Below are 72,089 nucleotides of genomic sequence, written 5' to 3'. Positions count from 1 at the left end.
CACCTGATGGCCCCACTGTGCTTGCCTTGTTGGCTATGTAGAACAGTCCATGTGGTACGTAAGCGGCAACAATGAATATCAATTGAGACAGGTTATATAAAAACAACCAAACATTTATTAAACACAGATAAATGATAAGGAAAGAAAACAAACAAAAGCTTTAACCGGAAGTTAAACAATTGCAGCCATTCAACAACTCATCACTCAGCACTGGTTCTTAAAGCATTAAATGTAAAAAGAGTTCTTAAAGCTATAAAGTCAGATATAGTTCTTAAAATGGTAAATTCGAAAGTCCAACAGATTTATACGTTTAATTAGGAGAGACTGCTCTGGCGAAGGACTTCTTCATAGACACGACTTTCCTGCTGGTTCTGTCCCCAGGATTCACGATGCTGAAAATAAACAGTTTAAAACACCTGACCTTAAATTCTTTTAGAGAGAGAGCAAACCTTTGCATGAACTCTTAACTCTTTTTGGCAAGAGTTACCTCCGATGCAGGTCGCTACTCCTCCAACGAAGACTCAATAAAGTCGATCCTTTATTAAACTGCCAAATGATGTTGACTCCTCCCAATCCTTTGATCCTGTACTTCGATAAAGTCTTCACTCTCCCTTCTACTGTTGGAATAGGGTAAACCAGCACATCTAGCCAAAAAGTTCCAGTCCAATAATATGGTATCTTACAATAGAACACAATACTCCATTTTAAAAATGAAACTGCGTCACAAAAACAAACACACAACAAAAACGGAGACACAGCATGTTCTACCTGGAAATCTACAAACTAAAAACTGACTGTGTCACCTGGAATCTTCCCTTATATACCCATGGTGTACATGTCACCACGTGACTCACATCAGTGGGAAAATCACATCAGGTGGCCTCCAAAACACCATTACATCATTCTCACAAAAAAAAAACACAGATCTCCTTGAGCATGTAACACATGTTCCAAGCCTTCCCTGGTAATACTCTCCAATTCTTCTGCTACATTAACGCTGCTTAATGCACCCATGCTGAGCTCGTCAATTTGATCAATTTTGCCTCTAACTTCCAACCTGCTCTTAAATTTACTTGGTCCTCTTCTGCCAACTCTCTCCCCTTGCTCAATCTCTGTGTCACCATCTCCAGAGACAAACTATCAATCAATATCTTTTATAAACCTACAATTCCCACATTACCTTGACTATGCCCCTTCCCACTCCATCTCCTGTAAAAATGCAATTCTCTTTTCTCAGTTGCTTTGCCACCACCTCATCTGCTCCCAAGATGCAGCATTCATGCCCAGGACATTAGAGTTTTCCTTCAAAGAACAGGGTTGCCATTGCTGCACTATTGATGCTGCCCTCACCCATATCTCCTCTACTTCCCGAATGTCTGCGCTCACTGCTCTTCCCACCTCCTTAACAATGATAGAATTCCACTTGTCCTTACCTACCACCCAGGAGCCACCTCATCCAAAGCATCATCCTCTGCAGCTCCTGTCATCTCCAAAGGGATCCAAGCATGAAACATATCTTTACCTCTCTCCACTTTCTCTGCTTTCTGCAGTGATCACTCACTCTGCAATTCCCTTCATTGTCCCTCCCCACTAAATTTTGTCACCTCCCCCTACCCTTCTCTTCTATATTCACTGGCATTTCACCTCCTTTCACCTCCCTATCACTTCCCCTGGGTTCACTCTCCTCTCCTATCAGATTTCTTCTTCTCCAGCCATTCACCTTTCCTACCCACCTGACTTCACCTATCACTTTCCAGCTAGCCTTCTTTCCCTGCCCCCCACCTTTTTATTTTCCTGTCTTCCCCCTTTCTATTTCAGTCCTGAAGAGGGATCACAGCCCGAAACATGGACTGCTTACTCATTTCCATAGATGCTGCCTGACCTGCTGATTTCCTCCAGCATTTTGTGTATGTTACTTTGGATTTCCAGCATCTGCAGAATTTCTTGTACTTAACATTTTTAGAAAATGCTGAATGTTGCTTTTGATCCTTTTTCCATCTTATCCAACTATGTGCCCAACTTTGAAGGCAATTTGCATCATCAGGAATTAGATCTTCATTTGACTCAGTTCAATTTTTAATGCTTTGTGTTTTTATGTACAGAATGAAGAAATAAATAGGATTTAGTGCAGAGAAATCTGTAACAAAATCTTGCTTAGAGAAATCATATTGAAGTTGACACAGAATGGGAGTTGGAAATAGTAATTAATACAGATTAAAGCAACCAAGTGGTGAAAACATCTTAAAGTCAAAAGTGCAGGTAAACTAATCACCGTTCCAGTGGGTTTGATGATTGGTATTCGGTGGCTTGTGGGTTTGTTCTTTCTTAAAAGCTTGACTTTTTTATGACAGGAGTTGTTGTTGCCAATTTTCTCAAGATGTGCATCAGCTTTTTTTTCTGCTGGTTTAAGTTTTCATCTAGTCACTTGTTTAATGAGTGGGCTGTTAATTTATAGGGCAGGGGTATATAGGGTTAATTTTTGTTTTGCAGATTAGACTTGTGATGCTAGTAAACAATTTCAACCAATGAGTCTCAAGGAAATCTGGTTTTAATGGGTGTTGGCAGGAAGGACTCACAGTATGCAATGAAAGTAGTAGACCTAGATAAGGATGAGAGCTGTTTAAGATATGTTATCAATATAAAGAATAAGTTATTAATATAAATATATTAGCTATTTGCAATATTATTTTATTTTCCACCATAAACACTGTTAGCATTACCCTTTGTGTCAGGTTTGTCAATGGCTTTAGCTGCATTTAAAACACTCTGACACATTTTTTTCTGTATCATTAACTGTCTTGGTTAACATATGACTTGATAAACATTGGAATCACCTGGGGAATTCTGGTCTCATCCCATCAGAGATAAATTGCCTTTGTTCTACCAATTCTTCCACAATTTAAACCAGTTTTCTTTAGTGTTGCTGCCACTATCAAGCAAATTGATTTTTCAAATGGTTGCCCAAAAATTTTGAAAATCAGAAAAATAACTGCAGATGCTGCATGTCTGAAATAAAAACAGAAAATGCTGGAAATACCCAGGAGACCAGGCAGCATTTGTGGAAAGAAACTATTTGTTTTAGGTCAAACACCCTTGATTAAAACCAGAAAAGCTAAAGTACGAGCTGCTTTTAAATTACAACGAGTTGGGAGAAAGTGTGATTCAACAGCCACATGGAAACTGGAGTCGCAAATGTGACAGATCTTTATTTAATCAATCCTAATCCAAGTATTTGTGCAAGGGAGATCAGGTGGAATAATAAAAATTCCAGGGAGATATCTTTTAGATACAATGATAAAACTGAGCAAGTGTTTGAAAGCCCACGGTTTGCGATGGGTCTAAGTAACCAGATAGCAATGCGAAACCTCCCATCCTCCTCTTTCCTTATCGTTGTGTTTCAGTGATGCACAAATGTCTTAATTCTGAAATGTATAATGACTTTAGTATCTTGAGCACTCGTAGTTTGCCTGTTTCCTGTCACAGTTCACATCTCAGACCTAATTACAGTAGATTTATTGTCCCCTACCCCTGCAACCATCCACTCCAACCAGTCGTGGTCTCGCCAGTATGCCATGTCAGTGCTTACAAGTTGTAAGAAGTCCTGAGTGGGAGGAGAACATTGAACAGTACAGTACAGGCCCTTCAGCCCACAATATTGTGCTAACCTTTTAACCTACTCCAAGATCAATCTCTGTACCCCATGTAGAATTATCTTTCCATATACTTGGCCAACTACCCCACAACATCTTACGGTCATTTTTCTCAGCGGTTGATCGGGACAGGACTGCGCAAGCACATGTAAGTCGGTCCGTGAGGCAGCAGGGGTATTTAAGAGAGAGCAGTTTGTGGAAATCCGCCATTTTGCTCAGCGGTTGATCGGGACAGGACTGCGCAAGCGCGTGTAAGTAGGCCCGTGAGGCAGCGGGAGTATTTAAAAGAGAGCAGTTTGATGGAGCGGGCAACGGAGTAGAGGGGGACAGAGTAGGAAGGCTTTGTCTCGAGAAGCTTCGGCGAGCAAAGGCTGAGGATGAGCTTCACTCCAAGTGAGGTAAGGCCAGGTAAGTTCCTTTAAAAGGAGAACGGTCTGCAGCGGTATTTTATTTGAAGCAAGGAAGGCGGCGAGTCTGTAGCGTATTGGGTAGGTCATGACAGCTGAGATCGGCCCCGTGGTTTGTTCATCCTGCAGCATGTGGGAAATCAGGGATACGTCCAGTGTCCCTGACGACTATGTGTGCAGGAAATGTGTCCAGCTGCAGCTTCTGGCAGACTTGGAATTTATTTTTTTCATAAATGTCACTAAACAAGAATGGCGACCTGTCATACATGGTGCTCCATATGTTGCACAAGAAATCATGTCCTTAACCGGAATACTTTCATTTTCAATATGCATTTGGAGCTCATCGTAGTTTGGTTTTCTGTTGATATTTGTTTTTAACTTTTTACAAAAAAAGAAATCCTTCAGAAACTTTTCCACTGTTGATAAACCATACGTATGCCATTAGCAATGCCTCATTCTCTCGCATAGTTGACTCATCCAATTGTATCTCAAATTCTGTTTTTTGTAGTTCTGTGCCTGGTTGATACTCAATGTCTTCATTCATTTTATCAACACAATGAGCTACAGAGTTATTACTCAGAGGAACTGATTTTAAAATACTGGTATCCATTTTGAAAACCCTTCTGATACAGCATGCATTATTAATCTTTCAACAGTTGTATGAGATTTTCCACACTTTGCTATCATTTTGGCCATGTTATAAGAAGCAATGAGCCCACTATCAAAGTTATTTTTAGCTTTCTTGGCAAATGACTAAAGTATGTAATGCTTTTCAAATGCTTGTTTAATCTTCTGGAACTGTGTTATACCATAAGTAGCCTTTCCAGGGTGTCTTTTACAAAAGTGTTCCTGCATTCTTGATGGTTTCATGGCTTCATTAGACAGTAGAGTATTACAAATAAGACACATGGGGTGTCTCTGATCTGATGGGATCAAAATAAAACCATACTTCACATATGTAACTTTGTTTTGATGCACTTTCTGTAGGTTCTGTTTCCTAGCAGGATTAGAATTCAAGGCCTCATAGATATCGTGCCACATATATTTATCCACCATTAATGGGCTAAATTAAAAGTAAAAAAACAAACTGGGAATGCCTATCGGAAGCTGATGATGGCAGCTATTTGACACGGATGGAATGATGGCAGCAGCATACCAAGGAACAGCCAGGTGAGGATGAAGATGATCACAACCGTGAAAATTACGTTGACAATGATTCAGATTGGAATCTGAACGTTAGTCAGGATAGAGCTGGTGTTCGGCAAGCTACCTTTATATGATTCCAGTTAGGGCGACTGACCAATCATGCAAGGTCTCATAATCCCCAGAGATGGTACTTGACCACACATAAGGCCGAGGTCACCTTGAACACCTCAAGAGGAATCCTCAGATCGGCAGGTACTCTGATTGGCTCTGTTTCATCTTTTAGCATCGGTCAGCACTTTGTGCAACTGTTTTGCGTAGATCTGTAGAGAATGTTGAAAGGCCGTAGCTGACGTACCAACAGGTATACTTGATGTACCAACTATTAAATCGCATGAACCCGTTCCACACTGCGAGTTCCACACTAATAAATGTAGAGCTGTGAAGCCCACCGTGGTGGTTTTGTGTGGGGAAGTGGTATAGTCATGAGAGCAGGGTGGGGGACTGTGAGGAGGGGTAGGAGGGGAGAGTGGAATATGTGTTGGTTGGGGGCTGATAACAGATGGCTCATGTGTGTGATGGACAGGAGCCACACTGTCAAATCTGCTAAAGAACAGGTTAAATTCATTGGCCCTGTCCACACTGCCTTCCGCTCCTCTGTTGCTAGTTTGCCGGAACCCAGTGATGGTCCTCATCCCTCTCCAGACCTCTCTCATGTTGTTCTGCTGGAGTTTCCACTCAAGCTTTCTCCTGTACCTGTCTTTAGCTTCCATGATCCTGGCTTTCAGGTCACTCTGTATTGCCCTCAGCTCCTCCCTATTTCCATCTCTAAACGCCCTCTTTTTAGCGTTTAGGATGTCCTTGATGTCCTTAATGTCCTTTGTCACCCATGGCTTGTTGTTTGAATAACAAAGGACAGTTCTTGTTGGAACATTGCAGTCCACACAGAAGTTGATGTAATCAGTGATGCACTCTGTGAGCCCATCAATATCCTCTCCATGTGCCTGCCAGTCTGTCACCTCAAAACAACCCTGGAGCACCTCATAAGCCTCCTCCAACCATCTTCTCACTGTCCTCGAGTTTACTCTTCACCAGAGACACGTAGCAGGTTTTAGATGCACCAGGTTGTGATCTGACCTTCCCAGTGGGGGGAGGGGAGAGGAGCTGTATGCATCCTTAAAGTTAGCGTACATCAAATCCAGAGTCCTCTCCCCTCTGGTTGTACAGCTCACATACTGCGTGAAGTTGGGCAGTGTTCTAGCCATGGTAACCTGGTTGAAGTCACCCGAGATGGTAATGAGGGCACTCGGGTGCTGGGTTTGTAGTCTGGCTATGACGGTGTAAATGATGTTACACGCCGACGTCGGGTTGGCAGAGGGAGGGATGTACACAACAACCACAATTGCATGCGAGATTTCCCTTGGCAAATAATATGGCCGGAGTCCAACAGCAAGAAGTTCAATATCCGGGCTACAGACCCGTTCCTTGATCGTAATATGCTCAGCATTGCACCATCTGTTATTTACCAGAACCGCCAGCCCCCCTCCTTTACGCTTACCGCTCTTAGTGCAATTCCGGTCAGCTTGAACAGTCTGGAAGCCCTCTATGGAAATGCTTTGATCGGGTATGTCCTCGTGCAGCCACGTCTCAGTGAAGCACATGACACCGCTCTCCTGAAATGTTCTCTCACTCCTGACAAGCGCAGTCAGTTCGTCCATTTTATTCCCCAGCGATCTCACATTTCCCATGATGAGAGAGGGGAGACACGGCTTATAACTTCTCTTCTCCAAAAGCCTCTGTTGTCTCGACCCGGTCCTCTTCCCTCGCCTTTTTGATCCCCTTCTGCATCCTCTGTGTGTTTTCCTCCAGATTTCAGCCGGTATGTCCGCTGCTCTGTTCGCTAAACCCGGCGGGTATGAGCGTAATTAATTGGTCCCTGGAATACACAATGCGGCCATCCTGCTGCCACGCTAATGAGGCGTGTCCAAATGTAACCAATTCCAGCGCTAAAAAAACAAGTAAAACTCTCCATCAGCATGTTAGAGAGAGTGCAGCTTCAACGTGTTAAAGTGAGAGAAAAAAGTACAACAAATGACTAAGTTAAAAAGTTTAAAAGTAAGAAACTGCAGAGCAACTGTAACCAGCTGCATGCACGACCGGCGCACGCACGCAGATATAAACAATAAATATTGAGGACACGAGGTGAAGAATCCATGACAGTGACTCGATAGATTGTGGGAACAGTTCAATGATGAAGTGAAGTTGAGTGAAGTTACCCCCTCTGTTTTCAAAGCTCTCCATTTCTCTCTTAACATAAGAAACAACAAAGTCCCCTCTGCCATCACCCTCCTCTGTCTGTCATAACTGGTCCTCACCCTCAATAATTACTCCTTCGGTTTTCCCCCACTTTTTCCAGTTTCAAGGGGTAGCCATGAACACCTGCATGGGCCCCACTATGCCGGCCTTCTTTTGGCTACGTAGAACAGTCCATGTTCAAAGCCTTCCCCAGTTACACTCCCCAACTCTTCTTCCGCTACATTGATGACTTCATTGACACTACTTCATGCACCCACACTGAGCTCATCAATTTGATCAACTTTGCCTCTAGTATCCAGCCTGTCCTTAAATTCACCGGTCCTTTTCTGACAACTCTCTCCCCTTGCTCAGTGTCTGTGTCTCCATCCCTGGGTTCAAACTGTCAATCAATACCTTTATAAACCTACAATTCCCACAGTTATCTTGACTATGCCACTTCTCACCCTATCTCCTGTAAAAATGTTATTCCCTTTTCTCAGTTCCTTTGCTACAACCTCCTCTGCTCTCAAAATACAGCATTCATTTCCAGGACATCAGAGTTTTCCTTCTTCAAAGAACGTGGTTTCCGTTCCTGTACTATTAATGTTGCCCTCACCCACATCTCCTTTACATCTCAAATGTCTTCCCACCTCCTTTACAGCAATAGAGTTCCTCTTGTCATTGCCTACCATCCCAGGAGCCTCCGCATCCAAAGTATCATCTCCAAAGCGATCTGACCATGAAACATATCTTTGCCTCTTCCCCACTTTCTCTGCGCTGTGGCAATCTTTCCCTTCATAATCCCCTGGTCTATTCACTCCTCCCCACTAATCTTCACCCTGGCACTTATCCCTGCAACTGGCCCAAGCATTACACCTGCCTACACACCTTCTCCCTCATTCCCATTCAGGGCCCCAAACAGTCCCTCCAGGTGAGGCAACATTTCACCTGCAAATCTGTTGAAGTCGTCTATTGCATCTGGTGCTCCCATTGTGGCCTCCTTTACACTGGTGAGACCTGTCCTAAATTGGGGCACCACTTTGTTGAGCACCTCCGCTCCATCTGCCAAACACAGGACTTCCCAGTAGCTAAGCAATTTAATTCTGATTCCCATTACAATATTCCATATGGGTAGCCACAAACCTTCCAGTAATTTTTTCACCTCCCCCCTTGCCTCCTCTTCTACTTTCACTGGCATTTTACTTCTTTTCACCTGCCTATCACTTCCCCCGGATCTCCGCTCCTCTCCTATCTGATTCCTTCTTCTCCAGCCAAGAGGGATGCTGCTGGAGGTCTCGGGTAGCGAAGCCCACTCAGCGTTTCCCCATGGCTGTGCTGGGCAGTGGCGTGGCGCTGGTAGAAGGCAGTCCCAGGCCACATGGCCTGCCTTACCAGACTGTGACCCACAGCAGGGCCAACGTGGTGCTGATCAGACAGATCACATGGATTCCTCCTCATCAGTTTCCTCCTCCATGTTGGTGACACAAGCCCGGGCACGCGGTCTGCGGGGCGACGGTGAAATAACTTGTGTTGGGGGTGGGGGGGGTGGTAAAATTGCTTCTGCCCTCCCCACCTCAGCCAGCAATGATGACAAAGTCAGGCAAACATGATGCCGAAAGCGCCTTTACAAAGGCACATAAGGCAAGCTCTTCCTGGGTGCAGGAGGGAACTGGGGTAGCCATGCCAAGAACAGTGACCGAGATCTGCTGCAAACACCCCCACACTTTCTCTCACATGGTGCCATCTGCTGGCCAGTTCTTCCCTCATTGCTTGCTCCAATGGCCACTGATGGAAACTCTGCTCCAGCGCCACCACCAGGGCCCTGTAGTCACGCTGCTTAGGTGGTGTTAAGTTGAGGAGCACTGTTGTCTTGGTGGGGCTCCAACCTTTGTGCCATGCGGCAAGTTTGATGTGCCAGATAAGGCTCCAGGTGGCCGGTACCGTTGTTTCTGGGGAGCTTCAGGGTAGACCTTGTGGCGTAATTACTGAGACCCGTTGGTCCTCCTCTTCCTCTGGCAGCATCGGTAGTGCCTGTCATGTTGCCCATCCTCCCATGGCTGCGGGGTCTTGGGTTCCCTGGAGCGGGCCACCAGGGAGGGCAGTGATGCACTCCGCCATGTCCCCTGGTTTGGGAAGCCTGAGTATGTCCACCCTGTCGGGGTTCCCAGGCTCTCTGTCCGGGTTGGCATCCCATCTTCAGGCATACTGCTCAGTTCCTCGACATATTCCCCGAGTCTTAAAGTGCTCCACCTGACGTTGCTCTTCAATCTTGCTGTCAATTTCTAATCCAACTCCTGACACCAACGTGGCGAGCATTTGGTCCATGATGGCAGATGAAAGAATCTTGTTTAGCTCACCTGTTGGATTTACTGCAATAAGTACAAAAACAGGCTGGTCAGAGAACCTACTCAGTCACATACAGACAGAGGAGGTGATTATTACACACCCTGGTTACAGTCAGGGTGCCCACAAGTGAGTAACTGTACAACCCAAGCTAAATTGTAACAATAAATAAACTTGAACATATAGACAATAGGTGCAGGAGTAGGCCATTCAGCCCTTTGAGTCAGCACTGCCATTCACTGTGATGATGGTTGATCATCCACAATCAGTATCCCATTCCTGCCTTCTCCCCATATCCCTTCACTCCGCTATCTTTAAGAGCTCTGTCTAACTCTTTCTTGAAAGCATCCAGAGAATTGGCCTCCACTGCTTTCTGAGGCAGAGCATTCCACAGATCCACAACTCTCTGGGTGAAAAAGTTTTTCCTCAATTCTGTTCTAAAGATATCCTGAAGTGGGAGGGTGAGGAGCCAGAGGTCGTGGTACATATAGGTACCAATGACATAGGTAGGAAAAGGGATGAGGTCCTGAAAGGAGAATATAGGGAGCTAGGAAGGGAGTTGAGAAAAAGGACCGCAAAGGTAGTAATCTCGGGATTACTGCCTGTACCACGCGACAGTGAGAGTAGGAATGCGATGAGGTGGAGGATAAATGCGTGGCTGAGGGATTGGAGCAGGGGGCAGGGATTCAAGTTTTTGGATCATTGGGACCTCTTTTGGCGCAGGCATGACCGGTACAAAAAGGACAGGTTGCACCTGAATCAGAGGGGGACCAATATCCTGGCAGGGAGATTAGCGGGGGCTACTGAGGTGACTTTAAACTAGAATGGTTGGGGGGTGGGAATCAAATTAAAGAGGCTAGGCGTGAGGAGGTTAGTTCACTACAGGGGGATGGGAACCAGTGCAGAGAGACAGAGGGGTGTAAGGTGAGGGTAGAAACAAAAAGTACTATGGAGAAAAGTAAAAGTGGCAGGCCGACAAATCCAGGGCAAGCATTAAAGAGGGCCACTTTTCAGCATAATTGTAAAAGGACTAAGAGAGTTGTAAAAGAGCGCCTGAAGGCTTTGTGTGTCAATGCAAGGAGCATTCATAATAAGGTGGATGAATTGAAAGTGCAGATTGTTATTAATGATTATGATATAGTTGGGAACACAGAGACATGGCTCCAGGGTGACCAGGGATGGGAGCTCAACGTTCAGGGATATACATGAAGGAAGGGGAGGTGGGGTGGCGTTGCTGGTTAAAGAAGAGATTAACGTAATAGAAAGGAAAGACATAAGCCAGGAAGATGTGGAATCGATATGGGTAGAGCTGCGTAACACTAAGGGGCAGAAGACGCTGGTGGGAGTTGTGTACAGGCCACCTAACAGTAGTAGTGAGGTCGGAGATGGTATTAAGCAGGGAATTAGAAATGTGTGCAATAAAGGAACAGCAGTTATAATGGGTGACTTCAATCTACATGTAGATTGGGTGAACCAAATTGGTAAAGGTGCTGAGGAAGAGGATTTCTTGGAATGTATGCGGGATGGTTTTTTGAACCAACATGTCGAGGAACCGACTAGAGAGCAGGCTATTCTGGACTGGGTTTTGAGCAATGAGGAAGGGTTAATTAGCAATCTTGTCGTGAGAGGCCCCTTGGGTAAGAGTGACCATAATATGGTGGAATTCTTCATTAAGATGGAGAGTGACATAGTTAATTCAGAAACAAAGGTTCTGAACATAAAGAGGGGTAACTTTGAAGGTATGAGACGTGAATTAGCTAAGATAGACTGGCAAATGACACTTAAAGGATTGACGGTGGATATGCAATGGCAAGCATTTAAAGGTTGCATGGATGAACTACAACAATTGTTCATCCCAGTTTGGCAAAAGAATAAATCAAGGAAGGTAGTGCACCCGTGGCTGACAAGAGAAATTAGGGATAGTATCAATTCCAAAGAAGAAGCATACAAATTAGCCAGAGAAAGTGGATCACCTGAGGACTGGGAGAAATTCAGAGTTCAGCAGAGGAGGACAAAGGGCTTAATTAGGAAGGGGAAAAAAGATTGAGAGAAAACTGGCAGCAAACATAAAAACAGACTGTAAAAGCTTTTATAGATATGTGAAAAGGAAAAGACTGGTAAAGACAAATGTAGGTCCCCTGCAGACAGAAACAGGTGAAGTGATTATGGGGAGCAAGGATATGGCAGACCAATTGAATAATTACTTTGGTTCTGTCTTCACTAAGGAGGACATAAATAATCTTCCAGAAATAGTAGGGGACAGAGGGTCCAGTGAGATGGAGGAACTGAGCGAAATACATGTTAGTAGGGAAGTGGTGTTAGGTAAATTGAAGGGATTGAAGGCAGATAAATCCCCAGGGCCAGATGGTCTGCATCCCAGGGTGCTTAAGGAAGTAGCCCAAGAAATAGTGGATGCATTAGTGATAATTTTTCAAAACTCGTTAGATTCTGGACTAGTTCCTGAGGATTGGAGGGTAGCTAATGTAACTCCACTTTTTAAAAAAGGAGGGAGAGAGAAACCGGGGAATTATAGACCGGTTAGCCTAACGTCGGTGGTGGGGAAACTGCTGGAGTCAGTTATCAAGGATGTGATAACAGCACATTTGGAAAGCGGTGAAATGATCGGACAAAGTCAGCATGGATTTGTGAAAGGAAAATCATGTCTGACGAATCTCATAGAATTTTTTGAGGATGTAACTAGTAGAGTGGATAGGGGAGAACCAGTGGATGTTGTATATTTGGATTTTCAGAAGGCTTTTGACAAGGTCCCACACAGGAGATTAGTGTGCAAACTTAAAGCACACGGTATTGCGGGTAAGGTATTGGTGTGGGTGGAGAGTTGGTTAGCAGACAGGAAGCAAAGAGTGGGAATAAACGGGACCTTTTCAGAATGGCAGGCGGTGACTAGTGGGGTACCGCAAGGCTCAGTGCTGGGACCTCAGTTGTTTACAATATATATTAATGACTTGGATGAGGGAATTAAATGCAGCATCTCCAAGTTTGCGGATGACACGAAGCTGGGTGGCAGTGTTAGCTGTGAGGAGGATGCTAAGAGGATGCAGGGTGACTTGGATAGGTTGGGTGAGTGGGCAAATTCATGGCAGATGCAATTTAATGTGGATAAATGTGAAGTTATCCACTTTGGTGGCAAAAATAGGAAAACAGATTATTATCTGAATGGCGGCCGATTAGGAAAAGGGGAGGTGCAACGAGACCTGGGTGTCATTGTACACCAGTCATTGAAAGTGGCCAACAGGTACAGCAGGCGGTGAGAAAGGCGAATGGTATGCTGGCATTTATAGCGAGAGGATTCGAGTACAGGAGCAGGGAGGTACTACTGCAGTTGTACAAGGCCTTGGTGAGACCACACCTGGAGTATTGTGTGCAGTTTTGGTCCCCTAATCTGAGGAAAGACATCCTTGCCATAGAGGGAGTACAAAGAAGGTTCACCAGATTGATTCCTGGGATGGCAGGACTTTCATATGAAGAAAGACTGGATGAACTGGGCTTGTACTCGTTGGAATTTAGAAGATTGAGGGGGGATCTGATTGAAACGTATAAGATCCTAAAGGGATTGGACAGGCTAGATGCAGGAAGATTGTTCCCGATGTTGGGGAAGTCCAGAACGAGGGGCCACAGTTTGAGGATAGAGGGGAAGCCTTTTAGGACCGAGATTAGGAAAAACTTCTTCACACAGAGAGTGGTGAATCTGTGGAATTCTCTGCCACAGGAAACAGTTGAGGCCAGTTCATTGGCTATATTTAAGAGGGAGTTAGATATGGCCCTTGTGGCTACGGGGGTCAGGGGGTATGGAGGGAAGGCTGGGGCGGGGTTGTGAGTTGGATGATCAGCCATGATCATAATAAATGGCGGTGCAGGCTCGAAGGGCCAAATGGCCTACTGCACCTATTTTCTATGTATGTTTCTATGTAAATGGCCTACCCCTTATTCTTAAACTGTGGCCTCTGGTTCTGGACTGGCCCATCAGCGGGAACATGCTTCCTGCCTCCAGCATGTCCAATCCCTTAATAATCTTATATGTTTCAATCAGATCCCCTCTCATCCTTCTAAATTCCAGTGTATACAAGCCCAGTTGCTCCAATCTTTCAACATATGACAGTCCCGCTATCCCAGGAATTAACCTCATGAACCTACGCTGTACCCCCTCAATAGCAAGAATGTCCTTCCTCAAATTTGGAGACCAATACTCCAGGTATGGTCTCACCAGGGCTCTGTACAACTGCAGAAGGACCTCTTTGATCCTATACTCAACTCCCATTGTTATGAAGGCCAACATGCCATTAGCTTTCTTCACTGCCTGCTGTACCTGCATGCTTACTTTCGGTGACTGATGTACAAGGACACCTAGATCTCGTTGTACTTCTCCTTTTCCTAACTTGACACCATTCAGATAGTCATCTGCCTTCCTGTTCTTGCCACCAAACTGGATAACCTCACATTTATCCACATTAAACTGCATCTGCCATACATCTGCCCATTCAACCAACCTGTCCAAGTCACCCTGCATTCTCATAACATCCTCCTCACATTTCACACTGCCACCCAGCTTTGTGTCATCTGCAAATTTGCTGATGTTACTTTTAATCCCTTCCTCTAAATCATTAATGTATATTGTAAATAGCTGTGGTCCCAGCACCAAGCCTTGCGGTACCCCACTAGTCACTGCCTGCTATTCTGAAAGGGACCCGTTAATCCCTACTCTTTGTTTCCTGTCTGCCAACCAATTTTCTATCCATGTCAGTACCCTACCCCCAATACCATGTGCTCTAATTTTGCCCACTAATCTCCTATGTGGAACCTTATCAAAGGCTTTCTGAAAATCCAGGTACACTACTTCCACTGGCTCTCCCTTGTCCATTGTTATAGTTACATCCTCAAAAAATTCCAGAAGATTAGTCGAGCATGATTTCCTTTTCGTAAATCCATGCTGACTCGAACCGATCCTGTTACTGCTATCCAGATGTGCCACTATTTCATCTTTTATCATTGACTCCAGCATCTTCCCCACCACTGTTGTCAGGCTAACTCGTCTATAATTCCCTGCTTTCTCTCTCCCTCCTTTCTTAAAAAGTGGGATAACATTAGTTACCCTCTAATGTGCAGGAACTGATCCTGAATCTATAGAACTTTGGAAAATGATTACCAATGTGTCCACAATTTCTAGAGCCACCTCCTTAAGTACCCTGGAATGCAGACCATCAGGCCCTGGGGATTTATCAGCCTTCAGTCCCATCAGTTTACCCAACACCATTTTCTGCCTATTGTGAATTTCCTTCAGTTCATCCATTACCCTAGGTCCTCTGGCCACTATTACATCGGGAGATTGCTTGTGTCTTCCCTAGTGAAGTCAGATCCAAAGTACCTGTTCAACTCATCTGCCATTTCCTTGTTCCCCATAATAATTTCACCTGTTTCTGTCTTCAAGGGCTCAACTTTGGTCTTAACTAATTTTTTCCTCTTTACATACCTAAAGAAGCTTTCACTATCCTCCTTTATATCCTTAGCTGGCTTACCTTCATACCTCATCTTTTCTCCCCGTATTGCCTTTATAGTTACCTTCTGTTGCTCTTTAAAAGTTGCCCAATCCTCTGGCTTCCCACTCATCTTTGCTATGTTATACTTCTCTTTTATTTTTATACTGTCCTTGACTTCCCTTGTCGGCCACGGTCGCCCCTTACTCCCCTTAGAATCTTTCTTCCTCTTTGGAATGAAGTTATCTTGCACCTTCTGTATTATTCCCAGAAATACCTGCCATTGTTGTTCCACTGTCATCCCTGCTAGGGTATCTTTCCAGTCAACTTTGGCCAGCTTCTCCCTCATGGCTCCATAGTCCCCTTTGTTCAACTGTAATACTGACACTTCCGATTTTCCCTTCTCCCTCTCAAATTGTAGATTAAAACTTACCATATTATGGTCACTACCTCCTAATGGTTCCTTTACCTTGAGTTCCCTTATCAAATCCGGTTCACTACACAACACTAAATTCAGAATTGCCTTCTCCCTGGTAGGCGATAGTACAAGCTGCTATAAGAATCCATCTCTGAGGCACTCCACAAACTCCCTTTCTTGGGGTCTGGACCAACCTGATTTTCCCAGTCTACCTGCATGTTGAAATCCCCCATAACAACCGTAGCATTAACTTTGCGGCATGCCAATTTTAACTCTTGATTTAACTTGCACCCTATATCCAGGCTACTGTTCGGGGGCCTGTAGATAACTCCCATTAGGGTCTTTTTGCCCTTACAATTTCTCAGTTCTATCCATACCGACTCTACATCTCCTGAGTGCAAGGAATTGAATTTCATTCCTCACCAACAGAGCCACCCCACCCCTCTGCCCACCTGTCTGTCCTTTCGATAGGACGTATACCCTTGAATATCCATTTCCCAGCCCCGGTCCTCTTGCAGCCATGTCACTGTTATTCCTGCAATATCATACTTGTCAATTTCCAACTGAGCCTCATTCCTCCATAATCACACAAAAGCATCTTAAAACAAGAAAAATAGTGCTGCCCATGAGGATGCTGGGGCAGGGAGCAGGTTGTTGACCACCAGCAGCCCCCACCCTGCCCCCCCAGAGCACCACACTGCCCCCATCTGAGGAGTGTGACTTTCCCACCATCCCAGAGTTCACAATAAAGTGTATTACGAAATGTCTCCTTTTGGAGCATTTGAAGCCAAGTCTGGGTAAGGGTCAGCAAAGGTTCAACATTATTAGGGAATAATGGCAACCAATGTTGATGTCTGGTCATAAATGTGCCCACATGTGACTTCACCGTTTTGTGGCTGAACAGCTACCAGGCACAGGGCTACCCTGATGATCGGCCTGCTACATTGCACAGGTGCCTCTAGATGGGAAGACGGATCACGTTCGACCTAGCGGCAGGTCTAATAACTACCATAATTTTGAAGTAGCAATGAGCATGCTAGAAATGATATTTTGAGATAGTTGTAACAATGGCAATGTGATATGAAAATATCTGTGATTTCTATTGGTGACAAAGTCACAGGTATGGCTAACATAACTGTGGTTTGCTGCTCACATTCATAATAGAAGGAAATGCTAAATTTCACTGAGAGGTTAGTAAAAACAAAGGTGTAAACTCTTTCCCATCCACGTCATGGACCCCTGGCATCTATCCATGGCTGTGGACTTCCTGTTAAGAAACTCTGGTATAGATAATTGGTCAAAAGAAAAGTGAAAGCGCATTAAAGGATGTGAAACTATAACTGTTGTAACTTCATACATTTGGAGGTTGCTGACATAGAAACATAGACTCCAGTTTAAAGAAAACTGACCTCAGCAATTCTGATAAAAGTTATCACAAAGATCGAAAATGTAATATTCCGATTTTGTAACAATGGTGTTCTCACCACAGGTCCTCAGTGAAGAGAACTACACTTGATACTACACTTGGCCATTTTTCTCGGCGGTTGATCAGGACAGGACTGCGCAAGTGCGTGTAAGTTGGTCCGTGAGGCAGCGGGAGTATTTAAAAGAGAGCACTTTGTGGAAGCCGGCCATTTTTCTCGGCGGTTGATCGGGACAGGACTGCGCAAGCGCGTGTAAGTCAGTTCATGAGGCAGCGGGAGTATTTAAAAGACAACAGTTTGTGGAAGCCGGCCATTTTTCTTGGTGGTTGATCGGGACAGGACTGCGCAAGCGCGTGTAAGTCGGTCCGTGAGGCAGCAGGAGTATTTAAAAGAGAGCAGTTTGACGGAGCGGGCAACATTGTAGTGGGCGACGGAGTAGAGGGAGACAGAGTAGGAAGGCTTTGTCTCGAGAGGCTTCAGCAAGCAGAGGCTGAGGACAAGCTTCACTCCAAGCGAGGTAAGGCTGGGTAAGTTCCTTTAAAAGGAGAATGGTCTGCAGCGGTATTTTATTTGAAGCAAGGAAGGCGGCGAGGCTGTAGCGTATTGGGTAGGTCATGACAGCTGAGATCGGCCCCGTGGTTTGTTCAACCTGCAGCATGTGGGAAATCAGGGATACCTCCAGTGTCCCTGATGACTGTGTGCAGGAAATGTGTCCAGCTGCAGCTTCTGGCAGACCGCATTGAGCAGCTGGAGCTGCGACTGGATTCATACTGGAGCATCCGCGATGCTGAGAAAGTCGTGAATAGCATGTTCAGTGAGTTGGCCACACCGCAGGTAAAGGCTACACAGGCAGAAAGGGAATGGGTGGCCACTAAACAGCGTAGCAGTCGGCAGGTAATGCAAGAGTCGCCTGAGGTCATCTCCCTCCTAAACAGATATACTGTTTTGGATACTGTTGGGGGAGATGTCTCATCAGGGGAAGGCAGCAGCAGCCGAGTTCATGGCACCAGAGCTGAGTTCATGGCTCTGCAGCACAGGAGGGAAGGAAAAGGAGTGGGAGAGCTATAGTGATAGGGGATTCAATTGTAAGGGGAATAGACAGGCATTTCTGCGGCCACAAACGAGACCCCTGGAGGGTATGCTGCCTTCCTGGTGCAAGGGCCAAGTATGTCTCTGAGTGGCTGCAGGACATTCTGGAGTGGGAGGGTGAACAGCCAGTGGTCGTGGTGCACATAGGTTCCAATGATATAGGTAAAAAACAGGATGAGGTCCTACAAGGTGAATTTAGGGAGTTAGGAGATAAACTAAAAAGTAGGACCACAAAGGTTTACTACCAGTGCCACGTGCTAGTCAGAGTAGAAATAGGAGGATATTTCAAATGAATACGTGGCTTGAAAAATGGTGCAAGGGGAGGGATTCAAATTTCTGGGGCATTGGAACCAGTTCTGGAGGAGGTGGGAGTGGAACAAACAGGACGGTCTGCACCTGGGCTGGACTGGAACCAATGTCCTAGGGGGAGCGTTTGCTACTGTTGTTCAGGAGGATTTAAGCTCATGTGGCAGGGGGATGGGAACAAGGGCAGAAAGACAGAGGTGTTTAAAATGAGGGTAGAAGCAAAAAGTAGTAAGGTGAAAAGTAAAAGTGGAAGGCCAGCAAATCCAGGGCAAAAATCAAAAAGGGCCACTTTTCAACATAATTGTTTAAGGGCTAAGAGTGTTGTAAAAGCAAGCCTGAAGGCTTTGTGTGTCAATGCAAGGAGCATTCGTAACAAGGTGGATGAATTGAATGTGCAGATAGTTACTAATGAATAGATATAGTTGGGATCACAGAGACATGGCTCCAGGGTGCCCAAGGATGGGAGCTCAACATTCAGGGATATTCAATATTCAGGAGGGATAGACACGAAGGAAAAGGAGGTGGGGTGGCGTTGCTGGTTAAAGATGAGATTAATGCAGTAGAAAGAAAGGACATTAACCGGGAGGATGTGGAATCAATATGGTTAGAGCTGCATAACACTAAGGGGCAGAAAATGCTGGTGGGAATTGTGTACAGGCCACGTAACAGTAGTAGTGAGGTTGGGGATAGCATTAAACAGGAAATTAGAAATGTGTGCAATAAAGGAACAGCAGTTATAATGGGTGACTTCAATCTACATATAGATTGAGTGAACCAAATTGGTAAGGGTGCTGAGGAAGAGGATTTCTTGGAATGTATGCGGGATAGTTTTCTGAACCAACATGTCAAGGAACCAACTAGAGAGCAGGCCATTCTAGACTATGTATTGAGCAATGAGGAAGGGTTAGTTAGCAATCTTGTGGTGCGAGGCCCCTTGGGTAAGAGTGACCATAATATTGTGGAATTCTTCATTAAGATTGAGAGTGATATAGTTAATTCAGTAACAAAGGTTCTGAAGTTAAAGAAGGGTAACTTTGAAGAGATGAGACGTGAATTAGCTCAGATAGACTGGCAGATGATACTTAAAGGGTTGACGGTGGATATGCAATGGCAAGCATTTAAAGATCGCATGGATGAACTACAACAATTGTTCATCCCAGTTTGGCAAAAGAATAAACCAGGGAAGGTACTGCACCCGTGGCTGACAAGGGAAATTAGGGATCGTATCAATTCCAAAGAAGAAACATACAAATTAGCCAGAAAAAGCGTCACACCTGAGGACTGGGAGAAATTCAGAGTCCAGCAGAGGAGGACAAAGGGCTTAATTAGGAAAGGGAAAAAAGATTATGAGAGAAAGCTGGCAGGGAACATAAAAACTGACTGTAAAAGCTTTCATTGATATGTGAAACGAAAAAGATTGGTTAAGACAAATGTAGGTCCATTACAGTCAGAAACAGGTGAATTGATCATGGGGAATAAGGACATGGCAGAACAATTGAATAACTACTTTGGTTCTGTCTTCACTAAGCAGGACATAAATAATCTTCCGGAAATAGTAGGGGACCGAGGGTCTAGTGAGATGGAGGAACTGAGGGAAATACATGTTAGTAGGGAAGTGGTGTTAGGTAAATTGAAGGGATTAAAGGCAGATAAATCCCCAGGGTCAGATGGTCTGCATCCCAGAGTGTTTAAGGAATAAGCCCAAGAAATAGTGGATGCATTAGTGATAATTTTTCAAAACTCTTTAGATTCTGGATTAGTTCCTGAGGATTGGAGGGTGGCTAATGTAACCCAGTTTTTTAAAAAAGGAGGGAGAGAGAAACCGGGGAATTATAGACCGGTAAGCCTGACATCGGTGGTGGGGAAAATGCTAGTCAGTTATCAAAGATGTGATAACAGCACATTTGGAAAGCGGTGAAATCATCGAACAAAGTCAGCATGGATTTGTGAAAGGAAAGTCATGTCTGACAAATCTCATAGAATTTTTTGAGGATGTAACTAGTAGAGTGGATAGGAGAGAACCAGTGGACGTAGTATATTTGGATTTTCAAAAGGCTTTTGACAAGGTCCCACGCAGGAGATTAGTGTGCAAACTTAAAGCACACGGTATTGGGGGTAAGGTATTGGTGTGGGTGGAGAATTGGTTAGCAGACAGGAAGCAAAGAGTGGGAATAAACGGGACCTTTTCAGAATGGCGGGCAGTGACTAGTGGGGTACTGCAAGGCTCAGTGCTGGGACCCCAGTTGTTTACAATATATATTAATGACTTAGACGAGGGAATTAAATGCAGCATCTCCAAGTTTGTGGATGACACGAAGCTGGGCGGCAGTGTTAGCTATGAGGAGGATGCTAAGAGGATGCAGGATGGCTTGGACAGGTTAGGTGAGTGGGCAAATTCATGGCAGATGCAATTTAATGTGGAAAATGTGAGGTTATCCACTTTGGTGGCAAGAACAGGAAAGCAGATTATTATCTGAATGGTGGCCAATTAGGAAAAGGGGAGGTGCAATGAGACCTGGGTGTCATTGTACACCAGTCATTGAAAGTGGGCATGCAGGTACAGCAGGCGGTGAAAAAGGCGAATGGTATGCTGGCATTCATAGCAAGAGGATTCGAGTACAGGAGCAGGGAGGTACTACTGCAGTTGTACAAGGCCTTGGTGAGACCACACCTGGAATATTGTGTGCAGTTTTGGTCCCCTAATCTGAGGAAAGGCATTCTTGCCATAGAGGGAGTACAAAGAAGGTTCACCAGATTGATTCCTGGGATGGCAGGACTTTCATATGATGAAAGACTGGATCGACTAAGCTTATACTCTGTTATTTAGAAGATTGGGGGGGGGGGGTATCTGATTGAAACATGTAAAATTCTAGAGGGATTGGACAGGCTAGATGCAGGAAGATTGTTCCCGATGTTGGGGAAGTCCAGAACAAGGGGCCACAGTTTGAGAACAAAGGGGAAGCCTTTTAGGACCGAGATTAGCAAAAGCTTCTTCACACAGAGAGTGGTGAATCTGTGGAATTCTCTGCCACAGGAAACAGTTGAGGTCAGTTCATTGGCTATATTTAAGAGGGAGTTAGATATGGCCCTGTGGTTAAAGGGATCAGGAGGTGTGGAGAGAAGACAGGCACAGGGTTCTGAGTTGGATGATCAGCCATGATCATACTGAGTGGTGGTGCAGGCTCGAAGGACCAAATGGCCTACTGCACCTATTTTCTATGTTTCTATGGTACTGTTTTCCTGCTTTATAGAAATGCTCTTCACAAGATGGAGCAAGTGTTAGTAAATGGAACTATGTACTTGCTGGTCAGCATGGAATGGTTGCTGTAGCGTAACCCCATGAAGCTTAAGGAATAGCTGACCCTCAGTCTTAATCAGGAAGAATCACATCCTCACCCATTTCCCAGCAGCTTCAACCATGCCCCTCCCTGCTCTATCCACCCTCCTTCCTATTGCCTCTCTCTTTCTCACTCCTCTCTCCTCCCCTTTCCCTTTCTTTCTTCCTCTCACCCTCAGACTCAATACCCCTCTCTCCTCTACTACATCCTGCCTCTCCCTCAGCCCCCTCCCTCTTCTCCCTGTCCCAGTCATGCTCTCCCCTATCTTGCCCCCTCTCACCCTCCCCAACTCTCCCTGCCTCAGTCTCACCCCCATGCTCTCCCTCAGTTCCCCATTTCCTTTCTCACCACCGTCTGTCCCCATCTCCCTTTTCCTATCCCCATTCCCTTTTCCCCAGTCCTGCTACACCACCTCTCTCCCTCACTCTTCCCCTCTCCCTTCCAATTTGGATCCCTCCCTCAATCTCCTTCTCTCCCACATTCCTTCTCCCTCTTTCTCACTCCTCCTCCTTTCTTCCCCCCTTACCCACTCCCATTTCTCCCCACTTTCACCTTTTCTCCCTTTCACTTTCCCTCTCTCCTTCCCAATTCCCTTTTCCCCTCTCCCATTCCCCCCACCCTTTCTTCTCCCCTCTCACCCACCCTCTCCATCCCCCTCCCTCTTTCCCATTACACCTTTCTCTCCCTTCATCAACCTCTCATTTCCTATTAACTTGCTCTTCCCTCAGTCCCTATAGCTGTCCTTGCTCCCTCAACCACGTCCTTCATCCCCCTTTCCTTGGCGCACCCCCCTCTCTGTACTCAATGGCCTCCATCTCCCCCTCTCCTCCCAACCCCTCACATGCTGTCCCTCTCCCCACTCCCATGCTGTCTGTCCTCCCACTCCCTGCAACCCCCCATCTTGCTGTCTCCCATCTTCCTCTACCCTTACCCCTCACTCTCCATGTCTGCCACCTCTCCATCTAACTCTGCCTCACTGTATCTGCGCCCTCTCCCACACCCCTTCCTCTGCCCACTCCTCTGTCTCTGCCCCAACTCCCTCACCCTTCCCTCTCTGACCCTTCTCCCTCCCCACCTCATCTCTCTCCCAGTCTCCCTTTCTGCCTCTTTACCACCCCCCCCCCCCCGGGTCTCTGCTCCCTCCCCCATGTCTGTCTCCACAGCCTCTCCCACCTCCCACTCTCTGCCCCCTCTCCGCACACTCTCCCACTGCCCCTCCCTCTCCGGTCACTCCCCGCCCACCCTGGTCTCTCCCTTCTCCACTCCCCCCCCCCCCAAGACTATCCCCACCTCCCTCTCCATCTCTCCCCATTCTCCCACTCTATCTCTACTGCTGTCTCTCCCCCCTCTCCTTCCCCATTTCTCGCCCCATCTCCTCCCCAGTCTCTCACTCCAATCTCCCTCCATCTCCTTCCCATCTTCCCACTCTATCGCTCCACCTCTCAAACTCCCCCCATTCTCTGCCCTACCACATCTGAGCCCGTTTCCACTCCTGCATCTCTCAGTTATGGAATAGCTTTTATGGGAAAAAAGTCATGAAATGCAAAGGGATAGTTGGTAATTTCTCACTGCAAGTTGTCCCATGATTACGTTAGGATTAAATCAGTGGCTTGCTGTCCGTGCTATATCTCAATAAATAAATAAACCCCACAGCTGTCACTGCTTGAAAGGTACAATAGGGACTTCTGTTTCCATACAGGGTACAGATAACAGTACTTCTGTGACATCTGAAATCTCAAAGTAAAAGGCAAGGACTGGCTAAGAGGAACAGCTTTGAGATTCTACACTAGAGGGCTGACTCATGACAAGCAGTGTGAATGTCATTACGAAACAAAGTAGACATTATCTGCATCTGGCACAGGAGGGGCAGGGGCAGTGAGGAATAAAACTTCTGTAGTATATTGCTGTATAGTACAGACAACCAAAACTGGTTGTCTAGCTTTCTGATCACAATAATGCATTTTAATCACATTTCTACTGAGAAAGGACTGCTATCCAAGCACCATTCTTCATGCATTGCCTTAAGCTGCTGGTCAAACATTATAAGCAAGCCCAATCCTCACAAAGGATTAAAACATAGCAGATGGACAGGAACTGTGATAAAATCCTGGTGAAGGGTCTCAGCACAACATGTTGACTGTTTATTCCTCTCTGTAGATGCTGCTAGACCTGCTGAGTTCCTCCAGTATTTTGCATTTGCTGCTCTGGATTTCAAGCACCTGAGGAATCTCTGGTGTTTATGAAAAACTAACCATCAGCCTGAGAGGAATGAGTTTGATAGTATTTAGGGACATCGCAAGGTGAAAACTGGATAGCACTCATTGCCAGAGTTCACCCATTCAGCTACAAAACTATCCAAGGAACCAAATCATATCTGTACCTGTATGTGCCATGTAAACCCTAATGTTAGTTATCTTGCACCAGCTGCCTTGGCTCTGAGTAAAAACGCTGAGTGGTTCAAGTTCCCTGAAAATCACACAACCCCCGTATAGTACTGAGGAAATGTAAAACTGTTGGAAATTCCACATCGTTCATTAAAACATTAAACAGAGCAGTCTATCTGAACAGGATCCAGTTATATCAGCTGACAGAAACAATTTATTTTTATCTACCAGTGTAGTTTATGACAGCAATGGGATAACAAAAAGACTTTCATCTCAGCAAGGAGAGTGCTGCTCTTGTGTTGCCAGTGAAACATCTTCAACATTTTCAGATTTGCCCAGGGTCTGCAACACCGATCTAATGACAGCAATGAAGCTGCTGAGTAGCCCTTCACTACTGTTCCTCTGTTTAACAGTAATTTGTAAACTTGTTCTGCCAGTGTCAATTAACAGTTCTGTTAGAAACAGAGATCCAGTCTCATTTCGGGCAAACAGGTAGGCTTTCCAGGGCTGTGCTCCTGCTCGGCTGATTGCAATAGGGTGAATATGAACAATCTGAAAGGCAGCCTGGATGGTATCAGGGCATGGCTCCTTCTGCCAGTCCACAGTCACAACTTTAGCATCTTCCAGGCATGTCCAGTACTCCTCAAACTGCTCTGGTGAAAGCTGGGCTCTGCTTTCCAAGTGGACAGATCCAGCATCCAGGACCAACTCTTCACTGTGTTCTGGGTTTGAGCCTTTACAGAAAGATAAACAGAATTAGTAAGTTAACATTGAGTATATTACTGGATAGGTATGCATTTCTTTCCTGCAGGGAGCTCTTGCCAAAATGCCGGAAATTCCATGAGACCTCAGTACCTCAAAATAAAGTCTCATTATGTGTGAACCTCCACAGCATTTGTCAGTTGAGAGTAAAACAGGAGGACCGTTGCAGCCCGGTGCCACCCTATCTATACACAGGTCTTTTGAACAACTGGCAGTGTATAATTGATAAGCAAATTCATTCTCTTCCTCAAGGAGCAATCCCAATTGAAATCAATACACAGAGAACAGGCTGTCAAATCTGGAACCATAACACTTACACAACCTACCTCAATATATATGTAAAAACAATGCATAGAGCAGTCAGTATGTGAAGCTTTTAACACCTTTCTACAATCTGTCCTGCCATGCAGCATCCACCCTGCTCAGGCATGCCTGGACAAGATAGAAAACTTTTCAGCTTATTGTGGGCAAAATTTTAATTGACTTGAATTATGAATTGAAATAACAAATATAGGGGACTTCAAACAAAAGGGTGCTGATAGGAAAGTTTCACGATCAGCAGCCCGAAATCACCCAAAAATATTCAGGAAGCAAATTCTTTGTTGTCCAAAGCAATTAGATATTTGACCATACAAAATCCACATACTGGTTTATTTATCGCAACAGTGAAATCAGTGCTGTTTCGGTTGTCTTCCTGTCTTAAATCTCTCGGGTAATGGAAAGTGTGCAAGGGAAGTCAATCAGGTAATGCAGTCTAATCATCCAGTGTAATCTGTTCTAAGCTCTCCAGTGTTTGAAGTATCTTTAAAAGATATTTGTTGTTGTTGCTGAGTCACCATCAACTCATGGTGACCCAATGGATAGTGTAGTTGTCCAGTGGGTTTGAGGCAAGATCCGGAAGTAGATTGCCAGGCTTTTCTTCCGCACCAACTCTGCTGCTGCCCAGGTTGCGACCCACACAGATTCGAATGCAGGAGCATCTGCCTCTCAGTCCAGTGCTGATGCCACTACACCACGAACCAGTGGATAATTCCTCTTGAAAAATAACTTACAAGACTGGAGTGCTTGAAACAGATAACACTGGATGACTAAAAGCATTGCCCAAGAGATGAAGACTGGAAAACCAAAACCTTTGTAAGAGGGAGCTTCAAAATGTGGAATCACAACGGGCAGTAGTGCTGCCACCAGTGATGGTATCAGCATTAGATCAATATCTGAAAGAGACGGTAGAACAAATACTCACACACACGATCCCTGTTATAGTAGGGGCAGAGGATCATCCAGCAGTAATATTACTGGGATTGAAACAACAACGTTTACCTTTTTCAGAGGTTATATCTGGCATCTGTAGATTTGCAAAGGAGTTTGCCTTCTGTGCCATTATACAATTCCAGTGTTCCCGACCATAGATTGGTATCAACGTGTTGAAGTCTTTTGCCCAGGCATTGATTTGCTCATTGGCTTGGCCACTGATTACACCCAAGGACGGATCTGATCTTGGCCCACAAACTATTTTCTTGACCTCTTCAACACCTTGCTGAAGTAACCGATAGTACAATAACCCACGATCACGCACAACCATATCGAGTTCTTCTTCTGCCAATAATCAAAAAGAATATTGGTTAGTAATCTGGTTAATCTTAAATCTATTAGGCCTGACGTGACCAGTGGCTTGTGCCAAAACAGCTGACCCAAGGTATACAGACAGAACATACATATTTAAAAATCTGATATGTATAGGTGGACTATGATGGCATAGACTTCCCACCATCTGTGGATGCCATTGTCTGACAGCTAAACCTACTCTTACACTGACCAAGTCTCCTATTGTGAACTAACTGTACGAAGCACAAGGCCTAATGAAAAAATATCCAATTAAATGAGGCCTGAATAATTGCCACTCATGTGAATCCTGTGTACACACAAGTAATTCTCTCAATCATCTTACAAAGCTGACTATCCTCACCTCACCCCACCCCAGCCCACACAGGAAATGTGAAGGACAGCCACTGACATCAAGCATTCACAAGATCCTGTGCAGGAGTCAAAGTTTCACCCCAATTGCTCCACAAATTCTAGAGCCAAACCTTACTCAGAAGTTCTTCCATCAGTGTGATCCATACCAATAACATGATGCAGCAGTCTGCCCAAGATGTCTTGACATTCAGCTGGCCGGGACACAAACAGGCGCACCATCGCTGTCAGCAACTCCAGCTTCACGGCTGCAGAGGTCTCCATTTTCACATTGTCCACAAACTCCTCCAATACATAAGGAGCATTGGGCACCATCTCACCGTGCACACCAAGCAGCCAGATTAGAGCCTGCTTCCCCTAGTTATTTTGGCAGGGTAAGGGGGATAAGAGGGAAAGCAGGTGAGTTCATTAGTTTAATGTTAATTTTTAATCGCACTCATCTTCACCAGCCAAGTAACTGTAGATCATTGGCTGTCAGCTACCGACAATAAAAGGCCTGTTCGTCATCAAAGCAAAGCAGCGCTGGAAAAATTATTGCTGATTACACTCACCCGAGCAGTCTCGTATTCAAAGTAAATTTATTATCAAAGTACATACATGTCACCCTGTACAACCCCGAGATTCATTTTCTTGCAGCATACTCAATGAATTGATAATAAATAACCATAACAGAATCAATGAAATACCACAACAATTGGACGTTCAATCAGTGTGCAAAGACAACAATCTATGCAAATACAAAAAGAAATAATAATAAATAAATTGTCAATAAATATCAAGAACATGAGATGAAGAGTCCTTGAAAGCAAGTCCATTAGTTGTGGGAATATTTCAATGATGACTTCAGTGAAGTTATCCTCTCTAGTTCAAGAGTCTGATGCTGGGGAGAGGGTGGATAATAATTGTTTCTGAGCCCGGTGGTGAGAGTCCTGAGGCTCCTGTACCCCCTACCTGATGGTAACAGAGAGAAGAGAGCATGTCCTGGGTGATGGAGGCCCGTGATGATGGATGCAGTTTTCCTGCAACAGCGCTCCATGCAGATATGCTCAAAGGTAGGGAGAGCTTTATCCGTGATGGAGTGGACCATATCCACTACTTTTTATAGGATTTTCCATCCAAGGGTATTGGTGTTTACGTACCAGGCTGTGATGCAACCTGTCAATATACTTTGAACTTTGAAATGATCTTTCCTGCTCCCCTTGTTCTGTTGATAATTATTGAGTCTGTTCATATTTAATTTTGATTCTTGTCATTTGTGCATGTTACCGTTCTGCTAATTGTTGATACCCCATGGCTATCTGCACTATTGCCTTGTAAATTGTTGGTTCCTATAGTGTTGTCTGTTATGGAATTGTCCCTTATTTTATGCTTGGCACTGAATTCCAGAATGCTTCGCATACGAGCAATAAAGTGATTATAAACTTGAAACATACATGCCGTGAAAGACTACACAATGAGTGCTGTCTGGCTATTCAACCAAGGGGATACTAAATGAGCCCCACCTCAACACTATCAAATACTTACAGAATCTACTAATGGACAGTGAATGTCATAGAAAACAGAAGTTCTCAACTTTTCCACCCATTCAGCTCTCATCCTTTCTACCCTGGTCTGAGAACAACAAAGGAACAGGTCAGCTGACGTTTGCAGGATTCCTTGTGAATACGGAACAGCATATGTTGGCCAGACGGGACGCACGGTGGAAACCCACATTAAGGAGCACAGGAGATGTATCCATTTGGGTTACCGGAAGAAATTGTCAGTAGCAGAACACTGCATTCGCAATGGCCATAGGATTCACTTCAACAGCACAAAACGAATGTGCTGTGCCAATGGGTTTTGGGACCGTCTGGTTAAAAAAGCCATAGAAATAAAACTAGGGGGAAAGAATTTTAACAAAGACGAAGGTCTTGCTCCAAGTAAGAACTGGAATTGAATGGTAAACAAGGTGGGACAGCAGAAACCTGATTAGACAAGGACTAACCAATCCGGATATGGCTACTTCATCCCCACCAACCTACCTCACCATCTTTGATGTATTCCTCACATCCTGGTAGTGCTTCACACACAGTCACTGTACACGGGGGACACAGCCATACCAGGTCACGAAATGTCTGAATGACAGCTAAAAGCAGAGGGGAAGTTAGTGTGGTGCTTGCAACCCTGTGCAAATGCTGAAAGTTGGTAGCATGATGTACCTGAGGTAATGTGTTCCTGCTTCAAGCCCAGCAGCTCCTTCAAAATAACCACACACTTTTCGTTGTAGGTCCGTGCAATTCGTCCTGGGGAAATACAGCACAATTAAAGAAAAAGTAAGGTGCAGTTCATATCTTAAGCTGCACTTTCAAGAGTGGATACTCTGACATATTACTCCAATGGCATGGTAGCATAGTGGCAAGCACAACATGTTACAGTACCAGCGGCCCAGGTTCAATTCCTGCTGCTGTCAGTAAGGAGTTCGTACATTCTCCCCATGACTGTATGGATTTCCTCTACAGTGTAAAGACATACTGGCTGGTAGGTGAATTGGTCTTTGTGAATTGTCCTGTGATTGGGCTCGGGTTATGTCAGAGGTTGCTGGGCGACGCAGCTCGAAGGGGCAGAAAGACCCGTTCCACACTGTAGCTCAATTAATAAAATAAAACACAAATTGCAGCACAAGATACCGTATTTTCTTCAGTCAGCAGAATAAATGCCAAAATACACCTACACTTTGCCAATGCTTCAGCTAGTTACAACAGCAAAAAGCTCAACCATACAGGCATGGAAAGTTTAAACTTCCAACTCAATACTGTCTCTCGGGATCTCTAGAAGAATCATCAATGAGTATCCACCAGTCAGTGTGGGGTAGGTTGTTTTTTTAAAGGAAGAGTTTGACAGGGTAAGCTTGTATCCACTGGTATTCAGAGAAGGTGGCAACTAGATTGCTGACAAGATCCCATGGAATCCTGGCGGGGTGAATGTAATGAAGATGCTTTCTCTCATGGGATAATCTGAAGTCAGGGACCCTGCTCCCACCATTTAAAAAATTAAAGAGGTGACACCCCTTTGAGATTAGATTTTACTCTTAAAATTGCGAGTCTTTGGAACTTTCTCAAAGATTAGCAGAGTATAACTCAAGTTTCTACTATAGTTGCCAAAGCTGGGAGGAGCAGAGTCTGAATATTTTAAGGTGGGGATTGTCAGAAATGCAGATATGAGGCTGCAATCAGATCAGCCATTACCTTACTGACAGGCAAGGCAAGCTCATAGGACTTGTTGGCCGACTCACTTTTTGGTATGTAAACATGAGCAGAGCTCCCAACTCTGTCCACCATTGTACTTCGCACCATAAGCTGAGTTAACAATGGTAGGATGAATGATCAGGGTCAGGTCGAATGCTTCTGTTTGTTTTTACTTCCTATTGGGATTCATACAAGTAGTGTATCCTATCTGGACCAATCACGCTCACAGTCACCATCCTTACATGGTGAGAAACAGTAAACACAGGGAGAAACTAAAGAAATTGGACATGGCCAACAACTTCCAGCAGTGAAGAGATGCAATAGAGAGCTTCCCAGGATGGTGAGCAGTTTAATGATAGGGACGGAAGGCTGGACAGGCCGATTTATTGTGTAGTGCAGGGGTTCCCAACCAGGGGTTCATTGACAACTTACTTAGTGGAATTGGTCCACGGCATAAAAAAGGCTGGGAAGCCCTGGGACATGTCCTGTCCAGGTCTGATTGTGCAAGAGAGCAAGACAACCAAACAGCAGTAGTGTTGGAGTTGCCAGGAAAGAGTGGAGGCAACTGGGTCTTACAACCTAAACATTGGACTTAATCTCAAACTAATTAAAGTTTATAATTAGCAGCAGAGAAAAACAGTTTCATTATATTGGAATAGGACAAGGTTCATACTGACAAGGTAATTACTGAACCATTGTCAAGAAATATTTTATAATGCTTAACAAATATAATAAGTCCCAGATACAGTAGCAGAAATAGCACCTGGAATAATTGAATAAATAATTGGGTGCAGCAATAAGAGGAGTAAGTTCTTTCTCAGCTGGTAACTGGGGTGCTATGGCAGTGTAGTGGTTAGCGCAATCACTTTACAGTGCCAGTGATTGTTGAGGAGTATGAATGTTCCCCTGTGACCTCTCAGGTTGCCTCTGGGTGCTCTGGCTTCCTTCCACATTCCAAAAGCGTACAGTTTAGGTCAGGAAGTTGAAAACCGTGGGTGTGCTATGTTGGTGTCCCCACTCGTGGGCTATCTCCAGCACAATCCTCCCTGATTTGATTTAATGCAAATGACTTATTTCACTGTACATTTTGATCTACATATGACAAGTAAAGCCAATCTATTTCTTTGTCTTTCTCATCTGTAATTTTCTTATGATGCTGCAGCTCCCCCCCCCGAACAAAGACAAATCAAGTTCAAGTTAAAACTTACTTGTCATTCAACCATACACAAATACTATGAATACAGCCAAACAAAACAGCACTACTCTTGGGCCAAGGGACAAAACACAGTACCAACATTCATACACAGCACAAGGCACATATGAGATCAGTAAAATACTGTCACATAAAAAAAATACAGTCCACGTCCCCAAGTCAATGAACGTTGCAGCAGTCTGCAGTTGAGCACAATAGAGCCTGTATTCTGCCGAGTGAACAGTAGAGGGCAGCACTGATGCTGCCAGCATAGACACTGAACCATACCATCTCCGGCAATCTCGTGGAGCACACCGACTTCGACACCTCTCTCCTGGATAGCTACAAATAGGCAACACTGCGGCTTGACCTGTACTCCTTGCTATGACCAAGGTCACACAGCTCCCTCACCGTCCACCAATAAACCAGTGAACCGGACTTGCAGTATCCCATATTATCAATGCCCAACAGGGTTTTACGATCGGAAGAAAAGTGACCAAGATGATCATTTGCTACTAGACTGCACACCTATTTCATGCATCGATGCCAACAAGCAACTCACTGACGGGGTAGACCTGCAGTACTTTTAAATTCTTAATATCCAGGGTGTTGCAACCGGACAAAAATACATTTAAAAGACAATAGCACCTTTAGCAGGCCCCTAGAAACCGCTGCATCTTACAAGAACTTTAATTAGGTAAAGCAATAAATGAATAAAGCAACAGAAAGCAAATCAAAAGCAGATGCGGGACATTTGAAATAAAAGCAGAAAGTGCAAGAAGCAGGGGTTCCCAGCCTGAGTCCACAGACCTCTCAATTAATAGCAGGAACTCCTGTGCTAGATAGAAAAATTTTGATGAAATATTTCCAACTTGAAGCATCAACCACTTTGCTCTCCAGATGCTGCCTAATGCTGAAAATACTTTGTTTTCTCTAATAAAAAGCATTTTCTTATATACAATATGGAGACCTTTTTATCAAATAAACAAGAAAGTGGACTTCACAATTTACTAAATTGACTGGTGTACAAGGACTGAAGGACAGCATCCTGTGAGCAACCTGATGAGAAGAGTACAAATAGCTCAACAGCGCCACTGGCTGGACGTTTGCAGTAACACTGAAATTAGTGACAAGGAGACCACAGAAAATGGAATCTTGTGAACACAAGACTTCTCTGGCAATTGACAAAACCTCGAGCAAAGCAAGAGCACAAATATATTGTGAATTCACTGGGTGCAGTGCAACACTGCTTGTGATCCAGTTCCACAAATAACAGTAGTGCTCTCAGCTGAGTTATCTGTATTCCCTATCCATATGAAGTTTCTGAGAAGAATATAGGGCAGGTGCATTTGCTGAAGGAGGGGGTGAACTGGCCTCTCTTGGAATTAGTGAGGAAACCCAACTTTCTCCACCATGTCTGCTGCTCAGTAATAGGATCATATCCCCCCCAAAAAGATGTAGCACTGCCAGAGATAAACACAATATTATTTTTGCCATCTCTGTATAAATCAGTCATAATAAGAATACTTAATAGGCAAATATCTAATTGGGTCTGAAGGATAGTAGAACTAATTTGAAACATGCAAACATGCAAAATAGTTTAATTTTTCACCTATATTTAAAATGGCCATCTGGGCCAGCTCTACGGAAACATCAGTGCAGTAGGTCTGAAACTCTTCAAGTATCTGTTGGACATTCTCATCATTTACCAGATCCCGCAAGATCTCCATCTTCTGATACTTGATGTAATTTGGTTCAGTGTATGTGCAGTAGAATTTCTTGTAGTGACCACTGAAGTGCCCGGGTAAGCTGCGGAGGATCTCCCGGGCATGACACAGGCCGAGGAAACACAGCTCGTGGCACTCAGAGGTGCAAATAGTCAACAATGGCCCTCTGATCCTTTCTAGAACATCTGTCTGTACGTTGGGAAAATCTTCAGCAAGGAGGAGGAAAAGTTTGGTGGTTGCCATGACAACATTGGGCTGGCTGCTCTTGAGAAAATCATCAAGCACATTCAGAATAGCAAACACTTCATCTTCAGTTCGGGGTTTATAGCGAACGAGGAATGTCAGCACTTCACTCTGACCCCAGTGATCCAAGTCTTTCATTCTGAAGAAAAAAAGAAGAAGAGTGGCTTGATAAATTGCTTTATTGCACTTTCGGTTCTTCCCACAATTTTGAATGTTTTCAATTTTGCCAAAGAGACTAAATTTGTGCCAGAGTACTATCGCAAAAATATATGCTACTATCCACCTATAACGTACTGAAATAGTTATTTGGCCATAGAAGCATCACGTGATGGTAATCTGGATCATAAACTTTTGTCAAGATTACACAGTCAGCCAGGATGTTTGCATCGGATTAATGTTACAAAACATGGAAGCTGTGAAGCTTTGCTATACATCGACATCCTAATGTTTCAATGCCATTGCTGAGGCAAGAAGAATGAGGATTGATAAAAACTTGCCCTTTAAGATAGTGAGGAGTTCCAGTCAGTTTAACTTCATCCTAGGGAGTTGTTTGTAAAATGGCCGTGAAGTAATTCTGAAAACTCTTCATAATCATAATAAAGATGAAAACTATAGCTGAACTTTTAAGGAACATAGTAAAAGCATGTCAATTGCACAGAACTGACCTGTTTAGAAGGTGATGTGCTATTGGTTTGTTGATGACCACACCTCCTTCACGTTTCAAGATTTCTTCCAGTGCTCTCAAGCAGTTCACCATAACAATAGGGTCAGAGTCTCGCAACATTGCATACAGTTCATTTACCATTGCCCCATCTGCAGGAAGGGGATCAGAAAGGAATAAAAGTACGACCATTACAAAACAAACCCAGAACCAACCTCTTTGATCAGTAATTAATAGTGAGGAGAAAAGTGTGAATAACCTCCCACTACCTATTAAATGGTCACAATGGCGTGCACTTCAAATAGCCTCTGACAACCAAGTCCAGCTCCTACTCTTCATATATGGCTTGGCTACAAAGCCCAGCAGAACCATTTCTACTGACAGAAGGGGCAGAGGTGGGTTACTGGCACCTTAAGACCATTCACTTTGGGCAGATGGTCAAAAGCAGTTTCCACTTTACCAGGAAGGGGCACTCCTTCATTACTAACAAATAACAAGCCTGAATGTTAATTTAATGGGACAGAACACAAACAAAATGACTACCATTTGACAGCAAAAAATATTGTTTGATTGCGCATAATGTGTCAAATTAAGGAAAGATCAATATTGACAATGAAATTAACCTCAACTGAATTAAATTGTGAGAAGTGTTAACAGAAACCATTTGTTGGGAGTACACAATCTAAACATACAATTACAGACTGATTTATGCGCATGCAACAAAGCAACCCTGACTAAAGAGAGCTCACATAAGAACATAAGAAATAGGAGCAGGAGTAGGCCATCCAGCCTGCCCCGCCATTCAATAAGATCATGGCTGATCTGTCCATAAACTCAGCTCCATCTACTTGCCTTTTCCTCATAACCCTTAATTCCCTTACTATGTAAAAACTTATCTGTTTCTTAAATATATTTAGCTTAAAACTAATCATCATCATTCTGTGCCGTGTCATATGACGTGAGTGATCATGGTCTTCCCATGACCATGAATATTCTTAGCAAATTCTTCTTCACAAGTGGTTTGCCATTGCCTTCTTCTGGGCAGTGTCTTTACACGACAGGTGACCCCAGCCATTATCAATCTATATGAATAGTATGTTAGCCAAGCTTTTCACTCTATCTTGATACATGTGACAATAATAAATCAATACTTTCTTTACTCAAGTTAATAAAACTACCTGACATTCTGCAGTGGAAACAACTGAAAAGCAAAAGAAAGGTCTATAGATGTTATTTCTGGAAAGGTCCAGAAAACACAGGCTCCACATTGCAAGTTTAAAAAATAAGAGCCCTTAGAAATGCTTACAAGGATTGGTCAAAAGAAATTTCAAAGTGGACTGATAATATTTTCAATACAGGAAGGTGGTACAGGAGTCTTATAACTTATACCACCAGGTTCAGGAACAGTTAATTAGCCCTAACCATCAGGCTCTTGAACCAGAGAGGATAACTTCTCTTGCCCCATTATTGAACTGTTCCCACAACCTATGAACTCATTTTCAAGGACTCTTCACCCCATGTTCTTGATATTTATAGCTTTTTTTTTGTATTTGCACAATGTGTTTTGCACAATATTCTATTATGGATTTATTCAGTATGCTTGCAAAAGAATGAAACTCAGGATTGTACATGGTGACATACGTGTACTCTGATAGTAAGTTTACTTTGAACACATCAATATATGCACATTATGATCACAATGAAAGACACCTAGTGTTAGTGACAGTTCCAGCTAAATTGTCTCCAATAGAGGAGGTCACGTGGAGGACGGCCAGTGAGAACAGCTGGAAGAGTTTAAAAACGAGCAGAGTTGAAAAGGTGATGGTTATTTCTTCAGCGGTTTGAACGGGGCATAACTGTGCAAGTGCGTGGAGGTCAGCCAGTGAGAACAGCGGGATGAGTATAAAAGTGAGCAGAGTTGAAAAGGTGAGTTAGTTCTTCAGCAGTTTGAACGGGGCACGACTGCGCAAGTGCGTGTAGGTTGGACAGTGAGAACAGCGGGAAGAGATTAAAAAGAAGACAGTTTTATGGGGTGGGCAACAGAGTAGTGGGAGACGGTAGGAAGGCTTTGACTCAACGGGGCTTCAGCGATAAAGGTTTGAGGCGAGGTAGGTTATCTGTTTAGAATACAGACAGAAAATATGTGTGAGAGGCTGGTTTTCTGTGCTCGGTGTCAGATGTGGGAGATCCTGGAGACTCCCAGCCTCCTGGACAGCCACATCTGCAGTAGGTGCATCGAGCTGCAGCTCCTTAGGGACCGCGTTAGGGAACTATAGATTCAGCTCAATGACTTTCGTCTGGTCAGGGAGAGTGAGGAGGTGATAGAGAGGATCTATAGTCAAGGTAGTCACTCTGGGGCTTTGGGACAGAGAAAAGTGGGTAACAGTCAGGAGAGAGAAGGGCAAGAAGCAGATGCTAGCGAGTACCCCAGTGGCTGTCCCCTTTAACAATAAGTACTCCTGTTTGAGTACTGTTGGGGGAGATGGCTTACCTGGGGGAAACAACAGTGGCCACGCCTCTGGCACAAAGTCTGGCCCTGTGGCTCAGAAGGGTAGGGAAAGGAAGAGGATGGCAGCAGAGATAGGGGACTCTATAGTTAGGGGGTCAGACAGGCGATTCTGTGGATGCAGGAAAGAAGCACCGATGGTAGTTTGCCTCCCAGGTGCCAGGGTCCGGGAAGTTTCTGATCAAGTCCACGACATCCTGAAGTGGGAAGGAGAACAGCCAGAGGTCGTGGTACATATTGGTACCAACGACATAGGTTGGAAAAGGGAGGAGGTCCTGAAAACAGACTACAGGGAGTTAGGAAGGAAGTTGAGAACCAGGACCTCAAAGGTAGTAACCTCGGGATTACTGTCTGTGCCACACGACAGTGAGTATAGGAATAGAATGAGGTGGAGGATAAATGCGTGGCTGAGGGACTGGAGCAAGGGGCAGGGATTCAGATTTCTGGATCATTGGGACCTCTTTTGGGGCAGGTGTGACCTATACAAAAAGGACGGGTTACACTTCAAACCCAAGGGGACCAATATCCTGGCGGGGAGGTTTGCTAAGGCTACTGGGGAAGAATCTAAACTAGAATTGCTGGAGGGTGGGAACTGAACTGAAGTGACGGAGGAAAGGAAGGTTGGTTCACAAATACAGAAAGCTTGGAGCCAGTGCGAAAGGGAGGATAGGCAGGTGATAGAGAAGGGACACGCTCAGTCTGATGGTTTGAGATATGTATTTTCATGCAAGGAGTATTATGAATAAAGCGGATGAGCTTAGGGCATGGATCAGCACTTGGAGCTATGATGTTGTGGCTATCACAGAGACTTGGATGGTACAGGGACAGGAATGGTTACTTCAAGTGCCAGGCTTTAGATGTTTCAGAAAGGACAGGGAGGAAGGCAAAAGAGGTGGGGGCATGGCACTGTTGATCAGAGATAGTGTCACGGCTGCAGAAAAGGAGGAAGTCATGGAGGGGTTGTCTACGGAATCTCTGTGGGTGGAGGTTAGGAATAGGAAGGGGTCAATAACTCTACTTGGTGTTTTTCTATAGACCACCCAACAGTAACAGGGACATCAAGGAGCAGATATGGAGACAGATTCTGGAAAGGAGTAATAATAACAGGGTGATGGCGTTCACCAGCAACTTCTGTGTGTGTTGCTTGAATTTCCAGCATCCGCAGATTTCCTCGTGTATGCATTAATAACAGGGTTGTTGTGATGGGAGATTTTAATTTCCCAAATATTGATTGGCATATCCCCAGAGTGAGGGGTTTAGATGGGGTGGAGTTTGTTAGGTGTGTTCAGGAAGGTTTCTTCACACACTATGTAGATAAGCCTACAAGAGGAGAGGCTGTACTTGATCTGGTATTGGGAAATGGACCTGGTCAGGTGTCAGGTCACTCAGTGGAGAGCATTTTGGAGATAGTGATCACAATTCTATCTCCTTTACCATGGCATTGGACAGGGATAGGAACAGACAGGTTAAGGAAACATTTCACTGGAGTAAGGGAAAATATGAGGCTATCAGGCAAGAACCTGGAAGCATAAATTAGAAACAGATGTTCTCAGGGAAATGTACGGAAGAAATGTGGCAAAAGTTCAGGGGATATTTGCGTGGGGTTCTGCGTAGATATGTTCCAATGAGACAGGGAAAGGATGGTAGGGTACAGGAACCATGGTGTACAAAGGCTGTTGTAAATCTAGTCAAGAAGAAAAGAAGAGCTTAGGAAAGGTTCAAAAAACAAGGTAATGACGGAGATCTAGACGATTATAAGACTCACAGGAAGGAGCTAGAGAAACATAGAAAATAGGTGCGGGAGTAGGCCATTCGGCCCCTCGAGCCTGCACCTCCATTCAGTATGATCATGGCTGATCATCCAACTCAGAACCCTGTACCAGCCTTCCCTCCATACCCCCTGATCCCTTTAGCCACAAGGGCCATATCTAACTCCCTCTTAAATATAGCCAATGAACTGGCCTCAACTGTTTCCTGTGGCAGAGAATTCCACAGATTCACCACTCTCTGTGTGAAATAGTTTTTCCTAATCTCGGTCCTAAAAGGCTTCCCCTTTATCCTCAAACTGTAACCCCTCGTTCTGGACTTCCCCAACATCGGGAACAATCTTCCTGCATCTAGCCTGTCCAATCCCTTTAGGATTTTATACGTTTCAATAAGATCCCCCCTCAATCTTCTAAATTCCAACAAGTATAAGCCTAGTTCATCCAGTCTTTCATCATATGAAAGTCCTGCCATCCCAGGAATCAATCTGGTGAACCTTCTTTGTACTCCCTCTATGGCAAGGATGTCTTTCCTCAGATTAGGGGACCAAAACTGCACACAATACTCCAGGTGTGGTCTCACCAAGGCCTTGTACAACTGCAGTAGTACCTCCCTGCTCCTGTACTCGAATCCTCTTGCTATAAATGCCAGCATGCCATTCGCCTTTTTCACCGCCTGCTGTACCTGCATGCCCATTTTCAATGACTGGTGTACAATGACACCCAGGTCTCGTTGCACCTCCCCTTTTCCTAATCGGCCACCATTCAGATAATCTGTTTTCCTGTTTTTGCCACCAAAGTGGATAACCTCACAATTATCCACATTAAATTGCATCTGCCATGAATTTGCCCACTCACCCAACCTATCCAAGTCACACTGCATCCTCTTAGCATCCTCCTCATAGCTGACACTGCCGGCCAGCTTCGTGTCATCCACAAACTTGGAGATGCTGCATTTAATTCCCTCATCCAAGTCATTAATATATATTGTAAACAACTGGGGTCCCAGCACTGAGCCTTGCGGTACCCCAATAGTCACTGCCTGCCATTCTGAAAAGGTCCCGTTTATTCCCACTCTTTGCTTCCTGTCTGCCAACCAATTCTCTATCCACATCAATACCTTACCCCCAATACCGTGTGCTTTAAGTTTGCACACTAATCTCCTGCGTGGGACCTTGTCAAAAGCCTTTTGAAAATCCAAATATACCACATCCACTGGTTCTCCCCTATCCACTCTACTAGTTACATCCTCAAAAAATTCTATGAGATTCATCAGACATGATTTTCCTTCCACAAATCCATGCTTTGTCCGATGATTTCACCACTTTCCAAATGTGCTGTTATCACATCTTTGATAACTGACTCCAGCAGTTTCCCCGCCATCGATGTTAGGCTAACCGGTCTATAATTCCCCAGTTTCTCTCTCCCTCCTTTTTTAAAAAGTGGGGTTACATTAGCCACCCTCCAATCCTCAGGAACTAGTCCAGAATCTAAAGAGTTTTGAAAAATTATCACTAATGCATCCACTATTTTTTGGGCTACTTCCTTAAGCACTCTGGGATGCAGACCATCTGGCCCTGGGGATTTATCTGCCTTTAATCACTTCAATTTACCTAATACCACTTCCCTACTAAGATGCATTTCCCTCAGTTCCTCCATCTCACTGGACCCTCTGTCCCCTACTATTTCCAGAAGATTATTTATGTCCTCCTTAGTGAAGACAGAACCGAAGTAATTATTCAATTGGTCTGCCATGTCCTTGCTCCCCATAATCAATTTACCTGTTTCTGTCTGTAGGGGACCTACATTTGTCTTAACCAATCTTTTTCTTTTCACATATCTATAAAAGCTTTTACAGTCCGTTTTTATGTTCCCTGCCAGTTTTCTCTCATAATCTTTTTTCCCTTTCCTAATTAAGCCCTTTGTCCTCCTCTGCTGAAATCTGAATTTCTCCCAGTCCTCAGGTGAGCCACTTTTTCTAGCTAATTTGTATGCTTCTTCCTTGGAATTGATACTATCCCTAATTTCCCTTGTCAGCCACGGGTGCACTACCTTCCTTGATTTATTCTTTTGCCAAACTGGGATGAACAATTGTTGTTCATCCATGCGATCTTTAAATGCTTGACATTGCATATCCACCGTCAACCCTTTAAGTGTCATTTGCCAGTCTTATCTTAGCTAATTCACATCTCATACCTTCAAAGTTACCCTTCTTTAAGTTCAGAACCTTTGTTTCTGAATTAACTATGTCACTCTCCATCTTAATGAAGAATTCCACCATATTATGGTCACTCTTACCCAAGGGGCCTCTTACGACAAGATTGCTAATTAACCCTTCCTCATTGCTCAATACCTAGTCTAGAATAGCCTGCTCTCTAGTTGGTTCCTTGACATGTTGGTTCAAAAAACCATCTCGCATGCATTCCAAGAAATCCTCTTCCTCAGCACCCTTACCAATTTGGTTCACCCAATCTATATGTAGATTGAAGTCACCCATTATAACTGCTGTTCCTTTATTGCACACGTTTCTATTTTCCTGCTTAATACCATTCCCAACCTCACTACTACCGTTAGGTGGCCTGTACACAACTCCCACCAGCGTCTTCTGCCCCTTAGTATTATGCAGCTCTACCCATATTGATTCCACATCCTCCCGGCTAATGTCCTTCCTTTCTATTGCGTTAATCTCCTCTCTAACCAGCAATGCTACCCCACCTCCTTTTCTTTCATGTCTATCCCTCCTGAATATTGAATTACCCTGATTGTTGAGCTCCCATCCTTGGTCACCCTGGAGCCATGTCTCTGTGATCCCAACTGTATCATATTCATTAATAACAATCTGCACTTTTAATTCATCCACCTTGTTACGAATGCTCCTTGCATTGACACACAAAGCCTTCAGGCTTGCTTTTGCAACTCTCTTAGCCCTTATACAATTATGTTGAAAAATGGCCTTTTTTGATTTTTGCCCTGGATTTGCCGGCCTGCTACTTATACTTTTCACCTTACTACTTTTTGCTTCTACCCTCATTTTACACCCCTCTGTCTTTCTGCACTGGTTCCCATCCCCCTGTTGTGAACTAACCTCCTCTTTCCTAGTCTCTTTAATTTGATTCCCACCCCCCAACCATTCTAGTTTAAAGTCACCTCAGTAGCCCTTGCAAATCTCCCCGCCAGGATATTGGTCCCCCTAGGATTCAAGTGTAACCCGTCCTTTTTGTACAGGTCACGCCTGCAGCAAAAGAGGTCCAAATGATCCAAAAATTTGAATCCCTGCCCCCGCTCCAATCCCTCAGCCACGCATTTATCCTCCACCTCATTGCATTCCTACTCTCACTGTCGCGTGGCACAGGCAGTAATCCCGAGATTACTACCTTTGCAGTCCTTTTTCTCAACTCCCTTCCTAACTCCCTATATTCTCCTTTCAGGACCTCTTCCCTTTTCCTACCTATGTCATTGGTACCTGTATGTACCACGACCTCTGGCTCCTCACCCTCCCACTTCAGGATATCTTGGACACGATCAGAAATATCCTGGACCCTGGCACCAGGGAGGCAAACTACCATCCGGGTCTCTGGACTGCGTCCACAGAATCGCCTATCTGACCCCCTTACTATCGAGTCCCCTATTACAACTGCCCTCCTCTTCCTTTCCCTACCCTTCTGAGCTACAGGGCCGGACTCTGTGCCAGAGGCACGGCCACTGTCGCTTCCCCCAGGTAAGCTGTCCCTCCCAACAGTACTCAAACAGGAGTACCTATTGTCAAGGGGCACAGCCACCGGGGTACTCTCTATTACCTGAGTCTTCCCCTTCCCCCTCCTAACCGTGACCAAACTTATCTGCCTCCCATGGCCCCGGTGTGACCACCTGCCTGTAACTCCTCTCTATCAACTCCTCACTCTCCCTGACCAGACGAAGGTCATCGAGCTGAAATTAGGAGAGCCAGAAGGGGCCATGAGAAGGCCTTAGCGGACAGGATTGAAAACCCCAAGGCATCCTACAAGTATGCGAAGAGCAAGAGGATAAGACGCAAGATAATAGGACCAATCAAGTGTGACAGTGGCAACGTGTGTATGGAACCGGAGGAGATGGCAGAGGTACTTAATGAATACTTTGCTTCTTAGTATTCACTACGGAAAACGATCTTGGCAATTGTAGGGATGACTTGCAGCGGAATGGAAAGCTTGAGCATGTAGATATTAAGGAAGAAGATGTGCTGGAGCTTTTAGAAATCATCAAGTTGGATAAGTCACCGGGACTGGACAGGATGTACCCCAGGCTACTGTGGGAAGCGAGGGAGGAGATTGCTGAGCCTCTGGCGATAATTTTTGCATCGTCAATGAGGACTGGAGAGGTTCTGGAGGATTGGAGGGTTGAAAATGTTGTTCCCTTATTCAAGAAAGGGAGTAGGGATGGCCCAGGAAATTATAGACCAGTAAGTCTTACTTCAGTGGTTGGTAAGTTCATGGAGAAGATCCTGAGAGGCAAGATTTATGAACATTTGGAGAGGCAAAATATGATTAGGAATAGTCAGCATGGCTTTGACAAAGGCAGGTCATGCCTTACGAGCCTGACTGAATTTTTTTTGAGAATGTAACTAAACACATTGATGAGGGTAGAACCGTAGATGTAGTGTATATGGATTTCAGCAGGCATTTGATGAGGTACTCCATGCAAGGCTTTTGAGAAAGTAAGGAGGCATGGGTTCCAAGGGGACATTGCTTTGTGGATCCAGAACTGGCTTGCCCACAGAAGGCAAAGAGTGGTTGTGGACGGGTCAGATTCTGCATGGAGGTCGGTGACCAGAGGTGTGCCTCAGGGATCTGTTCTGGATCCCCTACTCTTTGTGATTTTTATAAATGGCCTGGATGAAGAAGTGGAGGGATGGGTTAGTAAATTTGCTGATGACACAAAGGTTGGGGGTTTTGTGGATAGTGTGGAGGACTGTCAGAGGTTACAGCAGGACATTGATAGGATGCAAAAATGGGCAGAGAAGTGGCAGATGGAGTTCAACCCAGATAAGTGTGAGGTGGTTCATTTTGGTAGGTCAAATATGATGGCAGAATATAGCATTAATGGCAAGACTCTTGGCAGTGTGGAGGATCAGTGGGATCTTGGGATCCGAATACATAGGACACTCAAAGCTGCTATGCAGGTTGACTCTGTGTTTAAGAAGGCATACTGAGCATTGGCCTTCATCAACCGTGGGATTGAGTTTAAGAGCCGAGAGGTAATGTCACAGCTATATAGGACACTGGTCAGACCCCACTTAGAGCACTGTGCTCAATTCTGGTCACCTCACTACAGGAAGGATGTGGAAACCATAGAAAGGGTGCAGAGGAGATTTACAAGGATGTTGACTGGATAGGGGAGCATGCCTTATGAGAATAGGTTGAGTGAATTCGGCCTTTTCTCCTTGGAGCGACGCAGGATGAGAGGTGACCTGATAGAGGTGTATAAGATGATGAGAGGCATTGATCATGTGGATAGTCAGAGGCTTTTTCCCAGGGCTGAAATGGTTAGCATGAGAGGGCATAGTTTTAAGGTGCTTGGAAGTAGGTACAGAGGAGATGTCAGAGGGAAGTTTTTTTTAAAGAGTGCGTGGAATGGGCTGCCGGCGACGGTGGAGGAGGCGGAAACGATAGGCTCTTTTAAGAGACTCCTGGATGGATACATGGAGCTTAGAAAAATAGAGGGCTATGGGTAAGCCTAGGTAGTTCTAAGGTAAGGACATGTTGGGCACAACTTTGTGGGCCAAAGGGCCTGATGTGCTGTAGGTTTTCTATGCTTCTATGTTCTATGTTGCAAATAATCCTGTATCCCTTTTTTAAACTCTGGACCCCAACCATTAACCGAAGGATCCGTGTACCCAGGTTGGGAACCCCTGTTCTATCCAAATGTTCAGAAATTCCAGTGGTTTGTTATATGACTCCTCTGGTCCTCATTTCCCATCTTCTCTATAAACTTACAGTTAACTGCAAAATTGATTGCAATACAGAGTAAAAATCAAAAAACCTGAATTAAAACTACATTGGAGAATTAATTTAAATAACAGCCAATAGTCTGGCATATCTGCCAGTTCAGCATCAAAGTTCTCAATATACCAGGATAATGGAGTTCCACTAAAAATCCAACAAGACAGTGATCAGTAAGAAGACATGTTGTAAAAATCAATGAAATTACGTTTTAATATTTACCAACTTCCGTGTCTCCCTGAAAGTTCTGCATTTTAGCACAACCCAGGACCGCTGCCCGTCTGACATAGGATGCCTTGTCTCTCAATCCATTCAGCACTGGCTGCTGAATATATTCACTTATGCCAGGCATTCTAAACAAAACACAATTTACTTTATCAGCACAGATCCAGTGAAGACATCACTTATCCGAATGTGAACGACTGACAAACAAAACTGGTTGTAGCACCTTTTAGATTGTTCAACAGAATCCATGAATTTAACAAGTTGGTAGTGTTGTCAACGGTTACTGGCTCGATACTTGGATCTCCCATTTCACCACAGTTAAAATGAGCATGGTGCCACCATCAATTCCTAACTCAAACTTCACAAGGTCAGATACTGCTCTACTAAATTTCTTTGCCTATCTCAAAGCCGGTTTTCCTGCTTCATGTGTGACAAAATGTCAATACTCACCCTGCCAGCCCTCTTCAGGACCACTGGAGCTCAAATCAAAGGATTCCTTCCCATCCAGCAATGGTAATGTCATCAAACTGACTGAGCAACCAATCACAGCTGAAGAATTCACAGAGCAAATTTGGGGGAGAAAACTCCTAAGAAAATTAGTTTTCTGGAGGCTAGTTAGGCTTGAAAGCCTGAAATTATGGCAGGAAGAATCTTGTCAATGACAGCAGGGTTTACTCTTAAACCACAGAGGTACCCAGATACACAGGTTGCTCTCACTTTCACAGTATAATAGTGATAAACAATTATGATTTTAAACATCACTGCACCATCAACTACAAAATTGCTGCCAAACATTAAAACCAGTGTAATTATTTATTACCTTGACAGAGAGTTTGAAAAAGTTTGACAACTTTACACCTTAAAACTTTAAAATTAAAAATATTGCTGTTCTTTGGAAACCTGCAGATTTTGTTTATAAATACCGTAAGTGATTAGAAATAAATCTCACTGCTCAGTAAAAATTGCTATGACGAACATATAGGGGAAGGGGAAAAGACAAATTCCATTCTGAGATATCTGACATTCTTAGATTGAAACAATAGATATGAATGAAAACATGGTCACAAAAATTCTACACAGAATCTAACTTGACATCACTCAATGTACAAAAGTGGCTGTGGGAGAGAAAGACCATGCCACCCTGATACAAGGGAGACTTTTCTACTGAGACTACAGTTGAAATTTAGCAAAATTGAGATTGATCACTGGAGCTGATAATTACACGAAATGGAAAACATTGTCATCCATCATTGTTATAAAAACACAAATCATCAACAATTCAAGACTGATTTGGTGCTATTGGTGCATTAAAGAACAGAGAGCAAGACATAAACACAACAGATACTGCTGGTGCTGGAAATCCAAAACTACACACACAAAATGCTGAAGGAACTCAGGAGGTCAGGCAGCATCTCTGGAAATGAATAGGTAGTCGAGGTTTCGAGCAGAGACCCCTCTTCAGGACTGAGAAGGAAGGGGGAAGATGCTGGAATAAAAATGTGGGGGGAGAGGAAGGTCAGTGGGATGCAGCACAGAATCAGGCCACCAAATCTGTACTAATCATCATGGACTACAGATGCATTAAAAATACAACAGCAAAATTCAGACCTTTAATTGAACTTGGATTAAAGGCAAAATATTTTAAAATAGCTGGAACGCCTAAATGAGGCAAGAATACTTACTGCTTTCTGCAGGTTCATTCCCGACGTGACTCCCTTGTCCATTCATCCGTCCCCACTGATCTCCCTCCTGCCACTTATCTTTGCAAGCGGAACAAGTGCTACACCTGCCCCTACACTTTCTCCCTCAGGGCCCCAAACAGTCCTTCCAGGTGAGGTGATACTTAATCTGCAAGTCTGTTGTGGGTCATATACTGTATCGATGCTCCCGGTGTGACCTCTTGTACATTGGCGAGACCCAACATAGATTGGGAGACCACTTTGCCGAACACCTACGTCCGCCAGAAAAAGCAGGATCTCCCAGTGGCCACACATTTTAATTCTATGTCCTATTCCCATTCCGATATGTCTATCCACAGCCTCCTCTACTGTCAAGATGAAGCCACACTCAGGTTGCAGGAACAACACCTTATGTTGCGTCTAAGTGGCCTCCAACCTGATGGCATGAACATTGACTTCTCAAACTTCCGCTAATGCCCCACCTCCCCCTCGTACCCCATCCATTATTTATTTATATACACACATTCTTTCTCTCACTCTCCTTTTTCTCCCTCTGTCCCTTTCACAATACCCATAAGACCATAAGACAAAGGAGCAGAAGTAGGCCATTCGGACCATCGAGTCTGCTCCGCCATTTTATCATGAGCTGATCCATTTTATCCTATTTAGTCCCACTGCCCCGCCTTCTCACCATAACCTTTGATGCCCTGGCTACTCAGATACCTATCAATCTCTGCCTTAAATACACCCAATGACTTGGTCTCCACTGCTGCCCGTGGCAACAAATTCCATAGATTCACCACCCTCTGACTAAAAAAATTTTTTCGCATTTCTGTTCTGAAAGGGCGCCCTTCAATCCTGAAGTCATGCCCTCTCGTACTAGACTCCCCCATCATGGGAAACAACTTTGCCACATCCACTCTGTCCATGCCTTTTAACATTCGAAATGTTTCTATGAGGTCTCCTCTCGTTCTTCTAAACTCCAAGGAATACAGTCCAAGAGCGGACAAACGTTCCTCATATGTTAACCCTCTCATTCCCGGAATCATTCTAGTGAATCTTCTCTGTACCCTCTCCAACGTCAGCACATCCTTTCTTAAATAAGGAGACCAGAACTGCCCACAGTACTCCAAGTGATGTCTCACCAGTGCCTTATAGAGCCTCAACATCACATCCCTGCTCCTATACTCTATTCCTCTAGAAATGAATGCCAACATTGCATTCGCCTTCTTCACTACCGACTCAACCTGGAGGTTAACTTTAAGGGAATCCTGTATGAGGACTCCCAAGTCCCGTTGCATCTCAGAACTTTGAATTCTTTCCCTATTTAAATAATAGTCTGCCCGTTTACTTTTTCTGCCAAAGTGCATAACCATACACTTTCCAACATTGTACTTCATTTGCCACTTCTCTGCCCGTTCTTCCAATATATCCAAGTCTCTCTGCAGACTCTCTGTTTCCTCAGCACTACCGGCCCCTCCACCTATCTTTGTATCATCAGCAAACTTAGCCACAAAGCCATCTATTCCATAATCCAAATCGTTGATGTACAATGTAAAAAGAAGCAGCCCCAACACTGATCCCTGTGGAACACCACTGGTAACCGGCAGCCAACCAGAATAGGATCCCTTTATTCCCACTCTCTGTTTCCTGCCAATCAGCCAACGCTCTATCCACGTATGTATCTTTCCTGTAATTCCATGGGCTCTTATCTTGTTAAGCAGCCCCATGTGTGGCACCTTGTCGAAGGCCTTCTGAAAATCCAGATATACAACATCCACTGCATCTCCCTTGTCTAGCCTACTGGTAATTTCCTCAAAAAATTGTAATAGGTTTGTCAGGCAAGATTTTCCTTTAAGGAATCCATGCTGAATTCTGCCTATCTTGTCATATGCCTCCAGGTACTCTGTAACCTCATCCTTGACAATCGACTCCAACAACTTCCCAACCACCGACGTCAAGCTAACAGGTCTATAATTTCCTTTTTGCTTCCTTGCCCCCTTCTTAAATAGCGGAGTGACATTTGCAATCTTCCAGTCTTCCGGAACCATGCCAGAATCTATCGACTTTTGAAAGATCATCGCTAATGCCTCCGCAATCTCCACAGCTACTTCCTTCAGAACACGAGGGTGCATTCCATCTGGTCCAGGAGATTTATCGACCTTTAGCCTATTCAGCTTCCTGAGTACTTTCTCTGTCGTAATTGTGACTGCACACACTTCTCTTCCCTGCCACCCTTGGGTGTCCGTATCCTGCTGTCTTCCTCAGTGAAGACTGACGCAAAATACTTGTTCAGTTCCTCTGCCATCTCCTCATCTCCCGTTACAATTTCTCCAGTATCATTTTCTATCGGTCCTATATCGACTCTCACCTGTCTTTTACTCTTTATATACTTGAAAAAGCTTTCAGTATCCTCTTTGATATTATTTGCTAGTTTCCTTTCATAGTTAATCTTTTCTCTCTTAATGACCTTCTTGGTTTCCTTTTGTAAGGTTTTAAAGACTTCCCAATCCTCTGTCTTCCCACTAAATTTTGCTTCCTTGTATGCCCTCTCCTTAGCTTTAACTTTGGCTTTGACTTCTCGTCAACCACGGTTGCATCCTTTTTTTACTCGAAAATTTCTTCTTTTTTGGAATATACCTGTCTTGCACATTCCTCATTTCTCGCATAAACTCCAGCCACTGCTGCTCTGCCATCTTTCCCGCCAGTGTCTCTTTCCAGTCGACTTTGGCCAGTTCCTCTCTCATGCCACTGTAGTTTCCTTTACTCCACTGAAACACCAACACATCAGATTTCGGCTTCTCTTTTTCTAATTTCACAGTGAACTCAATCATGTTATGATCACTGCCTCCTAAGGGTTCCTTCACCTCAATCTCTCCAATCACCTCCGGTTCATTACACAATACCCAATCCAGTACAGCCGATCCCCTAGTGGGCTCAACAACAAGCTGTTCTAAAAAGCCATCTCGCAGACATTCTACAAATTCTCTCTCTTGAGATCCAGTGCCGACCTGATTTTTCCAATCTACTCGCATGTTAAAATCCCCCACAATTATCATAACACTGCCCTTCTGAGAAGCCTTTTCTATTTCCAGTTGTAATTTGTAGTCCACATCCCTGCAGCTGTTTAGAGGCCTATAAATAACTGCCATCAGGGTCCTTTTACCCCTGCTATTCCTTGGCTCAACCCATAAAGATTCTGCACCTTCTGATCCTATATCATCTCTTTCTAATGATTTAATATCATTTCTTACCAATAAAGCCACGTCTCCCCCTCTGCCTACCTTCCTATCCTTCCGATACACAGTGTATCCTTGGACGTTCAGCTCCCAGAGACATGCATCCTTTAGCCAGGTCTCAGTGATGGCCACAATATCATACCTGCCAATCTGTAGCTGCACAACAAGATCATCCACCTTATTTCTTATGCTGCGTGCATTTAAGTACAACACCTTAAAACCAGTATTTTATAATTTTTGCTTTGATTTCACTGCAACTTTATTGCACTGCAACTCATCCCAATGGCTACACATTTGCCCCATCACCTGCCTGTCTTTATTGACATCTTTACTGCTCACCATCTTAGATTTATTTCTGTTTTCCCCTTCCTCCGCTCTATCATTCCGGTTCCCATCCCCCTGCCAAATTAGTTTAAACCCTCCCTAACAGCTCTATTAAACTTACCCCTTGCCCATCCTCTGGGCTTTTTTTCCCCCTCCCCCTTTTCTTTCTCCCTAGGCCTCCTGTCCCATGATCATCTCATATCCCTTTTGCCAATCAACTGTCCAGCTCTTGGCTCCATCCCTCTCCCTCCTGTCTTCTCCTATCATTTCAGATCTCCCCCTCCCGCTTTCAAATCTCTTACTAGCTCTTCCTTCAGTTAGTCCTGACGAAGGGTCTTGGCCCGAAACATCGACTGTACCTCTTCCTAGAGATGCTGCCTGGCGTACTGCGTTCACCAGCATTTTGTGTGTGTTACTTGGATTTCCAGCATCTGCAGATTTTCTCTTATTTATCATTCCATGTCAATCAGTATCTCAATTCTATTTACTTTCAATTCTCATTTCCAATTACTCTCCTCATGCTTCCCCAGAGCGACATGTTGAAGGTGCTTATTTTAAAACAAGCATGGGATGTCAATGTCCCGGTGCACAGGAGAATCCCCGGAATGAGAAGCCCAACGTCCACACTTCCACAAAAGCAGGAGGGACAAGGAACAAACCTGAGACTACACATGCTCCTCAGGGCAAGTCCCCTGACCATGGGGTTGGGGTCGGTGCTGTCCTTCCGCAGTGTGTTGATGGCCAGCAGTGCCAGGTTGGGCTTCAGAGCAGCGTACGTGCACATGTACAAATAGACCAGCTTCTTCTGCACGATATCCACGGTGGCGCTGGCCTTCACCATCTCCATGAAGAGAGCGGAGACGTCCAGCCCCTGAGTCATGTAGCGGATCACCCGCAGCACCAGGTTCCGGTACCTCAGCTTGTCCGCCTGGATGGCGGGGTTGGACAGGGCCCGCCGAAGCTCCTTCACGGTCTCCTCCGAGCCGTAGTACGGCATGGCGGCAGCCGGGAGCTGCTGTCCCCAGCTCAGATCCGCAGGGACTGACTCCAGCTGACAGACATCCGAGGCTCGGTGGCTCCACGCCCCGCGCAAATCGCCTCACTCTCATTGGTCGCCGGGGCCAATGAAGCTGACTGTGATTGGCTCCGTTTATCAAACGACGATAAAATCAACAGGCAAGAGATTACTTGTCTTGTCGTTCCTGCACGTCTCTGCCCCTGGTGGACGTCTACGTGAAACGCTGGGGTAGGAATGCAGCGTTCCTCCTCAGGGACCTCCACCGCACTGATCATGTACTTTTCTCACTGCGCCCATCAGGAAGGAGGTACAGGAGCCTCAGGAATCACACCACCAGGTTCAGGGACAGTTATTACCCCTCAACCATCAAGCTCTTGAACCGGGGTTGACTGCACTCACTTGCCCATCCATTGAGATGATTCACTTTAAGAACTCTATATCTTATCATTTTATGCTCCCATTATTTAGAATATCTGAGGGGTGGCTTTTTACAACAGCTTGTTGTTGAGCCCACTGGGGGACCGGCTGTGCTGGATTGGGTGTTGTGCAATGATCCAGAGGTGATAAGAGAGCTTAAGGTTAAAGAACCCTTTGGGAACCATGATCACAATATGATCGAGTTCACTTTGAAATCTGAGAAGGAGAAACTAAATTCCAATGTGTTGGTATTTCAGTGGAATGAAGGAAATTACAATGACATAAGAGGGGAACTGACCGAGGTTGACTGGAAAGGGACACTAGCAGGAAGGACAGCAGAGCAGCAATGGCTGGAGTTTCTGCAAAAAAAAAATGAAGGAAGTCCAAGACAGAGATATTCCAAATAAGAAGACATTTTTGAATGGAAGAAGGTGTCAGTAACTCCATTTGAACTCTGTCTTTTTGTGTGTTTCCCCCTTGCTGTCATTCTGTAGTTTTGTGTTGAGATTGTTAAGAGCACCAAATTTCTTGGTGTTCACTTGGCGGAGAATCTCACCTGGTCCCTCAACACCAGCTCCATAGCAAAGAAAGCCCAGCAGCATCTCTACTTTCTGCGAAGACTGAGAAAGGTTTATCTCCCAACCCCCATCCTCACCACATTCTACACAGGATGTATTGAGAGCATCCTGAGCAACTACATCACTGCCTGGTTCGGAAATTGCACCATCTCAGATCGCAAGACCCTGCAGCGGATAGTGAGGTCAGCTGAGAAAATCATCGGGGTCTCTCTTCCCACTATTACAGACATTTACACCACACGCTGCACCCGCAAAGCTAACAGTATTGTGAAGGACTCCATGCACCCCTCACACAAGTTCTTCTCCCTCCTGCCATCTGGCAAAAGGTACTGAAGCATTCAGGCTTTCACAACCAGACTGTACAACGGTTTCTTCCCCCAAGCCATCGGACTCCTTAATATGCAGAGTCCAGATTGACATCTACATAATTTATTATTATATTGTAATTTGTCCTCTACTGTGCCTATTGTCTTGTTTATTAATTATTGTACTGCCCTGCACTGTTTTGGGCACTTTATGTAGTCCTGTGCAGGTCTGTAGTCTAGTGCAGTTTTTATGTTTTTTTACGTAGTCTAGTGTAGCCTTGTGCTGTCTCACATAGTCTAGTGATGTTTTGTGTTGTTTCATGTCACACCATGGTCCTGGAGGAACGTTGTTTCATTTTTACTGTGTACTGCACCAGCAGCTTATGGTCGAAATGACAATAAACTTGACTTGGCCATGTGCTCCTGTCCCCTCTCCTGCTCTACTCCGGCCCCTGTGTTACTGAGTACTCCGTCCCTCACCTGTTTCTCATTATTACCTGTATTGCTGCCACCTGTGTCTCATTGTGCTCCACCTATCATCTGCCTCTCTGTTTACTGCTCAGTGTATTTCAGTCCTGTGTTTTCACCTGTTTGTTGCCAGATTGTGTTGGTGAGTTTTCCTGAGCCTTTCCAACATTTGTATCTGTACTCTGTCCGTCTCAATATTGACTCTGCCTGTTACTCATTTAATATCACTGTGTGCACAGTACTGGGTCTGTGATTTGATCCCTTCTCCAGTGCCTGGCCAGTACAATCTGGCCAGATGGATCCAGCAGACCCCGGTTGTCTGAGAGCTGTCCTGGAATAAAAGGGAGTGATGCTGGAGAGACTCCATAACCAGCTGGACTCTGTTCAGGGCAGTGGAGTTGATTTCTGCCGATGTAGCAGATCTTGTAGCCCAGACTCAGATGCTCCAGCTGTCCCAGAGCACCCATCAACATACTGTGACTGCAACTTCTGCCCCACCCTCCACATTCTCACTCACTCCTCCTGTTCAAGAGCTCCGTCTGCCTCCTCCAGAAAAGTAGTCAGGTGAGCCCGGTACCTGCCGCTCTTTTCTTTCCCAGTGCACCCTCATTTGTGAATTGCAACCAACAACATTTCTGACTGAAGTAGCCTACGTCATCACCCAACTGTCCAGTTGGGCGAGAGAATGGGGAACAGCCATCTGGGAGGTAGGCTCCCCTTTCTGCAGTAGTTTTCAGCTATTTTCTGAGGAGATGAGAGAAGTATTTGATTGCTCCAAACATGGGAGAGAGGCTGCCTGTGAAATGCTGCACATGCACCAGGGATGCAGATCTGTGTCAGATTACGCCACAGAGTTCCAGACCCCAGCCACCTCCAGTGGCTGGAGCTCGGAGGCACAGTACGACACCTTCCTGAATGGCCTCTCTGAAGACATCAAAGATGAGCTGGTCACCCAGGACCTTCCTGCCACCTTTGAAGCCCTGGCGGATTTGGCCATCCGTATTGATATTCGCCTTCAATGCCGCAGAGGGAGGGGTTCCAGAGGGTCCCTAGGGGCACTGGGTGAGTTCCAAGCTCCTCGTCAGTCTACCTTGCCCTGCCGTTTGCTTCCATCTACAATTCCCACTCCAGAGCCCGAGGCTATGCATGTTGACCGTCCCTACCTGACGCTGACTGAAAGACAAAGGAGAATCAGCAGCTGCTCCTGTCTGTACTGTGGCCAACCAGGGCACCTCATCGCCACATGTCCAGTAAAAGCCAAGCGCTCACCAGTAGGACGAGGAGCACTGGTGAGGTGAGCGTGACCCCTGTCCTGCCCTTCTCGATACCACTCACTCTCATACCTGCTTCCCTGGAGTGGGGTGTCCAATGATAAGCAGCGTCCACCTTGGTCAATTCTGGTACCGAGGGGTGCTTTATCGATTCTGGCTTGGCTGCCCAGTGGGGGTTACCCACGGCTGCTGTCCAGTCACTATTGATGGCCAACGCCCTGAACGGTCAGAGACTGGCTAACATCACCCATGTCATGGCCCCGGTGAGTCTCAGTGCGGCAACCATAATGAACAGTTAACCCTTTATAATTGACTCTCCTCAAGCTCCCATTGTCCTGGACCATCCCTAGTTAGTCAGATACAATCCCCACATCAACTGGCTCAGCTGCAAGACTGTAGGCTGGAGCCCATTCTGTCACTCCCACTGCCTCTGCCATGCCCAGATCCCCTTGTCTCCAAGCCCAGATCCCCCTGAGGAATTTCTGGACCTTTTTGCCATCCCTCCTGAATACATGGACCTCAAGGTTGTGTTCAGCAAGTCCCAGGCCACTTCCCTACTGCCTCATCGTCCATATGATTGCACCATTGACCTCTTGCCTGGCACATTCCCCCCCAGGGGGCCACCTGTATTCCCTGTCAGTACCTGAAACTGAAGCCATGAGTAAGTACATTCAAGAGTCTCTGTCTGCAGGCATCATCCGGCCCTCTTCCTCCCCTGCTGGTGCTGGTTTTTTTCTTTGTTGAAAAGAAGGACGGTTCCTCGTATCCATGCATTGATTACCAGGGACTGAATGAAGTCACTGTTAAGAACCGTTACTCTCTTCCACTCATGACCTCAGCATTTGAACTACTACAAGGAGCCTCAGTTTTCACCAGGCTTGATCTCCATAATGCCTACCATCTTGTCCGCATCCATGAAGGGGATGAGTGGAAGACGGCCTTCAACACCACCTCAGGCCATTACGAGTATCTGGTTTTGCCTTCTGGTCTCACCAATACCCTCGCCATCTTCCAGGCCCTGGTAAATGATGTTCTCAGGGACATGCTGAACCAATTTGTTTTTTTGTATCTCGATGACATTTTGATTTTTTTTCTAAGTCCCTTGCTGAATACATAGGTCATGTCTGCAGAGTTCTCCTGTGCCTTCTGGAAAACCAGCTCTTTGTGAAGGCTGAGAAATGTGAGTTTCATCACAATAGTCTCCTTCCTGGGGTATGTAATTTCAGGCGGTTCCATTCAGATGGACCAACAGAAGGTCAAGGTGGTGGTCAAATGGCCCCAACCCTCGACTCAGGAGTTGCAATGCTTCTTGGGCTTCGCTAACTTCTAATGCCACTTCATCAGAAATTACAGTACACTGGCTGCACCATTCACTGCTCTTACCTCATCTGCTGTCAGATTCTCCTGGTCCCCTGCTGCTGAAAAAGCATTCTCTGACCTGAAGGAATGTTTCACCTCTGCCCCCATCCTGATTCAACCCGACACCAACCAGCAGTTTATTGTGGAGGTGACATTGGTGTAGGAGCTGTTCCCTCTCAGTGCTCGGCCAAGGATAAGAAGGTTTACCCCTGCGCCACCTTCTCTCACCACATCACTCCCACAGAGCAGAATTACGATGATGGAAACTGGGATCTGCTGGCTGTGGAGCTAGCTCTGGAGGGATGGGGTCATTGGCTGGAGGAAGCAAAAGTGCTGTTTTTAGTCTGGACTGATCACAAGAATCTGGAATATATCCGTACGGCCAAGTGTCTCAACTCCCATCAAGCTCGTTGGTCACTGTTTTTGTCAAGATTCAATTTTACTCATTCCTTCCGCCCCGGTTCCAAGAATAGAAAACCTGAGGCCTTCCCCCGAGGATTTCCTTCCTCTGAGACCCCTGAGGTACCCGATGTCATCCTCTCTGCTCACTGTCTCGTGGGTGCAGCGCAATGGGACATTGAAGCCATGGTGCAAGCTGCTCAACAGAGCGTGGCAGCCCCTAGTCAATGCACCACTAACCGTGTTTGTGTTCCCAGCTCTGTCTGCTCACAGGTATTACAGTGGGGTCATTCTTCCCAGTTATCCTGTCATCCTGGAACTAGGTGTACTCAGGTGGTTCTGGTGGCCCTCCATGGGAGATGACATCCGCAACTTCGTCTCAGCCAACTCGGTCTGTGCTCAAGGCAAGAACTTTAACCGGTCACCTACTGGTCTGTTGCAACCCCTGTCTATCCCCAAGAGACCCTGGTCCCACATCTTCCCCCATCAGATGGTAATACCACCATTCTCACAGTAGTTGATCACTTCTCCAAGTCTGTACACCTAATTCCCTTGCCTAAACTCCCCTTGGCCAAAGAAACAGCCAAATTACTAGTGCTGCATGTTTTTAAATTACCTGTAGATGTCGTGTCAGATAGGGGCTCCCAATTCACATCAACTTCTGGAGGGCATTCTGTAATTTTCTGTGTACCTCGGTGAGTCTGTCTTCAGGATTCCACCCACAGACCAATGGCCAGACCGTGCAGGCCAGCCAACAGCTAGAGACTGTATTGCGGTGTCTGGTCTCCCAGAACCCCTCTGCGTGGAGTCAGCAGCTACCCTGGACCATAAACTCTCATCCATTCTCATCCATCGGTCTGTCCCCCTTCGAGAGCTGCCTTGGCTACCAACCTCCACTGTTTCCTGCCCAGGAAGAGGAGGTTGGTGTTCTATCTGCCGAGGCATTCATCCACCGTTGTCAACAGACGTGGAGGCGCACTCGCTCTGCCCTTCTCCGTGCCTCAGCTAGGATCGAGTGTCAAGCTGACCGTCATTGCTCTAAGGCCCCACGTTACCGCCAGGGACAGCGTGTGTGGCTTTCAACCCGAGAGCTGCCGCTCAAGGTGGATTCCCGCAAGCTTCAGCTCGCTTCATCAGCCCCTTTCCCATTGCTAAAGTCATCAGCCCTGCTGCCGTCCGTCTCAAGCTCCCCTCCACTCTCCGCTGCATTCATCCCACATTCCATGTGTCCTGCGTCAAGCCTTTCATGACCCACCCCTGTGTCCTGTCCCCAAATCCCCCCTCCCCGACAGCTCATTGATGGTTCAGAGGCCTTCACGGTGTGTCGACTGCTTGACATTCGCCACCGTGGCCTCCAGTACCTTGTGGACTGGGAGGGCTACGGTCCTGAGGAGAGGTGCTGGGTCCCCGCCCATAACATCCTGGACCACTCTCTCATCAGGGACTTTCATTGCCAGCACCCAGCTCTACCTGCCGTGACACCAGGAGGCCTCCATGAGGAGGGGGGCGTACTGTCAGTACCTCCAGTTGAACTATCTTTTTCTGTGTTTTCCCCCAAGCTGTCATTCTGTGGTTTTGTATTGCCATGTGGTCCTGTCCCCGCTCCTGCTCTACTCCGGCCCCTGTATTACTGAGTACTCCGTCTCTCACCTGTTTCTCATTATTACCTGTATTGCTGCCACCTGTGTCTCATTGTGCTCCACCTATCATCTGCCTCTCTGTTTACTGCTCAGTGTATTTCAGTCCTGTGTTTGGTGACAGATTGTGCCAGTGAATTTTCTTGAGCCTTTCCATCATTTGTATCTGTACTCTCTCTGAATAGCGACTCTGCCTGTTTCCCGATTCTGGTTTTTTGGATTTCTCTGGATGTTTTGATCTCTGCCTGAACTTTGACGCTGACTTTGTTTGCACCTCGGAATTTGTTACCACAATATCACTGTGTGCACAGTATTGGGTCTGTGATTGGATCTCTGGTCCAGCCCCTGACAGAAGGACAATACCGTGACTAACAAATGAAGTCAGAGCCAAAGTAAAATCAAGAGAGAGAGCATACAAGGAAGCCAAAGATAGTGGGAAGATAGAGGATTGGGAAGCTTTTAAACTTTCATAAGGAAGCTAAGAAGGTCATTAGGAAGGAAAAGATGAATTTTGAAAGGAAGTTTGCAACTAATATCAAAGAAGGTACTAAAAGATTTTTTTAAGTATATAAAGGGCAGAAGAACTGAATGCATATTTTGCATCAGTCTTCACAGTGGAAGGGATCTGCAGTATACTGGACATTCAAGAATGTCAGAGAAGTGAAGCTTGTGCAGTGAAAATTACCACTGAGAAAATGCTCAAGAAGCTTAATGGTCTGAGGATGTATAAATCTCCTGGACCCAATGGAATGCACCCTTGGCTTCTCAAGGAAGTAGCTAGAGAGATTGTGGAGGAATAACAATGATTTTTCAAGAGTCAATAGATTTTGGCATTGTACCGAATGAGTGGAAAATTGCAAATGTTACTCTGCTACTTAAGACGGGTGGGAGGCAGCAGAAAGGAAACTATAGACCCGTTGGCCTGACATCAGCGGTTGGGAAGTTGCTGGAATTGATTGTTAGCGATGAGATTACAGAGTACCTGGAAGCATATGAGAAGATAGGCCAAAGCTAGCGTAGTTTCCTGAAAGGAAACTTTTATCGACTAGGAACCCAGTGATTTGGAAGTGTGTCATACAGCATCGATTCCCTCACTCAGTCCCTCAGCAGCATAGGTTTGTTTTCCAAGTTACCTCTTCAATGAGAAAGAAGAGCAGTTGCTGGGAATCTGAACATAAAAACACTCAGGAGGTCAGGCCACATATCTGTGACACACCAGACTGGAGCTGCTGGAATCTGCAGCAAAAAATAAACTGTGGAAACCAGTTGGTCAGTGAGACACGGACTCGGCTGGTCAGTCAGTCTCTGGAGTGAGACACAGATTCGGCTGGTAACACACCCAAGCTGAGAGCTAAAGTGTCAGAGGAGCTACATGCTGGTCATCCAGGCATGGTCAAAATGAAAGCATTGGCTCGAAGCTTTGTCTGTTGGCCTGGGAGAGTTCAGCAGATCGAGCAGCTTTCCATGCACTGTCCAGGGAAACCAACACATCCAGAAGATTCCAGAGCAGCGCTTCTCCATCCCTGGGATGGGTGTGCATTGCCTGGCAGAAGGTTCATGGGGATTTTGCCAGGACATTCCTGGGCACAAATTTCTAGGTCATATTGGATGCAGTAAAGTGGACACAGCTGAGGACCTTCAGATGGATGAATATATATAAACATAACACTGTTGACTTTCGTTTATCTTGGTTGAGTTACTATGTTATAAGTAGATACTAATAAAGATAGTGGTTTTAACATTAAAACCTGACTCAATGTGAAATCTCTTGCTGCTGGTTTGTTTCTAAAACGTTACAGTTCATAACATGTGGTACAACAGTACATAGAGCAACAGCAGTCAAGGGCAAATTCATCCCGGTGCTGGTAAAAAGGGGGGAGGGTGGGGATGGAACTTCAGCTGCACATTTCAGCCATTTTGGGTTGCCATATAGACCTGATACAGTGTGCAGTCTTTTCTGCTTTTCCTTTGGATCATCTCTGTCATAACAGGGAGACTTTTCATCGCATTATGGAGAATACATCAAGGGGAGTGTCCTCTTTTGTAAATTTTTCAGATATTTCCTTTTCCAAGGGTAAACGGGACAATCACAGTATTTCCATGGTCAGTTGTCCTCTGGAACTTGATCTTGTTATTGTGTCCTCCAAGAAACAGCCCCTTTCTGCATTCATGCTGCTACTGTTAGTGGAACACCCTTCTGTGGAATGAAACTGGACACCAGTAGTTGACGATCAGTAATGAGTATAAACTCTCTCCCATACAGGTGCTGGATGAAATGTTTTAAACCACAGACTAGACTCAAGGTTTCTCTTCAATTTGTGCATAATTTTTCTCTGCAGTGGTAAGGGAATGTGATGCAAAGTCTATGGGGCATTGACTTCCATCACTCATAAGATATTAAAACATCAGGAAAATGCAGAAGGTGAGCTCCAGCCACCTGCCTTTTGATTGCTGGTGGGATCGCTCTGCTGCTGGAGAGGGGAGAATGCCTTTTGATTGCTGGTGGGATCGCTCTGCTGCTGGAGAGGGGAGAATGCCTTTTGATTGCTGGTGGGATCCCTCTGCTGCTGGAGAGGGGAGAATGCCTTTTGATTGCTGGTGGGATCGCTCTGCTGCTGGAGAAGGGAGAATGCCTTTTGATTGCTGGTGGGATCGCTCTGCTGCTGGAGAGGGGAGAATGCCTTTTGATTGCTGGTGGGATCGCTCTGCTGCTGGAGAGGGGAGAATGCCTTTTGATTGCTGGTGGGATCGCTCTGCTGCTGGAGAGGGGAGAATGCCTTTTGATTGCTGGTGGGATCGCTCTGCTGCTGGAGAGGGGAGAATGCCTTTTGATTGCTGGTGGGATCGCTCTGCTGCTGGAGAGGGGAGAATGCCTTTTGATTGCTGGTGGGATCGCTCTGCTGCTGGAGAGGGGAGAATGCCTTTTGATTGCTGGTGGGATCGCTCTGCTGCTGGAGAGGGGAGAATGCCTTTTGATTGCTGGTGGGATCGCTCTGCTGCTGGAGAGGGGAGAATGCCTTTTGATTGCTGGTGGGATCGCTCTGCTGCTGGAGAGGGGAGAATGCCTTTTGATTGCTGGTGGGATCACTCTGCTGCTGGAGAAGGGAGAATGACTTTTGATTGCTGGTGGGATCGCTCTGCTGCTGGAGAGGGGAGAATGCCTTTTGATTGCTGGTGGGATCACTCTGCTGCTGGAGAGGGGAGAATGCCTTTTGATTGCTGGTGGGATCACTCTGCTGCTGGAGAGGGGAGAATGCCTTTTGATTGCTGGTGGGATCACTCTGCTGCTGGAGAGGGGAGAATGCCTTTTGATTGCTGGTGGGATCGCTCTGCTGCTGGAGAAGGGAGAATGCCTTTTGATTGCTGGTGGGATCGCTCTGCTGCTGGAGAGGGGAGAATGCCTTATGATTGCTGGTGGGATCGCTCTGCTGCTGGAGAGGGGAGAATGCCTTTTGATTGCTGGTGGGATCGCTCTGCTGCTGGAGAGGGGAGAATGCCTTTTGATTGCTGGTGGGATCGCTCTGCTGCTGGAGAGGGGAGAATGACTTTTGATTGCTGGTGGGATCACTCTGCTGCTGGAGAGGGGAGAATGCCTTTTGATTGCTGGTGGGATCGCTCTGCTGCTGGAGAGGGGAGAATGCCTTTTGATTGCTGGTGGGATCGCTCTGCTGCTGGAGAGGGGAGAATGCCTTTTGATTGCTGGTGGGATCGCTCTGCTGCTGGAGAAGGGAGAATGCCTTTTGATTGCTGGTGGGATCGCTCTGCTGCTGGAGAGGGGAGAATGCCTTTTGATTGCTGGTGGGATCGCTCTGCTGCTGGAGAGGGGAGAATGCCTTTTGATTGCTGGTGGGATCGCTCTGCTGCTGGAGAGGGGAGAATGCCTTTTGATTGCTGGTGGGATCGCTCTGCTGCTGGAGAGGGGAGAATGCCTTTTGATTGCTGGTGGGATCGCTCTGCTGCTGGAGAGGGGAGAATGCCTTTTGATTGCTGGTGGGATCGCTCTGCTGCTGGAGAGGGGAGAATGCCTTTTGATTGCTGGTGGGATCGCTCTGCTGCTGGAGAGGGGAGAATGCCTTTTGATTGCTGGTGGGATCGCTCTGCTGCTGGAGAGGGGAGAATGCCTTTTGATTGCTGGTGGGATCGCTCTGCTGCTGGAGAGGGGAGAATGCCTTTTGATTGCTGGTGGGATCGCTCTGCTGCTGGAGAGGGGAGAATGCCTTTTGATTGCTGGTGGGATCACTCTGCTGCTGGAGAGGGGAGAATGCCTTTTGATTGCTGGTGGGATCACTCTGCTGCTGGAGAAGGGAGAATGACTTTTGATTGCTGGTGGGATCGCTCTGCTGCTGGAGAGGGGAGAATGCCTTTTGATTGCTGGTGGGATCACTCTGCTGCTGGAGAGGGGAGAATGCCTTTTGATTGCTGGTGGGATCACTCTGCTGCTGGAGAGGGGAGAATGACTTTTGATTGCTGGTGGGATCGCTCTGCTGCTGGAGAAGGGAGAATGCCTTTTGATTGCTGGTGGGATCGCTCTGCTGCTGGAGAGGGGAGAATGCCTTTTGATTGCTGGTGGGATCACTGCTGCTGGAGAGGGGAGAATGCCTTTTGATTGCTGGTGGGATCACTCTGCTGCTGGAGAGGGGAGAATGCCTTTTGATTGCTGGTGGGATCACTCTGCTGCTGGAGAGGGGAGAATGCCTTTTGATTGCTGGTGGGATCACTTTGCTGCTGGAGAGGGGAGAATGACTTTTGATTGCTGTTGGGATCACTCTGCTGCTGGAGAGGGGAGAATGCCTTTTGATTGCTGGTGGGATCGCTCTGCTGCTGGAGAAGGGAGAATGCCTTTTGATTGCTGGTGGGATCGCTCTGCTGCTGGAGAGGGGAGAATGCCTTTTGATTGCTGGTGGGATCACTCTGCTGCTGGAGAGGGGAGAATGCCTTTTGATTGCTGGTGGGATCGCTCTGCTGCTGGAGAAGGGAGAATGCCTTTTGATTGCTGGTGGGATCACTCTACTGCTGGAGAGGGGAGAATGACTTTTGATTGCTGGTGGGATCGCTCTGCTGCTGGAGAGGGGAGAATGCCTTTTGATTCATAGTGGGATCACTCTGCTGCTGGAGAGGGGAGAATGCCTTTTGATTCATAGTGGGATCGCTCTGCTGCTGGAGAGGGGAGAATGCCTTTTGATTCATAGTGGGATCACTCTGCTGCTGGAGAGGGGAGAATGACTTTTGATTGCTGGGGGGATTGCTGTGCTACTGGAGAGGGGAGAGCCTGCCTCTGTGCCCGGAGAAGGTTACCCACATATTCTGCATTTTTGATATGGACTTGGACTATGGACTTTTTTCTTCAATCTTATGGTTTTTTGTATTCTGTGTCTTTCACCCAATATTTCCTGTTTCTCATGTGCAAGGGCGAGAATTTGGGGGTAGATGTGCCTGTTCCATTTTTTTGTTCACTTTTTTGGCACGGGGAGGGGCGATTTGGGGGGGTTGATGATTGCTCTGCCATTCTTTTCTTTCTTAGTTTCATGGCTATCTGGAGAAGAAGAATTTCAGATTGTATACTTTGAAAATAAATGAACCTTTGATATCAAGAGCATGAGATGAAGAGTCCTTGAAAATGAGTCCATAGGTTGTGGAAACATTTTGATGATGGGGCAAGTGAAACTGAGGGATATTATCCCCTCTGATTGAAGTGCCTTGTAGTTGAGGGGTAGTAACTGTTCCTGAGCCTGGTGGTATGAGTCCTGACGCTCTTCAGCCTTCTTCCTGATAGCAGCAAGAAGAGAGCATGAGCTGGGAGGTAGGGGTCCCTGATGATGGATGCTGCTTTCCTGTGACAATGATTCATGTAGATGTGCTTAATGATGGGGTGGGCTGTCTCCACTATCTTTTGGTAGGATCTTCCATTCAAAGTCATACCCAAGCTGTGATGCAGCAAGTCACACTACTCCACATTACACATACATGATCTTTTTCTACAGATAGAACAGCTCCTGGAATTACTAATTTAAAAAAGCATACTGCAAGACGAACTCAGCAGGTTCACCAATATCTGTGGAGACACAGGAAGGACTGACCTTTTCAGTCAAGTCCATCCTGGTGAAAAGCCAAATATCCCTTTTCCTTCACAGATGCTGCCTGACCCACTGAGTTCCTCCAGCTCCTTGCTTTTACACCAGATTCCAAATCTGCACACTCTTGTGTCTTTACCAAAGGAGGTATAAGGCGCTCCTTCCCTCCTTGTCATCCTTGGGCAAGGTGTAGCACCTGCTTACCTTCCAACCAGGGTCATGTGAAGCCACGGGAACAGGTGGTAGTTGGTCCTATGAGCAGCTGGTACATATCACAAGTCCTGGTTATGCGACCACTGATGCCAGGAAGACAATCTCTGAAGAGTATTGATAAGGACTGAGATCTCCCTTCTTGTAAAGGCACTGCCCATTAAAAGGCAATGGCAAACCACTTCTCTGGAAAAATTTGCCAAGAACCATCATGGGCAAAGATCATAATCATCCACATTCTACAATACAGCAGATAACAAATGATGTGTGCTTAGAATTTATAAGAAGGTCTATTTTGACTTTGTTGTTCTCATAAATTAACATGTCTTACTGCAATAATTAACAAGTAGATTTTAATGATCTTGGTCATCTCATGATGTTGAAAATTGTTAAGTAAGCCTGTTGATTGTTTCTTTTTTGTTTCAGTTGTTGATAGGTGTAGTGTATTTAATATTTCAATAATATTGTAAATATTGTTTGATTAACTTGTCATCATCGTGGCTATCCCTCGAGGTCGAGGATGAAGGTCTTCATTCTGAAGAAGTGGCCCACAGAGCGAAGGTGCCTGTGCGTGTATTTGTTTAACGTGTACTTGATGTTGCACTCCAAGAAGCACACGATACTTCACAAATCAACCAACTGATTCCAATGGCATGGAAACCACAACAATTGGAGCTGATGGATTTGTTGCAGCCTTCATCCGCCTTCACAGCCGTTAAGTTCGAAGTAACTTCATTCGCCTGTTCCACCGTTGAGGTCTTGGTTGGATTGTTCTTTGTCAGGGACCTCACCCTCGACCTTACCGCCATGGGTGACCCTACCAGGAACATAGCTCCAGAAAGCATTGCTCTCGGGATCACAGGACCACACAAGCTTCTCCACCACGACAAGGTGACAATCCACAGAGAAGTGGATTAAGCATTCTTTGTTTGTTTACATAATTTACTATGGGTTATGTGTAAGAGGTATGTGATGGCATATGTCATTAAACCACCAGGTCATATGTGAGCACCTCACTAAAACAAGAAAGTAGACAAAGCAAATCCTGGCTGCTGTGTTTCTCTTTTATTAGTTTCCGGAGTTACCAAACAACAGTGGTGAAGAGCTAGTTTTAAGATAAACCTGAGATGACTGTTTACCTATCACAGCACAGCATGTTTTAGAACAGGAAAGAAACATTCAAGTTTATCTTTTTTAAGTGCAGCACGTGTTTCTTCGGTTCAGTTTAAAAAGCATGAAATGGACAAATTTAACAAGAAAGGTGAATGGCCATGGATTCATAAACAATAAGTACTGAATAATAATAATAATAATGAAATAAAAGCAAAATGACTGGCTAGATCAGAAAGGTACCTGTGGATACATTTGATTGCACAACAGATAACATGTTGATGTATTCTGAGAATTGAAAATTATTTTAAGGCAAATGGAAGAGCTGATGAACATGTTTGTAGTCCCCCTGGTAAGCCTCTGGCTCGCTCAGCTCACCTTCATCTAGGGGGACCAGCCTTCGGCCCAGCCAAACCGGGTAATCAGGTTTGTGTGGATGCTGTGTCATGTACCCCACCTGCCAAATAACAGACAATACACCATATATGATCAAATGATTACAGTTTATCGACTGGGAAGCCCATTCTGTAAAAGGGCTGAATGGTTTGGAGTTTGTAAAATGTGTGCAAGATAGTTTTTTGCAGCAATACATAAAGGTACCAACTAGAGAAGGGGCAGTGTTGGATCTCCTGTTAGGGAATGAGATAGGGCAGGTGACGGAGGTATGTGTTGGGGAGCACTTCGGGTCCAGTGATCACAATACCATTATTTTCAATATAATTATGGAGAAGGATAGGACTGGACCCAGGGTTGAGATTTTTGATTGGAGAAAGGCTAACTTTGAGGAGATGCAAAAGGATTTAGAAGGAGTGGATTGGGACAATTTGTTTTATGGGAAGGATGTAATAGAAAAATGGAGGTCATTTAAAGGTGAAATTTTGAGGGTACAGAATCTTTATGTTCCTGCTAGGTTGAAACGAAAGGTTAAAAGTTTGAGAGAGCCATGGTTTTCAAGGGATATTGGAAACTTGGTTCAGAAAACGAGAGGGATCTACAATAAATATAGGCAGCTTGGAGTAAATGAGGTACTTGAGGAATATAAAGAATGTAAAAAGAATCTTAAGAAAGAAATTAGAAAAGCTAAGAGAAGATATGAGGCTGCTTTGGCAAGTAAGGTGAAAATAAATCCAAAGGGTTTCTACAGTTATATTAATAGCAAAAGGATAGTGAGGGATAAAATTGGTCCCTTAGAGAATCAGAGTGGACGGCTATGTGCAGAGCCAAAAGAGATGGGGGAGATTTTGAACAATTTCTTTTCTTTAGTATTCACTAAGGAGAAGGATATTGAATTGTGTAAAGTAAAGGAAACAAGAAGAGTAGTTCTGGAAAGTATGATGATTAAAGAAGAGGAAGTACTGGCGCTTTTAAGGAATATAAAAGTGGATAAGTCTCCGGGTCGACAGGGTACTCCCTAGGACCTTGAGGGAAGTTACTGTGGGAATAACAGGTGCTCTGACAGAAATATTTCAAATGTCATTAGAAACGGGGATGGTGCCGGAGGATTGGCATATTTCTCATGTTGTTCCATTGTTTAAAAAGGGTTCTAAGAGTAAACCTAGCAATTATCGGCCTGTGAGTTTGACGTCAGTGGTGGGTAAATTGATGGAAAGTATTCTTAGAGATGGTATATATAATTATCTGGATAGACAGGGTCTGATTAGGAACAGTCAACATGGATTTGTGCATGGAAGGTTATATTTGACAAATATTGAATTTTTTGATGAGGTTACTAGGAAAGTTGACAAGGGTAGACCTGTGGATGTTGTCTATATGGACTTCAGTAAGGCCTTTGACAAGGTTCCACATGGAAGATTAGTTAGGAACGTTCAATCATTAGGCATTAATATCAAAGTAGTAAAATGGATTCAGCAGTGGCTGGATGGGAGACAATAGTGAGTAGTGGTGGATAACTGTGTGTCAGATTGGAGGATGCTGTCTAGTGGTGTGCCTCAGGGGTCTGTACTGGGTCCAATGTTGTTTTTCATATATATTAATGATCTGGATGATGAGGTTGTACAAACGTAAATTGGATTAGTAAGTATGCAGATGATACTAAGATAGGTGCAGTTGTGGATAATGAAGTAGGTTTTCAAAGCTTGCAGAGAGATTTAGACCACTTAGAAGAGTGGGCTGAAAGATGGCAGATGGAGTTTAATGCTGATAAATGTGAGGTGCTACATTTTGGTAGGACTAATCAAAATAGGACATACATGGTAAGTGGTAGGGCATTGAAGAATGCAGTAGAACAGAGGGATCTAGGAATAATGGTGCATAGTTCCCTGAAGGTGGAATCACATGTGGATAGGGTGGTGAAGAAAGCTTTTGGTATGCTGGCCTTTATAAATCAGAGCATTGAGTATAGGAGTTGGGATGTAGTGTTGAAATTGTATAAGGCATTGGTAAGGCCAAATTTGGAATATTGTGTACAGGTCTGGTCACTGAATTATAGGAAAGATGTCAATAAAATTGAGAGAGTACGGAGGAGATTTACTAAAATGTTGCCTGGGTTTCATCACCTAAGTTACAGGGAAAGATTGAACAAGTTAGGTCTTTATTCTTTGGAGCGTAGAAGGTTGATGGGGGACTTGATAGAAGTATTTAAAATTATGAGGGGAATAGATAGAGTTGACGTGGATAAGCTTTTTCCATTGAGAGTGGGGGAGATTCAAACAAGAGGACATGAGTTGAGAGTTAAAGGGCAAAAGTTTAAGCGTAACATCAGGGGGACCTTCTTTACTCAGAGAGTGGTAGCTGTGTGGAACGAGCTTCCAGCAGAAGTGGTTGAGGCAGGTTCGATGTTGTCGTTTAAAGTTAAATCGAACAGCTATATGGACAGGAAAAGAACGGAGGGTTATGGGCTGAGTGCAGGTCGGTGGGACTAGGATAAGGTAAGAGCTCGGCATGGACGAGAAGGGCCAAGATGGCCTGTTTCTGTGCTGTAATTGTTATATGGTTATATGGTTATTATATGATATTACTGGAACTATGTAATTAATAGAGATAAAATATAGAAGAAAAGTAAAAGGCGCCAAACTTATCAAAGTTCAACCACTTTGTGCCCAACAGTTGGAGCTCAAGTAATGGAGTCGTCTTTCCACCATTCAATCCCCTCCGACCACCTCGATCTGCCACCTGGGACCAACCACGGTGGTCAACCAGTCGCTCCTCTCCTCTCTTCGCCGAAGACCCTGGACCTCGGACTCCGGCTCGGGGTCCGCCCCATTGGCCAACTCACAGCATCGCGTCTCCTCTCCCTGTCCCCGTCGCGCCTTCTGCCCCAAAGCCTGCGAAAACAATAAATTACAGATGCACAAGAAAGAATAACATCTATCCCAATTGGTTAGCAAATGCATACAACTCTCTCTATAACCCAAACAAGCTGCTAGCGAGAGAACTTTCTCAGCAGTTAACATAACAAAGAAACCATTTTGATTAGCCTACGCAGTAATATAAAAGAAGAAACCCCTTACATATGTACCAGCTTTGCTGAGTGCATCAGGTGGAAGAGCATACAGTTTCTTTAGAAGTTTGACTGCTCCAACCAAACATCCAAAATGAGCTTTGCTAATGTCAGGAATGGAGTGCAGCAATATTAAGAACCAAAATCATTCTTAATAACAGAACACATTCGGATTCATAAGCAGAATGAAAATGAAGGGGCATCCATTTCAGCTTAACTGACTGAATTGAAGAAATTGTTCAAGTGTTGCCAGTTCAGTGATGGGCTGAAACCTGCACTGAGAGATTGCTTAGATTGTGGAATCTTCCAAGAAAGCATTCAAAAACAGTTCCCAACTGAAGCAAAACTCACATTTGAAAGAACAGTTGAAAACATTTTAACAGAAACAGCAACCAGAGATGCAATTGAATGTCAGTCAGGAATGAGCTAAATTGCAGCATCTAAATAGAAACTTGAGAGAAGGTAGAAACTTGCAAATACAAAGAGCATGTTGGGCAAACAGAAATAAATGGACAGCACAGGGAAGAGGAAAAGTCAAGTTGCTGTTTCCAAAATAGCACTAATCTGCATGCTGTTGATGAAAACTCTGATGAGAGTGACACAGGACTGGCTAGCCTTGAGATTTAAAACGTGAAAACTAACGAGAGACAAACAATATGGCTTACACCAAAAGTGAACAGCAAATTAATTAAAATGGAATTGGAGACTGGCTTGGTTGTTTTAGTCATTCAACAAAATGAGTTTGAACAGCATATCAAAAGTACTGAACTGAAGCCTCCAAATATTCAACGAAGGAAAGGTAACTCCTGTGGGAATGACATTTGCAACAGTGAAATACAACAACCAACAAGCCACATTGGGCTTCCATGTGGTAAAAACAGGAGGGCCAGTACTGTGGGGGCAAGATTGGCTGAGGCAACTACATCTTGATTGGAGATCCATCCACGACTTGCATGACACATCACCTGCTATAGAGTCAACTGAAAGTGAATGAAGAAAGGTACTTAATGATACCACAGCAGTGTGCAAGGATGACTCAAGAAAAACTCAACCATATCGAGGGTAGAATAGTGTTTAATGCAAGTGCCACACCCAAGCTTTGTGAAGCCCATCTGGTTCCTTATACCATCTGTGACAAAGTAATTAGTGAACTAGATCGCATAGAGGCTGAAGGAAGTCTTTCCAAGTTTGGGTGGGGTCCACGAGCAATGCCAGAGGTCCAGTAGTCAAGAAGAATGGATCTGTCAGAATATGTGGTAATTTTTAGGTCACCAGCAACCCAGTACTGAAAATAGATCAATACCCACTTCCCAGGATGGAGACCATCTTTGTAAACCTTTCTGGAGGAAAACACTTCAGCAAAGTGGACTTAGCTGTGGACAAAGTATCCAAAGTATTTCTCACCATAAACACTTACAGAGGGGTTTATCATGATAATAGTTTTATTTTTGGAGTAGCCTCTGCATTTCCATTCCGGCAGAAAGCTATGGACCAGGTGAAGCAAGGCCACCCAGGCATCAGAGTTACTTGGATGATATTGTTGTTACCGGAATGGATGACAAGGAGCAGAATATCAACCATATTGAAAAGATTAGTAGATTTTGGGCTCAGAGCACAATGCAACAAGTGTAAATTCTTTAAATTAGGCATCTCTTGCTGTGACCACACCACTGACACACAGGAATTACACAAATGGATGAGAAAATTAAAGCAGAGGTGGATGCCCCAAGGCCAAAGGACATAACACAGTTCAGATCCTATTTAGGATTTGTCAATTACCATAACAGGTTCCTGCCAAACCTGGTCAATGTGCTCCATCCCCTGAATTCATTACTACAGAACAGGAGGAAATGGCAATGGACAAAGCAGAGGGTGGTAGCTCTCCAAAAGACAAAGAAAACGGTTATGTCAGACACTGTGTTCACCCATTATGATCCACATTGCCCAGTGAAGCTTTCCTGTGACACCTTGCCTTATGGTGTAGGTGCGGTCACGTCACAATCTCTCCCATTGCTTTATTCGGCAAACAATGGAAGCTTTAGTCAGTGAAATGGAGTTGAACGCTGGCTCACACCCCCTACAGCCTTCTTGCCATGAGGTTTGCAAATGTTGCCTCTGTCTCCCGGAATCCTTTCCGAAACTGAGTAATGCTGAAACAACCGACCGATATCCAGTCCTCAAATCACAGGCTCCAATAGTTCCAAGATCACACTTAAGAAGAAAAACAAATGTAAAAGGCATAAAAGAAGTGAAATATATCATTTCTTAGTCTATCCAGATAATGTCGACCGTGGGAGCAATGTACACAGACGCCCTCTTGACCAGAAGATGGCGGAGGAGTGTGCAGGATGAGTGGAGTAAAGACAGACTCCCATGTAGAAACATCGACCAGTGTTTATTGTTTATTTATTTGTTGTTTTTTATTTCTCTTTGTCCTTGCACAGTTTGTTGTCTTCTGCCACTGGCTGAACATGCAAGTTGGTGCGTTTTTTTTTTCATTGATTCTGTTTTAGTTACAATTCTACAGATTTATTGAGTATGCCCGTAAGAAAATAACTTTCAGGGCCGTATATGGTGACATATATGGACTTTGATAATAAATTTACTTTGAATTTTAATATTTTGTCAACATATCAGTGATACCTTGCTTCAAGATAATATCACTGTATGAGTCACACAAGTCGCTAATGAAATGTAGTCAAACAACAACAAACAACAGGAATTCTGCAGATGCTGGAAATTCAAGCAACACACATCAAAGTTGCTGGTGAATGCAGCAGGCCAGGCAGCATCTCTAGGAAGAGGTGCAGTCGACGTTTCAGGCCGAGGCATTAATTAAATGTAGTCTTTCATTCTGTTCTAGAATAGATTTATGCTTTGCTCCACCATTTCAACCATTAACAATTCAGCCTTTCTTAATGCTGTTGGATTTCACCTACTCTAAACTTGAGTTCTGTTGTTTGTTGCGGCAAAACAAAACAAAACTTCTGGGCAATTATCCAATAAGAATTCATTCTCTTTCAGTAAACTACAGAAGTAATATTTGCAAAGACTTTTGTAGGAGAAAATATTGAAATTGGAAATAGTAATTGTGCTTTGACAGATGCATCCAGAGAACCTGCCCAGATATGCAATTAAAAAAAAACGTGTCCAGGAGATTCCACATGAGATCTTTCTCATGTGATGCCATCAATGTTGCGATCATAAAAATAACATACCACTATCGTGCTTATGACAATGTTCAGATTTTTTTATTATCTCAACATGTACAGGACAGGGGCAGAACATTTCGCCCATTGTATCACTGATGGGTGGGGAAACGCTTATTTGAATTTGCAGCTTTTCGTCAGCAGCCTAATGGGTTATTGAATTGCTCCTCCAAGGACTGATAACCCGGGTTACATTCAGTTTGGATCCTGAACTTTCACTAAACTGCACACTGAACTTTGTCCTGGGTATAGATAATTGCAGGTTACAACTCTTAACTGTGAACAATCCTGCAACCTATGCCTCCCAACAGATTGTGAGCAAGAACCGCTTCTGTCACGATGAGTGCTGGCAATGACTGAACACACGCACAGAGGACAGACAGAGTCCCATGTAGAGACGGCGACCAGGATTTATTCATGGAGTACCATCGGCGTCTGGGCCGAGCGACACCGCAAAGCGAAACATTCTCACAATAAGGAACCCACAATACGCGCTAATCCAGAGTCCGTTTAAAACTCCCGATTCGCAGTTATTGTGGGTTCCTTGCTTTGAGAATGTTTCGTCTCACGGTGCCAGTCAAAGTAAATTTAACAACTTTTGACAGAAAGCACCAGAGATTAATAACTCTCGTTTGGACAACAATTAACAAATTCAGGTGCTCGAGAAACCTCAGAGCCCAATGCTCTCCGACTCACCGCACAAACCGGAACACATCATTACAACTACACCAAGTGAGTCCCCAAACGGTACCTGAACTGAAAACTACATTCTCGTTTTCTTTGGAGGAGGGGCT

The 72,089-nt window shown here is 45.0% G+C and overlaps 1 protein-coding gene across 1 annotated transcript; it reads right to left on the bottom strand.

The window, feature by feature from the left end:
- Nucleotides 1–24,481: 24,481 nt before the first annotated feature.
- On the bottom strand, nt 24,482–50,864 carry LOC140195271 (AP-4 complex subunit beta-1-like). Its single transcript, XM_072253342.1, has 9 exons — nt 50,443–50,864; nt 44,539–44,669; nt 34,077–34,224; nt 33,054–33,550; nt 29,224–29,307; nt 29,047–29,150; nt 27,175–27,382; nt 26,372–26,647; nt 24,482–25,023 (listed from the first exon to the last, which is right to left on the bottom strand). Exons 1-9 carry the CDS (start codon nt 50,778–50,780, stop codon nt 24,563–24,565), a joined length of 2,247 nt encoding a protein of 748 aa, XP_072109443.1. The 5' UTR covers nt 50,781–50,864; the 3' UTR covers nt 24,482–24,562.
- Nucleotides 50,865–72,089: the final 21,225 nt, after the last annotated feature.

This window comes from Mobula birostris, chromosome 3 (assembly GCF_030028105.1).
Source record: "Mobula birostris isolate sMobBir1 chromosome 3, sMobBir1.hap1, whole genome shotgun sequence".
NCBI lineage: Eukaryota > Metazoa > Chordata > Chondrichthyes > Myliobatiformes > Myliobatidae > Mobula > Mobula birostris.
The sequence above is the reverse complement of the archived record's forward strand: the minus strand, read 5'-3'. Positions and strand labels throughout refer to the sequence as shown.

Excerpts from the sequence above, each read along its gene's own strand:
- LOC140195271 (XM_072253342.1), bottom strand. The coding sequence starts at position 50,780 with ATGCCGTACTACGGCTCGGAGGAGACCGTGAAGGAGCTTCGGCGGGCC. Across the intron at positions 44,670-50,442 it reads AGGAGCATGTGTAGTCTCAG|AATGCCTGGCATAAGTGAAT; the intron begins GTTTGTTCCTTG and ends TGTTTTGTTTAG. Across the intron at positions 33,551-34,076 it reads GCACATCACCTTCTAAACAG|AATGAAAGACTTGGATCACT; the intron begins GTCAGTTCTGTG and ends TTTTTTCTTCAG.